General features: G+C 42.5%; 3 protein-coding genes across 4 annotated transcripts in view; 1 reads left to right on the top strand and 2 right to left on the bottom strand.

The window, feature by feature from the left end:
- Positions 1-7,648: 7,648 nt before the first annotated feature.
- On the top strand, positions 7,649-20,411 carry LOC135552940 (multidrug and toxin extrusion protein 1-like). The gene is made up of 17 exons (XM_064984896.1): positions 7,649-7,867; positions 8,234-8,335; positions 8,590-8,658; positions 9,170-9,318; positions 9,570-9,612; positions 12,137-12,181; positions 12,272-12,369; positions 12,502-12,599; positions 14,834-14,947; positions 15,193-15,260; positions 15,467-15,575; positions 15,707-15,782; positions 16,074-16,143; positions 18,696-18,828; positions 19,091-19,185; positions 19,281-19,323; positions 19,470-20,411. Exons 1-17 carry the CDS (start codon positions 7,709-7,711, stop codon positions 19,700-19,702), a joined length of 1,704 nt encoding a protein of 567 aa, XP_064840968.1. The 5' UTR covers positions 7,649-7,708; the 3' UTR covers positions 19,703-20,411.
- Positions 20,412-20,787: 376 nt separating this feature from the next.
- Positions 20,788-40,696, bottom strand: LOC135552939 (multidrug and toxin extrusion protein 1-like). Its single transcript, XM_064984895.1, has 17 exons — positions 40,508-40,696; positions 39,757-39,858; positions 39,418-39,486; positions 39,136-39,284; positions 31,308-31,350; positions 31,074-31,118; positions 28,019-28,116; positions 27,766-27,863; positions 27,552-27,665; positions 27,368-27,435; positions 27,010-27,118; positions 26,781-26,856; positions 26,611-26,680; positions 22,413-22,545; positions 21,914-22,008; positions 21,647-21,730; positions 20,788-21,543 (listed from the first exon to the last, which is right to left on the bottom strand). Exons 1-17 carry the CDS (start codon positions 40,673-40,675, stop codon positions 21,241-21,243), a joined length of 1,824 nt encoding a protein of 607 aa, XP_064840967.1. The 5' UTR covers positions 40,676-40,696; the 3' UTR covers positions 20,788-21,240.
- A 16,814-nt stretch (positions 40,697-57,510) lies between these two features.
- LOC135552938 (membrane-associated phosphatidylinositol transfer protein 3-like) overlaps positions 57,511-60,948 on the bottom strand; it is a 145,655-nt gene continuing 142,217 nt past the window's right edge. For both annotated transcript variants that reach the window (XM_064984893.1, XM_064984894.1), the window contains exon 20: positions 57,511-60,253. The gene's annotated coding sequence lies outside the window, so the exon portion shown is untranslated. The remainder of the gene's footprint in view (positions 60,254-60,948) is intronic.

Here is a 60,948-nt window from a genome sequence, read left to right as displayed (position 1 = left end):
TGTATAAAGATGTGGACACAATCAGAATGTGGACAATATCAAGACAAGGATTCATGTTAGAAGCAGGTATCAACGGGGCTCTAGAGAACGTTTTTTGAACAGCAAACAGGAGAAAGTTTCAGTAGCAGTCCTCTTTGGCTACTCCTTAGCTATTTCTCAACTTAATGACTAAAACATGCAGACTTTAACAGCTGACTCTGACAGTACTATTGTTTTCGTATGTTCCTTTCAAAATAATTTGTGGTTTGGTGCATAGGCCCACATGATCCATAAACTTAGTACACAGTACAGACACTGCACAGGCTTTGGCTGAATGGCTCTGCCTGGGGAGAGAGAACAGAATGTGTCACTGTCCCGTCACAGAGAGATTGCATGAACCTGGTGAGGTCAGGAGATTCTCTAGAAACCCTATATTGTTGTACAGACAAAATAGTAAATTTCACAACCTCCTATTGATAGTATCTAAGGCCATAGATCCAATCCATTACAACACACAGTAGAGACATAGTGAGAATATTTCAGTAACATGGGAGAATCGTATAGAGATGGTATGTTTCACAATCTAGACAAGAAGGCAGACAGTTCACAGACACTACAGGTTTTAAGTGGTTGAATCCTACAAGACGATATGGCCATTGACAGCTAAAAACATCTCAAAACTGCACTTTATTGTTGAATATGGAGGAGGATAGAAACCTCAAGAGGCCGAGAGGAGAAAAAAAAGAAAGGAAGGAAGTGTCACGCCCTGGTCTTAGTATTTTGTGTTTTCTTTATTATTTTGGTCAGGCCAGGGTGTAACATGGGTTATTTATGTGGTGTGTTTTGTCTAGGTTTTTTTTGTAGGTTATGGGATTGTGGTTAGTGGGGTTGTCTAAAAAGGTCTATGGTTGCCTGGAGTGGTTCTCAATCAGAGGCAGGTGTTTATCGTTGTCTCTGATTGGGAACCATATTTAGGCAGCCATATTGGTGCATGAGGCACGACGGAGCGTGTCGGTGATTTGATGGCACCTGGGTCAGCTCTCCATACTCGTCCTGAGGTACGTGCTAGTCGGCTGGTGAAGATGGTGCCAGCCTCACGCACCAGGCCTCCTGTGCCAGCTCAGCGATACAGTGCGCCTAGCAATGCTAACCGTGGCGGGCGTGGTACTGGTCAGGCACCGTGTTATGCGGTGGAATGCACGGTGTCCCCAGTACGCGTACTTAGCCCGGTACGCTACATCTCAGCTCCTCACATCTGCCGGGCTTGGGTGAAGATCCAGCCAGGGCGGTTGGTGCCAGCCCTGCTCTCAAGATCTCCAGTACGCCTTCACGGTCCGGTCCATCCAGTGCCACCTCCACACACCAGCCCTCTGGTGGCAGCTCCCCGCACCAGGCTTCCTGTGCGTGTCCTCGAGCTGCCAGAGCTGCCAGTCTGCATGGAGTCGCCAGAGCTGCCAGTCTGCATGGAGTCGCCAGAGCTGCCAGTCTGCATGGAGCCGCCAGAGCTGCCAGTCTGCATGGAGCCGCCAGAGCTGCCAGTCTGCATGGAGCCGCCAGAGCTGCCAGTCTGCATGGAGCCACCAGTCTGCATGGAGCCGCAAGTCTGCATGGAGCTGCCAGTCTGCTACCCCCTCAGTCCCGAGCTACCCCCTCAGTCCCGAGCTACCCCCTCAGTCCCGAGCTACCCCCTCAGTCCCGAGCTACCCCCTCAGTCCCGAGCTACCCCCTCAGTCCCGAGCTACCCCCTCAGTCCCGAGCTACCCCTCAGTCCCGAGCTGTCCCTCAGTCTGGAGCTGCCCCTCAGTCCAGTGGGGCCCTTTGTTAGGTTTAGTAGGCCACGGTCGGCGGCGAGGGTCGGCAATCTAAAGACGCAAATTAAGCAGACTAAGACTTTGTTGGAGTGGGGTCCACGTCCCGTATGGGTTTAGGTGTGCGGCCAGGAGTCCGCACCTGGGGGGGGGGTTCTGTCACGCCCTGGTCTTAGAATTTCGTGTTTTCTTTATTAGTTTGGTCAGGCCAGAGTGTGACATGGGTCTATGGTTGCCTGGAGTGGTTCTCAATCAGAGGCAGTCTCTGATTGGGAACCATATTTAGGCAGCCATATTCTTTGAGTGTTTTGTGGGGTGATTGTTCCTGTCTCTGTGTTTGTTTGCACCATAATAGGCTGTTTAGGTTTTTCACGTTACGGTTATTGTTTTGTATTGTTCGTGTTTATCTTTTATTAAAGATGTATCGAAATAACCACGCTGCATTTTGGTCCTCCTCTCATTCACCGGAAGAAAACCTTTACAGGAAGGAAGAAATATAATATATTCGCTAAGCCCTGATCTTGACCACAGAGTCTCGGGCATTTAAAATGTTAAGGAGTATTTGGGTGTATCTAATTTTGTACTATTTTTCTAGATTGTAGAACAATAGTGAAGACATCAAAACTATGAAATAACACATATTGAATCATATAGTAACCAAAAAAGTGTCAAACAAATATACATTTTAAATTTCTGATTCTTCAAAGTAGCCATCCTTTGCTTTGATGACAGCTTTGCACACTCTTGGCATTCTTTCAACCAGCTTCACCTGGAATGCTTTTCCAACGGTCTTGAAGGAGTTCCCACATACAGTGGGGCAAAAAAGTATTTAGTCAGCCACCAATTGTGCAAGTTCTCCCACTTAAAAGATGAGAGGCCTGAAATTTTCATCATAGGTACACTTCAACTATGACAGACAAAATGAGAAAAAAAATCCAGAAAATCACATTGTAGGATTTTTAATGAATTTATTTGCAAATTATGGTGGAAAATAAGTATTTGGTCACCTACAAACAAGATTTCTGGCTCTCACAGACCTGTAACTTCTTCAAGAGGCTCCTCTGTCCTCCACTTGTTACCTGTATTAATGGCACCTGTTTGAACTTGTTATCAGTATAAAAGACACCTGTCCACAACCTCAAATAGTCACACTCCAAACTCCACTATGGCCAAGACCAAAGAGCTGTCAAAGGACACCAGAAACAAAATTGTAGACCTGCACCAGGCTGGGATAGGTAAGCAGCTTGGTTTGAAGAAATCAACTGTGAGAGCAATTATTAGGAAATGGAAGACATACAAGACCACTGATAATCTCCCTCGATCTGGGGCTCCACGCAAGATCTCACCCTGTGGGTTCAAAATGATCACAAGAACGGTGAGCAAAAATCCCAGAACCACACGGGGGGACCTAGTGAATGACTTGCAGAGAGCTGGGACCAAAGTAACAAAGCCTACCATCAGTAACACACTACGCCGCCAGGGACTCAAATCCTGCAGTGCCAGACGTGTCCCCCTGCTTAAGCCAGTACATGTCCAGGCCCGTCTGAAGTTTGCTAGAGAGCATTTGGATGATCCAGAAGAAGATTGGGAGAATGTCATATGGTCAGATGAAACCAAAAATATAACTTTTTGGTAAAAACTAAACTCGTCGTGTTTGGAGGACAAAGAATGCTGAGTTGCATCCAATGAGCACCATACCTACTGTGAAGCATGGGGGTGGAAACATCATGCTTTGGGGCTGTTTTTCTGCAAAGGGACCAGGATGACTGATCTGTGCAAAGGAAAGAATGAATGGGACCATGTATCGTGAGATTTTGAGTGAAAACCTCCTTCCATCAGCAAAGGCATTGAAGATGAAACGTGGCTGGGTCTTTCAGCATGACAATGATCCCAAACACTCCGCCCGGGCAACGAAGGAGTGGCTTCGTAAGAAGCATTTCAAGGTCCTGGAGTGGCATAGCCAGTCTCCAGATCTCAACCCCATAGAAAATCTTTGGAGGGAGTTGAAAGTCTGTGTTGCCCAGCAACAGCCCCAAAACATCACTGCTCTAGAGGAGATCTGCATGAGGAATGGGCCAAAATACCAGCAACAGTGTGTGAAAACCTTGTGAAGACTTACAGAAATCGTTTGACCTCTGTCATTGCCAAGAAAGGGTGTAAAACAAAGTTTTGAGATAAACTTTTGTTATTGACCAAATACTTATTTTCCACCATAATTTGCAAATAAATTCATAAAAAATCCTACAATGTGATTTTCTGGATTTTTTCCCCTAATTTTGTCTGTCATAGTTGAAGTGTACCTATGATGAAAATTACAGGCCTCTCTTATCTTTTTAAGTAGGAGAACTTGCACAATTGGTGGCTGACTAAATACTTTTTGCCCCACTGTATGCTGAGAACTTGTTGGTTGCGTTTCCTTCACTCTGCGATCCAACTCATCCCAAACCATCTCAATTGGGTTGAGGTCAGGTGATTGTGGAGGCCAGGTCATCTGATGCAGCACTACATCACTCTCCTTCTTGGTCAAATAGCCCTTACACAGCCTGGAGGTCTGTTGGATCATTGTCCTGTTGAAAAAACAAATGATAGTCCCACTAAGTGTGAATCAGATGGGATGGCGTATTGCTGCAGAATGTTGTGGTAGACATGCTGGTTAAGCTTGCCTTGAATTCTAAATAAATCTCAGACAGTGTTGCCATCGAAGCACCACCACACCATAACACCTCCTCCTCCATGCTTTACGGTGGGAAATACACATGCGAAGATCATCCATTCACTCACACCGCGTCTCACAAAGACAAGGCGGTTGGAACAAAAAATCTCTAATTTGGACTCATCAGACCAAATTACAAATTTGCACCGGTCTAATGTACATTGCTCGTGTTTTTTGGCCCAAGCAAGTCTCTTCTTCTTATTGGTGTCCTTTGGTAGTGGTTTCTTTGCAGCAATCTACCATGAAGGCCTGATTCATGCAGTCTCCTCTGAACAGTTGATGTTGAGATGTATCTGTTACTTGAAGCATTTATTTGGGCTGCAATTTCTGAGGCTGGTACCTCTAACTTAACCTCTGCTTCATAGGTAACTCTGGGTCTTCCATTCCTGTAGTGGTCCTCATGAGAGCCAGTTTCATCATAGCGCTTGATGGATTTTGCGACTGCACTTGAAGAAAGTGTTTGAAATTGTCTGTATTAACTGACCTTCATGTCATAAAGTAATGATGGCCTGTGTCTCTCTTTGCTTATTTGAGCTGTTCTTGCCATAATATGTACTTGGTATTTTAACAAATAGGGCTATCTTCTGTATACCTCTCCGAACTTGTCACAACACAACTGATTGGCTCAAAAGCAACTTTTAGGAAGGCACACCTGTTAATTGAAATGCATTCCAGGTGACTACCTCATGAAGCTGGTTGAGAGAATGCCAAGAGTGTGCAAAGCTGTCATCAAGGCAAAGTGTGGCTATTTGAAGAATCTCAAATATAAAATATATTTGAATTTGTTTAAAACTTTTTTGGTTACTACATGATTCCATAGGTGTTATTTTATTCTCCAATGTAGAAAACAGTAAAAACCCTTGAATGAGTAGGTGTGTCTACACCTAAAAATTAGAGTAATTAAGGTGACAGACATTGACACATTCAATACTGCCTTGCACGCTTTTGCTTGCTTCTAGCTTATCTAGGGTGTAATCATTAGTCCAACAGTTGCAAATGAGAGTTTCTATTGGACAAATTCAGGTATGTTCATCCCTGTTTCGTTCCATTTGCTTCTGTTTAAGAAACTTTTTTCAAAATAATTAGTGGAATGAATACACCCCTGATCACACGCAAACACAGTTCACACACTCTCCTCTCACCTTTTCCCTTCTCTTGTGGACTTCAGTGCACAACACATCAGCTTTCTGTTACCAGGCAAAAAAAACATTTCCAAGCCAAACCATATGATAACCGCTAACCGCTACACACAGCCTACATTGTTGTCACCATAATAACGTTATAGTCAACATAGCTACTACAACTAACATGTTAGTAAACCCGCTACAATCATGCAGTACAGTGTACAGTCAGCAGCAAGCAGTTTAGCAGTTACACCTGCAGGTCCTGGTGACAATAAATTAATAAAACCAAAAGCTTACCTTGACTTGGATGAGTTCCAGTGTTGGATAGCTATAGCCAGTTAGCTAACATAGCATCCCTCTGTTTGAGCCAGGGTTTTGAATATGCTAAACTAGCTAGCTACATTCACTAGCTAAGTAAGTGAAAGTGAAAAAAGACACAACAAAATATATCAAAATCTCTCTCCCTCTCTCTTTTTCTCTTGCTTCTTCATTTTTGAAGAAATTACTTTGTTATAACTTATGCTTTCAGTACTAGATTCATTCTCTGATTCTGTGATCAAAGAATGTTGCAAGAGCTCTGATAGGTTGGAGGACGTCCTCCGGAAGTTGTCATAATTACTGTGGAAGTCTATGGAAGCAGGTGAGAACCACGAGCCTCCTAGATGTTGTATTGAAGTCAATGTACCCAGAGCAGGACGGAAGCTAGCTGTCCACCGGCTACACCATGGTGCTACCCTACAGAGTGCAGTTGAGGCTACTGTAGACCTCCATTCCAGTGTTTTAATCAATTATTTGGTGATGTGAATATATTTATTTATTTATATTTTATTTGTATGAAATTCACTGAGGTGGATGGTCCTCCGCTTTCTCCTCTGAGGAGCCTCCACTGTGGTACGCATAGTTTCAAACAAAATGTAGGCCTACAGTATACACTCTTAGAAAAAAGGGTTCCATAAAGGTTCTGTAGCTGTCCCGTAGGAGAACCCTTTTTGGTTCCAGGTAGAACCCATTTTGGTTCCAGGTAGAACTCTTTTGGGTTCCATGTATGGTCCTACAAGGAAATGGTCCTACAAGGAAACCAAAAGGTTTCTACCTCGAACCAAAGGGGTTCATCCTGGAACCAAAAGAGGCTCTTCAAAGGATTCTCTGATGGGGACAGTCGAAGAACCTGTTTTTGTTGTAGATAGCACCTTTTTTTGTATGATAGATATTGTTCATAGTTTTTTTTTTTTTACCCCTTTTTCTCCCCAATTTCGTGGTATCCAATTGTTTAGTATCTTGTCTATTCGCTACAACTCCCGTACGGGCTCGGGAGAGACGAAGGTTGAAAGTCCTGCGTCCTCCGATACACAACCCAACCAAGCCGCACTGCTTCTTTAACACAGCGCCATCCAACCCAACAGCCGCACCAATGTGTCGGGAGGCCTTTATTGCTCATAGTTTAAGTGTGTTTTAAGCATATTTGAAATTGTCTTAGAGGTTCATTAGGCTGCCAGGTCTTGTGTTACTTTTAGACAAACACTATTATCTACACTACTGTGTTCACTGGGCCATACTCTGAGTCTACAGTAAGGTAGCCAGAGGGGGTGTCATCCCTCTAGTGCCGCTCTGTTTGATCTTTCAACTGATGGGACTGTCCCCTACCATCGACTTTCTTTCAGAGGCTTTTACAGCTTTAGACCTTTGTAAATGTCATTGTTAAAAGTGCCTAGTCGTGTTTGAAATCGACTACAGTGCAGTCGGTGACAAAATACTTACTGATCTACAAATCATCTTAAATGACTACTCATTATTAGTAGATGTGCCAGTCTGCTCAGTCATTTATCAGCTACTGAGAAAACGGCCTCAGAGAACACGGCCTCTGAGAAAGGAAAGAGCTCCATCATCTGGTGCAGTTGCAGAATTGACAAAACACTGAACTTTGTCCATCAGTGGAATGGCAGTCATGTTTAACAATGCTAGTTGAGATTGCTTGTGTACAGCTAAATCAGAGATAGGAAGTGACATAGTCCGTCATCAGATCGGAAGTCTCACTCTGGCAGCTGGTAGCTAGAATACCACCTTGTTCTTGACAGTCTTTAGAAATGGATTCTAATGTAAACGTGGAGAGTAGGACGAATGGGAATGAAAGCTCTTCATATTCATTGACAATATTTGGGAACTGTTTGAGATGTATTCGCAGGTTGATTCCTGTTGACTTCAAAAAAGAAATGATTGAATTATCAACATTGGCTGGGCCTGTGGTAAGAAACATCTTCATTACATTTTACATGTCCACAATTAATTCAGAGTTATATGAAACAGTACATTTCAAGGTTCAATTATTATCATTATTTAGCAGTGCTTCTTATATAATATTGAATTCACTTAAAGGCCACTGGCACACTGGCTAATTATAGATTACTGTCATCTGGCACACTATAGATGTTTTTTCATCACTTCATCTATCACCTTGCCTGTTTAACCTGAATTACTTTGAATGGCCTCAAACCATACATTTGCTGCATGTATAACACTTCAGTGTTAGGCCTATTCACTACACAGATTCCTGATAGTATACACAACTACATCAACTGATTTATCAAATGTTGTGGTTGAATCGGCACCAGGTTATGGCTCAGCTCATGGTCTTTTTAGTGAGTTTCGTCAGTACAGTTTTCTGTGGCCATTTGGGGAAGACAGAACTGGCAGGGGTGGCTCTCGCCATAGCTGTAAGTATTGATTGACTTATGAGTTTAAATAACTTTTTTATTACAACAATTGTGGGTAATATTATACTGGGTACCAGTATGTTTGTGCCATAATGTGACTTCTGCCACTTCGTGTCATGCTAAACATGATGGCACAAACAGACTGGAACCTAGCTGTGGTAATATTGCATAACTGTTGAAATTACAGCACACTATGAAATTTACAGTTTCAACCAATTTCAACATTTCTCAAAATCTCTGTTCTGGTCTTCCAGGTGATTAATGTTACAGGTATCTCCATTGGGTCTGGTTTATCATCAGCGTGTGACACACTCATATCTCAGGTAGGTATGAAACCTAGTCTGTTTCCTCCTCCTAACACAGACCACTGTCCCAAAAATGTTACCAATAGCATCGTCGTCATAGCTCTGGTCCAGGGGGTCCTACACAGCTTGTTATTGCTCAATATCAGTAAGCTGCATGTAATCACCACTGGGATTATTATTTGACCCTGTTGGTCATCTATGAACGTTTGAACATCTTGGCCATGTACTGTTATAATCTCCACCCAGCACAGCCAGAAGAGGACTGGCCACCCCTCAGAGCCTGGTTCCTCTCTAGGTTTCTTCCTAGGTTCCTGCCTTTCTAGGGAGTTTTTCCTAGCCAACTTGCTTCTACATCTGCATTGATTCCTGTTTGGGGTTTTAGGCTGAGTTTCTGTACAGCACTTTGTGACATTGACTGATGTAAAAGGGCTTTATAAATACATTTGATTGATTGATGTAGAACCCTGGACCATAGCTACAGTATCCTGCCATTCCACTCAAAGATTAACTTGATTATTTCTCCCTGCAGACCTTTGGGAGCCGCAACCTCCTGAAAGTTGGGGTCATTCTACAGAGAGCCATCCTCATTCAACTTCTGGCCTGTTTCCCATGCTGGGCTATTCTCATCAACACAGAACCCATCCTCCTGGCTGTCAAACAGAGCCCAGAGGTCGCCAGGTAGGTCAGACTCTTCCAGTCACTGCACACAGTTACCCCAGATCTAATAGACATTTAAAATGGCACCCTATTCCTTACATAGGTGGTATTTTTGACCAGGACCCATAGGGAATATAATGATATTTGGGACACAGGCTATGTCTGTGAATGTGTCTGTTTTCTGTGATTCACAAGTGACATGTAGAGATTGGTTTGTAGAATGTGATTACTGTTTTGGATCATTCTGATAGAGCTCTCTTATGTCACTTTAGGTTGTCTCAGATCTATGTGAAGATTTTTATGCCAGCACTCCCAGTAAGTACATCTATCTACCCATACACACGTGAACACAGTCGATTAAGCAGTAGTGTAAAATAAAAATACTTTAAAGTACTACTTAAGTAGTTTTTGGGGTATCTGTACGTTACTTTACTATTACTATTTTTGACAACTTTTACTTCCTAAAGAAAATAATGTACTTTTTACTCCATACATTTTCCCTGACACGAAAAAGTACTTGTTACACTAAAGCTCAGCAGGTCAGGAAAATTGTCAAATTCACGTACTTATCAAGAGAACATCCCTGGTCATCCCTACTGCCGCTGATCTGGCAGAATCACGAAACACAAATGCTTAATTTGTAAATAATTTCTTAGTGTTGGAGTGTGCCCCCGGTAATCTGGACCCTTTCTTTCTAAAACTATCTGCCGAAAATGTTGCATCCCCTATTACTAGCCTGTTCAACCTCTCTTTCGTGTCATCTGAGATCCCCAAAGATTCAAAGCAGCTGCGGTCATTCCCCTCTTCAAAGGGGGAGACAATCTAGACCCAAACTGCTACAGACCTATATCTATCCTACCCTGCCTTTCTAAGGTCTTCGACAGCCAAGTCAACAAGCAGATTACCGACCATTTCGAATCCCACCGCACCTTCTCCGCTATGCAATCTGGTTTCAGAGCTGGTCATGGGTGAACCTCAGCCACGCTCAAGGTCCTAAACGATATGTTAACCGCCATCGATAAGAAACAATACTGTGCAGCCGTATTCATTGACCTGGCCAAGGCTTTCGACTCTGTCAATCACCACATCCTCATCGGCAGACTCGATAGCCTTGGTTTCTCAAATGATTGCCTCGCCTGGTTCACCAATTACTTCTCTAATAGAGTTCAGTGTGTCAAATCGGAGGGCCTGTTGTCCGGGCCTCTGGCAGTCTCTATGGGGGTGCCACAGGGTTCCATTCTTGGGTCGACTCTTTTCTCTGTATACATCGATGATGTCCTTCTTGCTGCTAGTGATTCTCTGATCCACCTCTTTGCAGACGACACCATTCTGTATACGTCTGGCCCTTCTTTGGACACTGTGTTATCAACCCTCCAGACGAGCTTTAATGCCATACAACTCTCCTTCCGTGGCCTCCAACTGCTCTTAAATACAAGTAAAACTAAATGCATGCTTTTCAACTGATCGCTGCCTGCACCTGCCCGCCCGTCCAGCATTACTACTCTGGACGGTTCTGACTTAGAATACCTAGGTGTCTGGTTAGACTGTAAACTCTCCTTCCAGACTCACATCAAATATCTCCAATCCAAAGTTAAATCTAGAATTGGCTTCCTATTTCGCAAGAAAGCATCCTTCATTCATGCTGCCAAACATACCCTCGTAAAACTGACCATCCTACCGATCCTCGACTTCGGCGATGTCATTTACAAAATAGCCTCCAATACCCTACTCAATAAATTGGATGCAGTCTATCACAATGCCATCCGTTTTGTTACCAAAGCCACATATACTACCCACCATTGAGACTTGTACGCTCTCGTTGGCTGGCCCTCGCTTCATACTTGTCGCCAAACCCACTGGCTCCAGGTCATCTACAAGACCCTGCTAGGTAAAGTTCCTCCTTATCTCAGCTCGCTGGTCACCATAGCAGCACCCACCTGTAGCACGCGCTCCAGCAGGTATATCTCTCTGGTCACCCCCAAAACCAATTCCTCCTTTGGCTACCTCTCCTTCCAGTTCTCTGCTGCCAATAACTGGAACGAACTACAAAAATCTCTGAAACTGGAAACACTTATCTCCCTCACTAGCTTTAAGCACCAGCTGTCAGAGCAGCTCACAGATTACTGCACCTGTACATAGCCCATCTATCATTTAGCCCAAACAACTACCTCTTCCCCTACTGTATTTATTTATTTAGCTTCATTGCACCCCATTATTTCCATTTCTACTTTGCACATTATTCCACTACAAATCTACCATTCCAGTGTTTTACTTGCTATATTGTATTTACTTTGCCAACATGGCCTTTTTTTGCCTTTACCTCCGTTATCTCATCTCATTTGCTCACATTGTATATAGACTTATTTTTCTACTGTATTATTGACTGTATGTTTGTTTTACTCCATGTGTAACTCTGTGTTGTTGTATGTGTCAAACTGCTTTGCTTTATCTTGGCAAGGTCGCAATTGTAAATGAGAACTTGTTCTCAACTTGCCTACCTGGTTAAATAAAGGTTAAATAAAAAAATTAAAAAAACAAAATCTGTAAATTACATAAACCAAAAATATTGTGCCTTCTGGTTTGCGTAATATAAGCTATTTCAAAATATTTATTTACTTTTGATACTGAAGTATATTTAAAACCAAATACTTTTAGACTTTTACTCAAGTAATATTTTACTGGGTGACTCACTTTTACTTGAGTAATTTTCTATTAAGGTATCTATACTTTTACTCAAGTGTGACAATTGGATACTTTTTCCACCACTGCAATTAAGATAATAATGAATTTATCATGTCAATAACTTACTGAAACATGTTCATCATACATTTTTTAACAGGCCACTTTTATTTACCAGCTGGAGGCCAGATATCTACAGAATCAGGTTAGAGCTAACCTAGACCTCAGTCAGTTGCCCTGCAAAGAGAATAATCACCTGACCATTTGATCTGAATGAGACTTTATTGTTCTTCAGGGAATCATATGGCCGCAGGTCATCACAGGTGTGGTGGCTAACCTACTGAATGCCCTCATCAACTACATCTTCCTCTATGTTCTGGGCCTGGGTGTAGCGTGAGTGTCATCCCCAAACAGTGATTATTCTCTCACCACCATTACCATTGAGGGCTACAGGATAGGATGGTAATTGTTAGCATTGAGGGCTATAGGATGTAATGTATGTTGTGGATTGTTTTCGGGTGACAGTGGGTCTGCATGGGCCAACTCCATCTCTCAGCTCTCTCTTGCTGTTATGCTCTATACCTACATCATATGGAAGGGACTACACAAGGCCACCTGGGCAGGTGAGACATGATTACACTAAAGTAGATCTTATACCACCAAATCCACAAGCTCTTTGAACTGTCTGTGACTTGAATGGACCACATGCAAAGAGATGCATAATATGCATTTATTACAGTTTTTCCAACTGCTTACACACGTTTTCAAAACTGTCTCATTTTTTCAAAACTCTACACACAATTCCCAAAACAGTCCAGGAATTGGTAGGGGGGGATCTAAGCTACGCTCCATCTCTTCTCCGGCCTGGGTCTGGCTACAATACTATACTATGTCCACATCACAAGATAAGTTTTCTCTTGCCAAACATGGAGGGAAGTATCTCCTATCATGGCGTATCCAACCTTGGACAGAGGCAACCTCTATGTCCTCACATACGTCCTCCATTACCTGGAGAAGCGGAGTGCGGGCATAGGGTTGGAGATCATACACTTTCCAGCGCCAGGCTGAGAAGAATTCCTCTATGGGATTTAGAAAAAGGTAAGTATGGGGGTAGGTACAAAACTACAAATTGTAGATGGGTGGCAAACCAGTTTTGGGCCAGAACAGCCCGGTGAAAACTAACATTGTCCCGTAAAACCACAAATCTAGCAGGCTCCTGATCTGGATCAGGGTCAAGCATTGTGTAAATTGCATCCAGAAAAGTGAGCATATGGCCGGTGTTGTATGGACCCAGTGTGGCATTGTAATGGAGGACCCCGTTTTGAGTGATGGCAGCACACAGAGTTATATTACCCCCATGCTGTCCAGAGACATTGGTAATTGCCCTCTATCCTATTACATTTCTTCCGCGGCGCCTGGTTTTGGTGAGGTTGAAGCCAACCTCATCCACATAAATATATTCATGGCGAATTACATGGGCATCCAGCTCCATTACTCTCTGTAACAGACAAAAGGATATACAGATGAGTAAATATGGTATGTCTGAAGTACTGGAAGTAGTGTTGCATACATACCTCTACAAAGTCATGTCGCATATTCTTGACTCTGTCAGAGTTTCTCTCAAATGGCACCTTGTAAAGTTGTTTCATCGTCACTCGGTGCCGTTGGAGGATACGTTGTATGGTCGACAGGCTTACAGCATTGATGTTGTTAAATATGGTGTCATTATTCAAGATATGCTCTCTTATCTCTCGAATCCTAATTGCATTGTTGGCCAAAACCATATTTATAATTGCAGTCTTTTGTACATCTGTAAACAAGCGTCCTCGTCCTCCATGATGTCTTTGCCTTTCCACTCTGTGCAGAATTCAAACACAGTATGTGTTCAGCATAGGAACTGTAAACAATGTACAAAATAATGTAGTACAGCAAGATAACCAACCTCATTCATTCAATGTAGTACAGCAGGATAACCAACCTCATTCATTCAATGCAGTGCAGTAAATGGATGGCTTAGAGTTACAAATGTTTATGCAATACTATGCAGTCATACGTATTTTACATTACTGTAATGCTAAAATAGTCATTAGATAGTTGCATACCTGTTCTCATTTCTGAAGGTTCGAATTATGGACGCCACTGTAAATCGACTCAAGTTGGTCAAACCGTGGTTGATCACATGATCAACAAGTGTTGCCCTAATCTCATCAGAGATGGCTCTCCTTCCTTCTCTTCTTTGCCCTAGTCCTCTTCTTCCTCTTCCTCTCCCTCCTACTCCTCTTGCTCTCTGTCCATTGTTGGCATCCATTGTTCAAAACAGGTAATCTGACCTTTGACCTATTTATAGGCCTATACTACAGTAAAGCAGTGATTGGTTAGTGATCAGTTAAGCTATTAGTGTTTGCAAAAGTGTGTGTGTGACCTGGTGAGTAAGTGTAGCATTTTGATTGGTTGTGTTTGGAAAAGGAAAGCAAGTCACTTCCTGTTAGATTTTTGCGTTTTAGGTAGAGAATTGTGTGTAGAGTTTTGAAAAAAGTGTTTTATGCAATTGACAACTGAGTCAAAGGCTGAGAAATAGCTTATGGTTTTGGATATTTAGTGTGTAGTTTTGCACTTTGAGTGAGAGGTTTCAAAAATCATGTGACATGAAAAGATTGTGTGTGTAAGCAGTTGGAAAAAACAGTAATATGCATCTATTGAGGGACAGCAGTGCAATGTCAAACCAAGTGTGCTGTTTTTGGCTTCCTAATGCATTAACACAGCATGGTTTTGGTTCAGACCCAAACACCTTCTGTGAGAACATGAGCATTAACCTTTCAGTGAGGTTCCCAGTGTCTGAGCCTTGTGTTCCTTGTAGGCTGGTCTTGGGAGTGCCTGGAAGACTGGGACACATATGTCCACCTGGCTATTCCTAGCATGATCATGCTGTGTGTGGAGTGGTGGACCTATGAGATTGGAGGTTTTCTAGCAGGTACGGCAACAGATGGAAGCAGGTCTATTTGGTGTCTGGTTATTTTGTTATTTAGCTATCTGGTTGTTTTGCATTGAAGTCTATGAATGTCATTGAATGTCTCTCTATTGTTATTTGTTTTATGTGAAATGGTATTCTAGATTTTACTGTTTGCTTGTGGGTATTTCTACACATTACACACTGTATAGATGTTACAGTGTTTCTGCTTTGGTTTGATATCCTGTCTCACTACCTCTCAATGGCAGGTCTGATAAGTGAGGTGGAGCTTGGAGCACAATCAGTCGTCTATGAACTGGCAAACATTTGCTACATGGTAAATATATAGTTAAGACTTTAAAAAAAAACTTTTTGGCAAATGTTCATCCATCATACCATATTTTACACTAGTCACATAGAGAGTAAGCCATGTGTGTGTGTGTGTGTGTGTGTGTGTGTGTGTGTGTGTGTGTGTGTGTGTGTGTGTGTGCGTGTGTGCGTGCGTGTGCGTGTGCGTGCATGTGTGCGTGTCTGTGTTGTCAGTTCCCTCTAGGGTTCAGTGTGGCAGGCAGTGTGAGGGTGGGCAATGCTCTGGGGGCTGGAGATACAGAGCAGGCCAAGCTGTCTGCCAAGCTGGCCATGTTCTGTGCTGGTACGTGTGTAGACCTTAAATAATATTTCAAAGATTGACAAGAGAAAATAAAGCATTAATACGATAACTAAATGATACGTTTCACTGAAGAAATGTGTTCAGTCTATGAATTGCCTTTTGTCTCTGTCCAGGGTCAGTTTCTGTGTGCTTGTCGGTTCTTGTTGGGATACTGAAGGACAAAATCTCCTATGTCTTTACATATGATGAGTGAGTAATGTAGTCTGTGGTAATTTACCACTACAGATTTGCTTCTGTGGCTTCGGGAACTGTTGTTCATCGCCATGACTTTGCAGTTTGTTGTGTTTTAATACAACCCTGGTGTGTTGTAATGTATCTGTGTATGAGCGTGAACATTGATGACCTTTTTTATGACATAGCAGAAGTACACAGTCATGAACTTTGCTTACATATTCCTTCACACTTTAACTAGGGTGAGATGTCTCTGTCATTGATTTACATAACTGAATGTATTTCTTCCCCCTGAATTTCTACCAACAGGCAGATCAGAGAGAGGGTTGCTCAAGTTATGGCTTTCTACGCCCCTTTTCTTCTGTTAGATGCAATATCGGTAAGAAGTCAATGCTGCTACTATATCACAACTTATAGCTCCCTTTACTCATCATATTACAGATCCACTCTTTATAATATCAAAGGTACTATTATAACAGGTACAGTGCATTAAGGAAAGACTTCTCCCACATTTGTTACATTACAGCCTTATTCTAAAATGTATTACATTATTTCCCCCCTCATCAATCTATACACAAAACCCCATAATGACAGAGCAAAACCAGGATTACATTTTTTCCCACAAATGTATAAAATAAAAAATATATATACTGTATATATATATATATATATATATGACATTTACATAAATATTCAGACCCTTTACTCAGTACTTTGTTGAAGCACCCTTTGGCAGCGATTACAGGCTTGAGTCTTCTTGGGTATGATGCTACAAGCTTGGCACAACTGTATTTGGGGAGTTTCTCCCATTCTTCTCTGCAGATCCTCTCAAGCTCTGTCAGGTTGGATGAGGAGCGTCACTGCACAGCTATTTTCAGGTCTCTCAAGAGATGTTCGATTGGGTTCTCTGTAATTTGCTCTGTTAATCTTTCCCTCAATCCTGACTAGTCTCCCAGTCCCTGCCACTAAAAACCATCCCCACAGCATGATTCTGCCACCACCATGCTTCATCTTAGAGATGGTGCCAGGTTTTATCCAGACATGATGCTTGGCATTCAGGCCAAAGTGTTCAATCTTGGGCATCCCGGGTGGCTGCGTTGCAGTGCTAGCTGTGCCACCAGAGACTCTGGGTTCGCGCCCAGGCCCTGTCGCAGCCGGCCGCGACCGGGAGGTCCGTGGGGCGACGCACAATTGGCCTAGCGTCATCCAGGTTAGGGAGGGTTTGATATCCTTGTCTCATCACACACTAGCGACTCCTGTGGCCGACTCCTGTGGCCGGGCGCAGGGCACGCTAACCAGGTCGCCAGGTGCACTGTGTTTCCTCCGACACATTGATGTGGCTGGCTTCCGGGTTGGATGCGCGCTGTGTTAAGAAGCAGTGCGGCTTGGTTGTGTTTGGGAGGACGCATGGCTTTCGACCTTCGTCTCTCCCGAGCCCGTACGGGAGTTGTAGCGATGAGACAAGATAGTAGTAACTACTAACAATTGGATACCACAAAATTGGGGAGAAAAGGAGGTAAAAAAAGTGTTCAATCTTGGTTTCATCAGACCAGAGAATCTTGTTTCTCATGGTCAGAGCCCTTTAGGAGCCTTTTGGCAAACTCCAAGCGGGCTGTTATGTTCCTTTTACTGGGGAGTTGCTTCCGTCTACCACAAAGGCCTGATTGGTGGAGTGGTGCAGATATGGTGGGCCTTCTTGAAGCTCTGAAGCTCTGTCAGAGTGACCATTAAAGGGGTAAACTACCTCTTTACCTCTGTAGTCTGGTCTCCTTCACCACCAGCAGTTACCTGATCTGCTAGGTGGTTGCTACTTAAAGTCCCCAGGACATTCACAGTATTAGGCAATACTGCCTTCTCTTCTTGTGCACCAGACACATTTTTTTATTTAACCAGGTAGACTAGTTGAGATAAAGCAACGCAGTGCGACACAAACAACAACACAGAGTTACACATGGAATAAACAAACATACAGTCAATAACACAATAGAAAAAAAGTCTATATACATGGAATAATCTACAATCCATACTTCATCTAGATATGTTAGTGCCACTGAATGAATTTAAAATATTGAAGGGAGACTCTTAGAGAGGAGTGTAAAGGCTTTTTTTTTAGGTTGGAACATGTTGCTGTATTGTATTGTTCTATGTTTTAATTCTGTAATGTATTGATTGTTGCTGCCTTCTTGGCCAGGTCTCCTTTGAAAAAGAGACTCTGGGTCTCAATGGGTTTTTTCCTGGTTAAATAAAGGTTACATTTAAAAAATATAAACCAATTGGTCACCTCCCTGACCAAGGCCCTTCTCCCCCGATTGTTCAGTTTGGCCGGGCAGCCAGCTCCAGGAAGAGTCTTGGAGGTCCTTCTCACATTTAAGAATGATGGAGGCCACTGTGTTCTTGGGGAACTTCAATGCTGCAGAAATGTTTTGGTACCCTTCCCCAGATCTGTGCCTCAACACAATCCTGTCTCGGAGCTCTAAGGACAATTCCTTTGACCTCATGGCTTGGTTTTTGCTTTGACATGCACTGTCAACTGTGTGACCTTTACATAGACAGGTATGTGTCTTTTCGAATCAGGCCCATTCAATTGAATGTACCACAGGTGGACGCCAATCAAGTTATAGAAACATCTCAAGAATGATCAATGGGAACAGGATGCACCTGAGCTCAATTTCGAGTCTCATAGCAAAGGTTCTGAATACTTATGTAAATAAGGTATTTCTGTTTTTTATTTGCAAAAATGTAAAAAACAATCTGTTTTTCGCTTTGTGATTATGGGGTTTTATATGTAGCTTGATGAGGATTTTATTTGATACATTTTAAAATAAGGCTGTAACATCAAGGGGTCTGAATAAGGCACTGAATAAGGCACCGAAGGCACTGTATGTTTGTAGTACAACAGTAACTGGGTCTCTGTTTCTCCTGGTTCCCCAGGCTGCCTCAGGTAGTATTATAAGGGGTGCAGGTAAGCAGAAGGTTGGGGCGATATGCAACATCCTGGGTTACTATGGGGTTGGCTTTCCTATTGGAGTGTCCCTGATGTTTGCTGCCAAACTAGGAATCATGGGTAAGAACATCTATAAATGTGTTTCACATTTTGTCCTTTGAATTTATGGAGTAATATTTCATTCCTTTTCCAGTCTTTTGATTGCTCCCGTATTGCACCTGGGCGCCTGACTGTTTCGTAATTTAACAACATTACATTGTTGGTTTGTGTGGCAAGGCGACAAGTTGGCTAAAGCAAAGACAAACTGGTGCCAATCTCCCTACTGCTTCCTTCAGGTGTCTTCACTTTGACTGTCACTGTTATGCTTTGTCTCCACCCCCAGGCCTGTGGACTGGTCTGTTTACCTGTGTGTTCCTACAGTCCTCCTTCCTCATCTTCTACCTATCCAGAATGAACTGGAAGAAAGCCACTGTAGAGGTGAGGGAACAAAGGCACAACACTCAAGTCTTTATTTCATTTCCTGTAAATGCCTTGAAGAGGATATTCATGGTGATGTGTTGGGTTGTTTGCAGGCCCAGATCAGAGCTGAGGTACAGGGGAACTCTACAGACATGGGTAAGAAAGTCTCAGTTTAATCATTGACCCTTCACTTTACTCAATTTATCATCATAACTCTTTACATGGCTTTACAAATGTATAATTTTATTCTTGTTTATGGAAGAATCAATGCTCTGTCTAATAGGTGTGTTTCTGTGTGACAGACATGGCCCCAGAGGCCCAATCAAATGATATAGCTCCCTGTGAGGGCCACACAGACAGAAATGCCCTGACTGAGGCTGACGGTGAGGTTGGGGACAGGGTGGCCCTTAGCAAGGTGGAGGCCCTTCTGGCCCACAGGGCCCTGGTTATGCGGAGGGGCCTGGCTCTGTGTGTCATGCTCTTCATCCTGGCCCTGGGAATCATCATCAACCTACTGCTCACCAACCTCACTTGATGAACACAGAGTGAGTCCCAGAGAGGATGGGTTCCAGAGAGGATGGGTTCCAGAGAGGATGGGTTCCAGAGAGGATGGGTTCCAGAGATAGCTCCACTCAACCAGAGTGGTCAGAGGACCACCTAAGTAATGATACAGAGAAGATAGGAGCTGGCCAAACTATGGTGCCAAATTGTTCCAGTACTGTTGGTCTGTGAGGAGCCAACGGATTATATATTTTGGGTCTTTTCATTTCTCATCTGAATGAAATTGTATCACATTGTCTGAGCTGATTACACAAACCAATCAAACCTAATGTTTTCTCATGGTAATAATATAATAATAACAGACTCATACTGTACCATCCAAAATGTTTGTATTCCATTCTATTAATTAATTACAAAAACAGTGGTGTCATACCCATAGGGGGCCCAAAGGCACATACCCCCTTATAATAAAAAATGTAAATGAACTACTTCACTTTTTTAAGCCAACGTTTTATCCTAATTATTAATAACAAGATCTGTCAGCGGTATTTTGCGGTGGGGGCACACCGACTTAACCAATACCCCCCCATTCTTCCTCATTAGTGTTTCCTTCCAAGGTGCACAGAGGAAAGATATACACTAGATACTCTAGTTTGCACAATATCATCAGTGGAGGATGAGAGAGAGAGTGTAGAGTGACACACACAGCATTTGATTTGATTCTAGCTGCCAGTGATGGGCAGAAGGGTATGTTTGTAAATTAATTTAATCAAACTGTGTAGCCTATTGATTCCTTCTTGAAGTTGGCTTTAGCTAGCCAGCTAGATAGAGTTTATTTATGAGGTTGGGAGATTGGGAACCTAAGAAAAACGGGTTCCAAAAGGGTTCTGCGGCTGTCCGCCTAGGATAACCCTTTTTGCCATTTTTGGTTCCAGGTAGAACCCTTTTTGGTTCCAGGTAGAACCCTTTTTGGTTCCAGGTAGAACCCTGGGTTATCCTAGGGGGACAGCCGCAGAATCCTTTTGGAACCCATTTTTCTTAGGTTCCCAATCTCCCAACCTCATAACTAAACTATATCTAGCTGGCTAGCTAAAGCCAACTTCAAGAAGGAATCAATAGGCTACACAGCTTGTTGAAATGAATTTACAAACCTACCCTTCTGCCCATCACCGGCAGCTTCAAGGGGTTCTCCCATGGAGACAGCTGAAGAACTCTTTTTAGTTCTCAAGTTAGAGTAGCTTGTCTAACTACGTATCTTAGCCAGCATGCCTGCTGGCAAGGTAGCTAGACTTTAGAAAAGCAAGCAATTACTAAATGTGCATCATTAATTAAAATGACAATTGAACAGGTAAAGAGGTATGCTTAGATAACCTATGCAGAAAAATATACTTTAAAAAATGTTGTTGTTTTTATCACAGAATTAGGCATAATGACCAGGGCTCTAGATTGAAGAAAAGGGCTGTTTCAGCTGTAATAATTGGTGATATATCATATTCACTGACACAGCATGTCCATGACAGCACCTCTATTGTCTTGCTACAGGGTCTGTTTGGGGTCCCCCAGGTATATCTCCTAGATGAGAACTGTTGACGGGGTGAGTTCAGGGGGGGAGGTAGTGGTAAAGGTAGTGTTGCTCCAGTTTACACTCAGATTGCTCCATGAGCTGATTGGTAGAGGCAGGAGAAGATGTACACTGGTCCCCACAGCCAGGATGACAATGGCAGCCAGTACAGTGAGACCTCTCCTCAGGACCAGCTGGGTGGTGGAGAGCAGTCCACTGGGGTTCCCATCCTCCCTCTTCACCTCTGGGGTCCCATTGCTTCCCCTGAGGTCTTCCTGGCCCTCAGTACTCACTGAAATGTATCCATTCACTGTCTGGGTGTGGAAGCAGGCACAATCTGGGTTAGAACAATGTTATTCACGAGAGTATAGTATAAATAATATAGAACATAGGACTGAGCAACATGTTTCTACTCACACTTTCACTGTTCTCTGTGTGGTCAGGTGCAACTATATTCCTCATTGACACCATATGTCCAGCCTTTCCAGCTCGTTTCACAGCCTGTCACAAACAGATCAACTCCATGATGCTCTCAACTGACAGCAAACCATTTCCTTCACCCGCCCCAAGCCACTACTATGCTTCACAGAAACCATAAAGATAGAGGTATGGGCTGTCAGTCTCTCAATCACCTAAGCCATTATATGTCCCAGATACGGAAGTGAAAAGCCACTGGTGACGTACCTTCTCTGTCATTCTCTTCCAGTTGAGCCTGAAGATGACAGTGATGAAGAAAGTGGACTGTAGAATTACACAGATGAACAGGCCTAACCAGAACCCTGTGTAGAGGGAAAGGGAAAGGAGAGGAGAGGAGTGGAGAGGAGAGGAGTGGAGAGGAGAGGAGTGGAGAGGAGAGGAGAGGAGAGGAGTGGAGAGGAGTGGAGAGGAGTGGAGAGGAGAGGAGAGGAGAGGAGAGGAGAGGAGAGGAGAGGAGTGGAGAGGAGAGGTTATACCGGCTTTGACCAAAGACACAGAACATTGTGTCATCTTCAATAAAGAATACTCCCGCAATTCATGATTCTTGATTACTAGTGAAAGCAAAATATTTTCCTGAATTTGATCATGACAATACTTCTGTTGCAAGTATGTGGCAAGGCAGTAAGCATGAGCAAAGACCTCTGGTCTTGAAAAGGAAGTCTAAAATTATGTTCGGTTTTCATAAAATTCAGAAATGAGTAAATACCTAGGACCTTGAGGCCAGCTGTGAACATCAAAGAGATGCCCAGTGGAAGACCCACACAGTAGTAGGTGATAAGATTAGCCATCGCTGCTATCTTCTGTTTGCCCATGCCCAGGATGATGCCCATGCACACACACTGGAACAGACAGACAAATCTAAGATTAGTGGGTGTTCACAGAGAGAGACAAACACTGTTAGCTGGCGGTCAACAGGTTTCATGTCTTATCACTTATTCAACAAGTATTCCAGGATCCTGGAAAATTACATAGACGATCCCCCTTATTCCAACATACAGTACCAGTCAAAAGATTGGACACAGCTACTCATTAAAGGGTTTTTCTTTATTTTTGTACTATTTTCTACATTGTAGAATAATAGTGAAGACATTAAAACTATGAAATAACACATATGGAATCATGCAGTAACCAAAATAGTGTTAAACAAATCAAAATATATTTTATATTTGAGATTCTTCAAAGTAGCCACTCTTTGCCTTGTTGACAGCTTTGCACACTCTTGGCATTCTCTCAACCAGCTAATGTCTAGTGGTTTCTTTGCAGCAATTCGACCATGAAGGTCTGATTCACGCAGTCTCCTCTGAACAGTTGATGTTGAGATGTGTCTGTTACTTGAACTCTGTGAAGCATTTATTTGGGCTGCAATCTGAGGTGCAGTTAATTGCCGATTTTTGAGGCTGGTAACTCTAATGAACGTATCCTCTGCAGCAGAGGTAACTCGGGGTCTTCCTTTCCTGTGGCGGTCCTCATGAGAGCCAAATTGTCAAAGACCCCAGCCACCCCAGGCAAAGACGGTTCTCTCTACTACCGCATGGCAAGCGGTACCGGAGTGCCAAGTCTCGGACAAAAAGGCTTCTCAACAGTTTTTACTCCCAAGCCATAAGACTCCTGAACAGGTAATCAAATGGCTACCCGGACTATTTGCATTGTGTGCCACCCCCCCCCAACCGCCCCCAACCCCTCTTTTTATGCTGCTGCTACTACTCTCTGTTTATCATATATGCATAGTCACTTTAACTATACATTCATGTACATACTATCTCAATTGGGCCGACCAACCAGTGCTCCCGCACATTGGCTAACCAGGCTCTGCATTGTGTCCCGCCACCCACCACCCGCCAACCCCTCTTTTATGCTACTGCTACTCTCTGTTTATCCTATATGCATAGTCACTTTAATCATATCTACATGAACATACTGCCTCAATCAGGCTGACTAACCGGTGTCTGTATGTAGACTCGCTACTTTTATAGCCTCGCTACTGTATATAGCCTGTCTTTTTACTGTTGTTTTATTTCTTGACTTACCTATTGTTCACCTAACACCTTTCTTGCACTATTGGTTAGAGCCAGTAAGTAAGCATTTCACGGTAAGGTCTACTACACCTGTTGTATTCGGCGCATGTGACAAATATACTTTGATTTGATTTGATTTCATCAGAGCGCTTGATGGTTTTTGTGACTGCACGTGAAGAAACTTTCAAAGTTCTTGAAATGTTCCCGGATTAACTGACCTTCACGTCTTAAAGTAATGATGGGCCGTTGTTTCTCTTTGCTTATTTGAGCTGTTCTTGCCATAATATGGACTTGGTCTTTTACCAAATAGGGCTATCTTCTGTATACCACCCCTACCTTGTCACAACACAACTGATTGGCTCAAACGCATTAAGAAGGAAAGAAATTGCACAAATGAACTTTTAACAAGGCACACCTGTTAATTGAAATGGATTCCAGGTGACTACCTCATGAAGCTTCATGACTGTTGGAAAAGCATTTCAGGTGAAGCTGGTTGAGAGAATGCCAAGAGTGTGCAAAGCTGTCATCAGGGCAAGGGTGGCTACTTTGAAGAATCTCAAATATAAAATATATTTTGATTTGATTAACACTTTTTTGGTTACTACATAATTCCATATGTGTTAATTAATTGTTTTGGTGTCTTCACTACTATTTGTCATGACGTTGGCCTGGGGATAGGTTTATGACAGTCATAACTACCTCTTTCCCCCCTTTTTCCTCTCTCCTCTCTCTACCCTACTGATGTTACATTTGCAAAACCCTTGGTTAACATAGAGATTCTGGAAACATCAGAAGGTGGAGGGACTTCTGGTAACTTAATGAATATAATGTCAGTTCGGTTGTCATCTGAGACATTCTCATCAATGATAAGATTACATAAACTCTACAGTGGAAAGTCTACACATCAAAGTTATCAGATTCACATGCAATTGTTGTTCAATTTAAATGTTTGAATATGAAATTATTCTTGATGGGATGAAATGTGATTTTAGCTTCTAAAATGTGAGATTTGGATTTTCATAAGATAGGGCTCTGCTCAATCAGTGGCCCGCCCCTGTGAAGGGACATGGGCTATAAAACTTTTCAAACACACCCTCCTCTCCCTTCCTATATAAGCCCTTGACGACAATGTAACCTCCTGTTCCAAGGACGTGAGGACGATGGTCCGATGTCAGAATGGTTCAGATAATAACTACAGAACGAAGCCAACATCAGCGTGAGCTTTGGTTGCTAATGGTATGAACTTTGAAATCTTATTCACTACAGAAGTGATACCTCCTAGCCGTTGAGTTAGCACCAGCCGCTGCAAATTTTTAATTTTTTTATTTTACCTTTATTTTACTAGGCAAGTCAGTTAAGAACAAATTCTTATTTTCAATGACGGCCTAGGAACAGTGAGTTAACTGCCTGTTCAGGGGCAGAACGACAGATTTGTACCTTGTCAGCTCGGGGATTTTGAACTTGCAACCTTTCGGTTACTAGTCCAACGCTCTAACCACTAGGCTACACTACCGCCCCAACAAGGGTTAGGAAGGAACAGACAGAGTATCCCGTCTACCACACCAGAACGTTACTACAACGTATTCAATTTACCAGCAGAGACATTCTTCAAAGGACGAAGGACGAAGGGCAACACGGCCTTCCGTCTAACACCAACCTACCAAAGCGCAGCTCAGAGTAAATATTTATTGCATTTTCCTTTTCCAAATGGGCAGTAATTTAGAATGCACAAGATACTGTATTTAAGATAGCACAGCTTTGCCCTTTGTTCCTCAGTCTCCCCGCTCTTTCACTAAACCCAGCCGCCTTTCTTTTGTGTAACAATCTGTCATATCTGTTCCGCCTGCTAGGGACGTTTTCCTTTATGACGTAATTTGTAATCAAGTTATGATTTAATTATGAGTATGTGTAACCAATGTGAAATGGCTAGCTAGTTAGCGGTGGTGCACGCTAATAGCGTTTCAATCGGCGACGTCACTCGCTTTGAGACCTTGAAGTAGTGGTTCCCCGTTCTCTGCAAGGACCGCGGTTTTTGTGGAGCGATGGGTAACAATGATTTGTGTGTGTCAGTTGTTGATGTGTGCAGATGGTCCCTGGTTCGAGCCCGGGTATGGGCGAGGGGAAGGACTAAAGTTATACTGTTACATTGTTGCTGTTGACCCGGATCACTGGTTGCTGCAGAAAAGGAGGAGGTCAAAAGGGGGGTGAGTGTAACCGATGTGAAATGGCTAGCTAGTTAGCGGTGGTGCACGCTAATAGCGTTTCAATCGGTGACGTCACTCGCTTTGAGACCTTGAAGTAGTGGTTCTCCTTGCTCTGCAAGGACCGCAGCTTTTGTGGAGCGATGGATAACGGTGCTTCGTGGGTGTCAGTTGTTGATGTGTGCAGAGGAGCCCGGGTATGGGCGAGGGGGCGGACTAATGTTATACTGTTACATATGTGTAATTCTGTGTGATTAGTTAGGTATTTAGTAAATAAATAATTAAACTTTCAGATGAGACTGAATTAAGATGACGATTAATATTGACTGCTATTGATGTAAAATATTACTAGGTCTTTAAGAGTTTATTCGGAAGATAACAGCTCTATAAATATTATTTTGTGGTGCCCGACTCACTAGTTAACTACATTTACATGATTAGCTCAATCAAATAATCAGAAATAATTTTATAGAATAGCATGTCATATCACTTAATCCGGCATAGCCAAAGACACGACATATTCTACAATGTTGAAAATAGTACAAAAATAAAGGAAAACCCAGGAATGAGTAGGTGTGTCCAAACTTTTGACTGGTACTGTATATTAATGATTTCTAATTATAGCAGTACTATTGTATAAAATGTTATTAATTTTTTCAATGGTTACAAACCACTTGAGTGCACTTACCACTAGCCCATCAAAGAACTGAAGGACACAGTACACGTTGAGAAGTTGAGAGACCAGATCTATGATCTGACTGAAAAGGAATTAAATAATCGTTATTGAGATGGTCAGGTTACAATTTGGGATGGTCTTGATTTGAATCATTATGTTGACTATATGTACACCCTACTTACTCATCAGAAGTAAACATGAAGGCGATCACTGTTTTAGTAGAGATCAACACAATTCCCTGAATTACTGCCATTGAACCTAGGACGTGGAATGGAGGAAAAAGACATGCACTACTGCAAAAAAACAACTAGTTTGTCAAAGTAATTATTATTATTTTAGTTCACCATAGTTCACCGTAGTTGTGATGGTTGAAATAAGGGCCATATGAGCTAGAGTAAGTGTGTGACTGACCTGAGAGGGCGAGGGACACCTTGCTGGTGAGGATGGCCCCAGCTGTGTCTCCGGCCCCCAGGGCGTTCCCCACACGAACACATGCTGCAGCCTGGATCCCCAGGGGGAACTTTACCCACACAACACAACACGTTATCTAGACACCTCATAAACAGCTTGCTGTCTTAGTCTAACCATGCCTCAAACAAAGATAATGTCTGCTTTTAACTCAGATTTGATCTTGATCTGTAGCACACATGTACAGTACATTTTGGGTTATTCTTCAGTTTATTTGGACTGGATAGCCAGTGCATTGGGCTTAATTTGGTTTCCATGATAGGTTTTTGAGTTGGTGTGTAAAGAGTTCTGTACACATTACCATGTAATTGATGAAAGCCAGCATTATGACCACATGTTGAGCAGCCAGGTCCACTTCACTCAGCATGCCTGAGAATGAGAGGGAAGAATGCAGAGGTGGATGTTACATTGATATGGGTGTTTTGGCCTTTTGAATGTGACTGTTCATTGGTTCATTGGTGTTAAACTTAAGAGCTGAAATGTACCTGCAAGGAATCCCCCAAGCTCATAGATCCACCATTCGAAACATAGCATCAGTGTACTGGGGATGGCTAGTTTCATATAAGAGCCCCACTCCTGTAGCGCATCTGTGGTCCAACCTGTAGGGGGAGACAAAGGCCTGTTTATCCCAACACAAACTGGTCTATTTCAATAGGTCACATTAATTTGGCACAGTCAGAGAGATGGACTTTCTCTTACCTCCCCATGTTTTCACATGTAGCTTCTTCCAACAAATGTAAGCAAACAAGAAGGAACATATGTAGAGCTGGGAGAGTGTATTAGCTGCTGCAGACCCTCTAGAAAACAAACACAAACAAAAACACACACTCCATGAAATGATAATGAACATTGCATAATTACAGTAGTTGGTACATAATTGATACTCTGGCTATGTTACTGACTGTTAAGAATATGGCACTGTTATCAATGTTTCTTGTGTGAGCACACCTACATAACTCCCAGGTCCATCCAGTAGAGCAGGATATAGTTTGTCATCACGTTGGCGATGTTGGCCGCTGCTGCTGTGTACATCTGAGGCAGAAATATCCCCTGAGCACAGAAACACACTAGTTGATATGATCATCCGATTCACACCTAACCTGGGTTACTGTACTCCTAGATGACTGTTTTCCTCTGAAACAGTCAGAGGTCACCAAGTGCAGACAGCTTCAGTGTGTAAATCAGCGAGAAAGATGTGTCGGCATCGAGTAATTGTCTCTGGCCCCCTCCCAGTTAGGGGGAGTGATGAGCTCTACAGCAGAGTCTCACAACTCAATCACTAGTTGAAAACTGTTTTCTGCCCTTCCCAAGAGATAGAATTTGTAGATAATTGGCCCTCTTTCTGGGACTCACCCACAAACAGGACCAAGCCTGGCCTGCTGAGGAGTGACAGAATCCATCCTAGCTGGAGGGGTGCTCTCATCTTATCTATGAACATAGACAGGGCTCTAACTCCTCTAGCTCCACTCACTTCTAGATTAGACTACTGCAATGCTCTACTTTCTGGCTACCCGGATAAAGCACTAAATTAACTTCAGCTAGTGCTAAACACGGCTGCTAGAATTTTCACTAGAACTCAAAAATTTGATCATATTACTCCAGTAATAGCCTCTCTACACTGGTCTCCTGTTAAGGCTAGTAGTGATTTCAAGGTTTTACTGCTAACCTACAAATCATTACATGGGCTTGCTCCTACCTATCTTTCCGATTCGGTCACAAGACACAGGCCTCCTTATTATCCCTAGAATTTCTAAGCAAACAGCTGGAGGCAGGGCTTTCTCTGGTGGTCTGCCTACCCATGTGAGAGATGCAGACTTGGTCTCAACCTTTAAGTCTTTATTGAAGACTCATCTCTTCAGTAGGTCCTATGATTGAGTGTAGTCTGGCTCAGGGGTGTGAAGGTGAACGGGGCCGCAGTATCTCCCGACCCCACCTGTCTCAGCCTCCAGTATTTATGCTGCAATAGTTTATGTGTTTGAGGTCTAGGATCAGTCTGTTATATCTGGAGTATTTCTTGTGCTCCTACGCTGAACATAATAAACGGCTCTCTATCCACCGGATGTGGACCAAACTCACTAAAAGTGGAAGTAATAAAGCCTCTCTTGAAAAAGCCAAACTTTGACCCAGAAAATATTAAAAACTATCGGCCTATATCGAATCTTCCATTCCTCACAACATTTTTAGAAAAGGCTGTTGCGCAGCCTTCCTGAAGACAAAGAATGTATAAGAAATGCTTCAGTCTGGTTTTAGACCCCATCATAGCAATGAGACTGCACTTGTGAAGGTGGTAAATTACATTTTAATGGCATCGGACCGAGGCTCTGCATCTGTCCTCGTGCTCCTATACCTTAGTGTTGCTTTTGATACCATCGATCACCAAATTCTTGGAGAGATTGGAAGTAAAAGTAGAAAGTTTGCAGCCATCCACTTACTTGCCGTACCTACACGTACGCTACGGTCACAAGACGCAGGCCTCCAAATTGTCCCTTGAATTTCTAAGCAAACAGCTGGAGGCAGGGCTTTCTCCTATAGAGCTCAATTTTTATGGAACAGTCTGCCTACCCATGTCAGAGACGCAAACTCTGTCTCAATCTTTAAGTCTTTACTGAAGACTCATCTCTTCAGTGGGTCATATGATTGAGTGTAGTCTGGCCCAGGAGTGTGAAGGTGAACGGAAAGGCTCTGGAGCAACGAACCACCCTTGCTGTCTCTGCCTGGCCGGTTCCCCTCTTTCCACTGGGATTCTCTGCCTCTAACCCTATTACAGGGGCTGAGTCACTGGCTTACTGGGGCACTCTCATGCCGTCCCTGGAAGGGGTGCGTCACCTGAGTGGGTTGATTCGCTGATGTGGTCATCCTGTCTGGGTTGGCGCCCCCCTTTGGGTTGTGCCATGGCGGAGATCTTTGTGGGCTATACTCAGCTATACTCAGTAAGTTGGTGGTTGAAGATATCCCTCTAGTGGTGTGGGGGCTGTGCTTTGGCAAAGTGGGTGGGGTTATATCCTTCCTGTTTGGCCCTGCCCGGGGGTGTCCTCGGATGGGGCCACAGTGTCTCCTGACCCCTCCTGTCTCAGCCTCCAGTATTTATGTGCTCAGCTGCAGTAGTTTATGTGCCGAGGGGCTAGGGTCGGTTTGTTATATCTGGAGTTCTTCTCCTGTCCTATTCGGTGTCCTGTGTGAATCTAAGTGTGCGTTCTTTAATTCTCTCCTTCTCTCTTTCTGTCTCTCTCTCAGAAGACCTGAGCCCTAGGACCATGCCCCAGGACTACCTGACATGATGACTCCTTGCTGTCCCCAGTCCACCTGGCCGTGCTGCTGCTCCAGTTTAAACTGTTCTGCCTTATTATTATTCGACCATGCTGGTCATTTATGAACATTTGAACATCTTGGCCATGTTCTGTTATAATCTCCACCCGGCACAGCCAGAAGAGGACTGACCACCCCACATAGCCTGGTTCCTCTCTAGGTTTCTTCCTAGGTTTTGGCCTTTCTAGGGAGTTTTTCCTAGCCACCGTGCTTCTACACCTGCATTGCTTGCTGTTTGGGGTTTTAGGCTGGGTTTCTGTACAGCACTTTGAGATATCAGCTGATGTACGAAGGGCTATATAAATAAATTTGATTTGATTTGTGTCTTATCCAGCGTCCTGTGTTAATTTAAGTATGCTCTCTCTCTCTCTCTCTCTCTCTCTCTCTCTTCCCCCCATCTCTCCCCCCCCCCCATCTCTCTCTCTCTCTCTCTCTCTTTCTTTGGCATCATTTGGCATCATTTGAATGAATATTCTTCATTACCATGGTAATCCAGCATCACTTGGTAGAACATTCCCAAATACCATGAAAATTATTGCATCACAATACCAGGCAGCCATTGTAGTGTACCTATGAGTTGACCAGTCAATTGTAAGGGATAAAGCATCCAAAGCCCCTCTATTCATTCTTATTTCTATAGACGCGATGAGGTGTGAGGAACAAAACAAGTAATTTGTCGCCCAGCATCACGGTCAGTGTACCTGGTTCTGGAGATAAGAAGCCTGAAGTTGATGCAGGAAAATAGCCTGAAAGACAGAGATGCAGAGTAAATTATAAAGACAGGGAGGAGAGGATGTTTAATGCAATTAAATGAAAAGACACAAAATGTACTATTCATCTGATAAGAATAGGTTAATGGAGCCATCTAGTTGAAAACTCAGACACAATTGAGGCCACTCTAAAGAAGTGGGTGTTTGATAAAACAGATGACTCACTGGTACTGCAGGTAGGTAGGCGATGACATACAGCTGTGCTATTCTGAAAGACAGAGCATGTATTACCTGTTAAATCACACACCATTACTACACCTGTTTCCATGTATTTACCCTATACACACCACGTACTGCTAAACTCTATTAATTTACCATTATGTTGTCCGTGAAAATCACCTATTCAGGCAGCAGTGACAGAATGTTTATTGCATCTAGAAACTAACAGCAATCTGTACATCTCATTGAGTAGGTCAATTGGCTGTGAAAACATTGCTGTCATTTCCACTGAATGGAGTGTTTGGGGAACTGCCAGGGGCCACATTTGAATGTGAGAGCAGTCAGAGATGGTGTTATTGCAGCTAAGAGAATGAGGAGTTCTGTTCTCCCTCAATTAGCATACAAACAAGCACATTATCTTTATCCAGCATCAGAGGCACAATACCATGCATTGGCTGTATCTGTGATGTGCTCAGGTCTGAATCATACAGTGTGAGTAGGGCCTCATATTTTTCCCGACCATGTGACCTGGGAGCTAGTCATAGGGAATGACCAGGGTCAGGAGCAACTCTGAAGCTAGTCATAGGGTATGACCAGGGTCAATAACAACTCTGAAGCTAGTCATAGGGTATGACCAGGGTCAATAACAACTCTGAAGCTAGTCATAGGGAATGACCAGGGTCAATAACAACTCTGAAGCTAGTCATAGGGTATGACCAGGGTCAATAACAACTCTGAAGCTAGTCATAGGAAATGACCAGGGTCAATAACAACTCTGAAGCTAGTCATAGGGTATGACCAGGGTCAATAACAACTCTGAAGCTAGTCATAGGGTATGACCAGGGTCAATAACAACTCTGAAGCTAGTCATAGGGTATGACCAGGGTCAATAACAACCCTGAAGCTAGTCATAGGGTATGACCAGGGTCAATAACAACTCTGAAGCTAGTCATAGGGTATGACCAGGGTCAATAACAACTCTGAAGCTAGTCATAGGGTATGACCAGGGTCAATAACAATTCTGGAGCTAGTCATATGATATAACCAGGGTCAGGAACAACTCTGGAGCTAGTAATATGGTATAACTAGGGTCAATAACAACTCTGGAGCTGGTCACATGGTATAACCAGGACCCAGAGTTTTCGCTGGTCACGAAAAACTCCTGGCCCTAATATAAGTGGTAGTGTACTATAGTGTGAGTCAGACTCCAGGCCATCTGACTGTAATAGTCGCCAATAACCAGCCTCCACCCAATACCTTGCGCTGAACTTAGTCACTGTTACTAGCTGGCTTCCACCCAGTATCCTGCCCTGAAATTATTCACTGTTACTAGCCTGCTACCACCCAGTACCCTGCCCTGAATTTAGTCACTATTGCTAGCCGGCTACCACCCAGTACCCTGCCCTGAACTTAGTCACTGTTACTAGCCGGCTTCCACCCGATACCTTGCCCTGAACTTAGTCACTGTTACTAGCCAGCTTCCACCCAGTACCTTGCCCTGAACTTAGTCACTGTTACTAGCCGGCTTCCACCCAGTACCTTGCCCTGAACTTAGTCACTGTTACTAGCCGGCTTCCACCCAGTACCTTGCCCTGAACTTAGTCACTGTTACGAGCCGGCTTCCACCCAGTACCTTGCCCTGAACCTAGTCACTGTTACTAGCCAGCTTCCACCTAGTACCTTGCCCTGAACTTAGTCACTGTTACTAGCAGGCTACCACCCGGTACCTTGCCCTGAACTTAGTCACTGTTACTAGCCGGCTTCCACCCAGTACCTTGCCCTAAACTTAGTCACTGTTACGAGCCGGCTTCCACCCAGTACCTTGCCCTGAACTTAGTCACTGTTACTAGCCGGCTTCCACCCAGTACCTTGCCCTGAACTTAGTCACTGTTACGAGCCGGCTTCCACCCAGTACCTTGCCCTGAACTTAGTCACTGTTACTAGCCGGCTTCCACCCAGTACCTTGCCCTAAACTTAGTCACTGTTACTAGCCGGCTTCCACCCAGTACCTTGCCCTGAACCTAGTCACTGTTACTAGCCAGCTTCCACCCAGTACCTTGCCCTGAACCTAGTCACTGTTACTAGCCGGCTTCCACCCAGTACCTTGCCCTGAACTTAGTCACTGTTACTAGCCGGCTTCCACCCAGTACCTTGCCCTGAACTTAGTCACTGTTACTAGCCGGCTTCCACCCAGTACCTTGCCCTGAACTTAGTCACTGTTACTAGCCGGCTTCCACCCAGTACCTTGCCCTGAACCTAGTCACTGTTACTAGCCGGCTACCACCCGGTACTCTACCCTTCACCTTACAGACTGCTGCCCTATGTAGCCTACATAGTGTTAAGGGAATTTTTTTATCAATGATGACTAATTATGTATACATTTCAATCAGGACTGACTAATCAGAATACTATTATGTTACTGTATATGTACAAATCAGAATACTATTATGTTACTGTATATGTATGAATTTTCTTTTTAAATGAATGAACTCATAGCCAGACTGGCTAGAAGGCTTATCTACACCAGCTGTCCTAAGCTCAAGTCATATATCATCTTAATAGGGAGAGACGATGTGAGAACCATACAGCCTTTGTACTAGAGCGGAGATGGCACGGGTTGGTACTGAAACTAATGACATCATTTTAAGTTTATAACCTGTGGTAAAATGTGTAAGGAGCAGTACTCTCGTGAATAAAGGCAGCTGTTTGACTTTAAGACTGGGCTCTGTCCATTTTTATACTAATAAGGGTCATACATATCCTTATGAATTGACAGAGTGTTTGATTTTAATTGGGTATTAAAACAGAGGAATTTAATTCCTGCAACACATAGTCATTGAACACTGGTCAATAATGTTTGCATACAGTATTGTTTTTCCCACTTCATATGTATATAGTGTATTCTAGTCAAGGCTCATCCTATATAACTACTGCTCCTCAGATGTTTTCTATTCATATACTGTCCATACAGTCTATACACACCATCATATACATACAGTACCAGTCAATGTCAGAGTCCGGAATATAAATATATACAGTACAAGTCAAAGGTTGGGACACACCTACTCAATCAACGGTTTTTCTTTATTTTTAGTATTTTCTACATTGTAGAATAAAAGTGAAGACATCAAAATATGAAATAACACACCAAAAAAGTGTTAAACAAATCTAAATATATTTTATATTTGAGATTCTTCAAAGTAGCCACCATTTGCCTTGATGACAGCTTTGCACACTCTTGGCATTCTCTCAACCAGCTTCACCTGAAATGCTTTCCCAACAGTCTTGATGGAGTTCCCACATATGCTGAGCAATTGTTGTCTGCTCTTCCTTTACAATGCGGTCCAACTCATCCCATACATCTCAATTGGGTTGAGGTCGGGTGATTCTCTCCTTCTTGGTCAAATAGCCCTTACACAGCCTGGAGGTGTGTTGAGTCATTTTCCTATTGAAAAACAAATGACAGCTAGACTAAGCCCAAACGAGATGGGATGGCGAATCGCTGCAGAATTCTGTGGTAGCCATGCTGGTTAAGTGTGTCTCGATTCTAAATAAATCACAGACAGTGTCACTCGCAAAGCACCCCCACACCATCACACCTCCTCCTCCACGCTTCACGGTAGGAACCACACAGAGATCATCCGTTCACCTACTCTGCGTCTCACAAAAACACGGCAGTTGGAACCAAAATCTCCAATTTGGACTCATCAGACCAAAGGACAGATTTCCACCGGTCTAATGTCCATTGCTTATGTTTCTTGGCACAAGCAAGCCTCTTCTTTTTATTGGTGTCCTTTAGTAGTGGTTTCTTTGCAGAAATTCGACCATGAAAGTCTGATTCACACAGTCTCCTCTAAACAGTTGATGTTAAGATGTGTCTGTTGCCAGTGGTGTAAAGTACTTAAGAAAAAATACTTTAAAGTACTCCTTAATTTGTTTTTTGGGGTATTTGTACTTTACTATTTATATTTTTGACTACTTTTACTTTTACTTCACTACATTCCTTAAGAAAATATTGTACTTTTTACTGCATACATTTTCCTTGACACCCAAAGGTACTTGTTACATTTTGAATGCTTAGCAGGACAGCAAAATAGTGAAATTCACGCACCTATCAACCGAACATCCCGGGTCATCCCTACTGCCTTTGATTTGGCGGACTCACTAAACACAAATGCTTAATTTGTAAATGATGTCTGAATGTTGGAGTGTGCACGTGGCTTTCCGTAAATTAAAAAAAACAAGAAAATGGTGCCTTCTGGTTTGTTTAATATAAGGAATTTGAAATTATTTATACTTTTACTTTTGATACGTTAAGTATATTTTAAACCAAACACTTTTATACACTGGGTGACTTTCACTTTTACTTGAGTCATTTTCTATTAAGGTATCTTTATTTTGACTCAAGTATGGTTGTTGGGTACTTTTCCCACCACTGTCTGTTACTTGAACTCTGTGAAGCATTTATTTGTGCTGGAATGTCTGAGGCTGGTAACTCTAATGAACTTATCCTCTGCAGCAGAGGTAACTCTGGGTCTTCCTTTCCTGTGGCGGTCCTCATGAGAGCCAGTTTCATCATAGCACTTGATGGTTTTTTCAACTGCACTTTTTTCCGGATTGACTGACCTTTATTTCTTAAACTAATGATGGACTGTCATTTCTCTTTGCTTAGTTGAGCTGATCTTGCCATAATATGGACTTGGTCTTTTACCCAATAGGGCTATGTTCTGTATACCACCCCTATCTTGTCACAACAGATATGCTCAAACGCATTAAGGAAATAAATTCCACAAATGAACTTTTAACAAGGCACACCTTTTAATTGAAATGCATTCCAGGTGACTACCTCATGAAGCTGGTTGAGAGAATGCCAAGAGTGTGCAAAGCTGTCATCAAGGCAAAGGGTAGCTACTTTGAAGAATCTCAAATATTTTTGGATTTGTTTAACACTTTTTTGGTTACTACTTGATTCCAAATGTCATAGTTTTCATAGTTTTGATGTCTTAACCCATTTAATCCCACATTTTCCCCAGACATGAAAATATCCAAATCAAGTCTCATTAGTAACCCTTTGAAGTAATCAATCATTTTTTTTTGAGATTTTAGTGGAAAAGTAGGTGAAAAAGTGTGTTTTATGGTCGGACACAATTGTGACCGGTGGGATAATGTTACGTATACTGAAATAACATTTTTCTCCTATGCAGTTAAAGTTCTTATAAATCCCAACCCAGTTATTAACACATTTAAAACTGTCACTAGCAGTCCCCAGCATTGCCACTAGAATGCCCGTCACATTCTAATGTGACTATTTTACACATCAAAAACCCTTATACAACACGATTTGAATACTGAGAGCAAAGACAAAAAGACAACAACCATCAATGTATTTCAACATTGTTACTTCAGTGCAACATGTTCTGAAACATTAATATTGTAACTTTATTGTAACATTTGAACTTGTACTTTAGTGCAATATTCATTGTAACATTGTCATTGTGACATTTTAGTGCAACAACTACTAACAACTGTATAACAGTTGTGTGATTCATTCCCACTGAACATAAAGGTAACATCTAGGATAGAGGTAGCCTGTAGAATATGCATTCAAGTAGAGGCCTACACTGAACAAAATACAATTTTATATATATATATATATATATAAATATATATATATTTAAAAAGCGCCACTGGACAATGAGTGATTATATATATATCATAGAGGTAGGCTTCAGAACCAAGTGCAAGATTAGTTTGTGCATCACTGTTTTGAACTACGATCAGTCAGACCTACTGTCATACAGGATGTCTTGAATCAATTGACCTTCTTTTCCAAAAACATTTCAGTCATTTTGATTGTCTTTTTCGTCAACTTTTCTTTTCTTCCTAGAGTCCGTTGTACTGCTTCTCCTCACCCTTTATCCACTTTTCTTTTCTTCCTAGAGTCCGTTGTACTGCTTCTCCTCACCCTTTATCCACTTTTCTTTTCTTCCTAGAGTCCGTTGTACTGCTTCTCCTCACCCTTTATCCACTTTTCTTTTCTTCCTAGAGTCCGTTGTACTGCTTCTCCTCACCCTTTATCAACTTTTATTTTCTTCCTAGAGTCCGTTGTACTGCTTCTCCTCACCCTTTATCCACTTTTCTTTTCTTCCTAGAGTCCGTTGTACTGCTTCTCCTCACCCTTTATCAACTTTTATTTTCTTCCTAGAGTCCGTTGTACTGCTTCTCCTCACCCTTTATCAACTTTTCAATTTTTCTTTTATTGTCTTTTTCAGCTCCATTTCATTCGGTCTTATTTCCTTTTCTACTGTCCATGGTATATCTTGAAGCACTCAATGTGCAGTGGTGCTTTGCATTTCTCACATGCATAGGTAGTACGTTTGTCCCAATGACGACTTCTCTGGAACCAGTGCATCGTGTTGATTGGCCAGAGAGAAGCTTTGTCATATCTTGCCTGAGCTTCAACAGTAGCAGCCAGTAAAGATCTCCTTCCATGGCTCAGTGGTTTCATGCCAAACTTTTGCATATTTGGGCTGTATACTATGTGTTTTGGAATCACATCAGTGACAGGCCTTTTCGATCGTTTGAACGCTCAATCTTTATTTTTGACCACCTGCAGCTTTTCCCTTGGCTCTTCTGGCTGACCCCTATGGCTTGTAGAGGCCCTTGGCTCTTCTGACTGGACCCTCTGGCGGGTAGAGGCCCTTGGCTCTTCTGATTGGACCCTCTGGCGGGTAGAGGCCCTTGGCTCTTCTGACTGGACCCTCTGGCGGATAGAGGCCCTTGGCTCTTCATTATCAACAATGGAGGGGGGTGGGGGAGGTTGTGGATGGGGGGTGGTGAGGGGTAGGTCATCATCACTGATAACGTTGTTCCTGTCATGATCTGTTTGCATAGGTTCAGCATATGCATTCAACAGCCTGTCCATAGTCCATATCTGACCCATCACTACCACAATCACTCAGGACAGCATCTTGCTCATTTTGAGGGATAACTGCAATGTTGCATGCCTTGTCTGGGCAGTCACCTAGACCCAACATATCCAGAACTTGACTCAAAGTGAAACTAAAAGAAAGAACAGAGTAGAAAGTTAGGTAAAATAAGAACTATGTATGTGTATAACTATGTGTATACCTAGATGCAGTGTGTTATCCCGCCGGTCACTATTGTTGCCGTCAACATGTTTACACATTCTATGACCACACTGAACAAAGTTGAGTAATTACAAATGCATATATCAAAACTAGACACCTTAAAGATGATGTGTACCAAAAATCTTTAACGTTATTTTAACAAAGTTTACTAACCTTTTGTTTGGGAGCTTTGATGCAGCCATCCTCGTCTCATGGTGCAACCAGGAAGTAAACAGCTCTGGTCATGTGACAATTTGCACTAAACATGTGACACTGCACATCATTCATTGAGACCCTTTATTATTTAAATATTTGCTGGAAATGCATTGATAGATCATTCAGTAACATTTTTAGAGCCTTATATTTTACGGTCACTATTGTGACCGATGGGATTATATAGGTTAACTATTATTCTACAATGTAGAAAATAGTAAAAAATAAAGATAAACTGTTGAATAAGTAGGTGTGTCCCAACTTTTTACTGGTACTGTATATATCTATATTCCGGACTCTGACATTGCTTATTCTGATATTTCTTAATTTGTTTCTTTCAATTTTGTGGATTTATGTGTATTGTTTTGTATAGTTAGGTATTACTAAACTGTTGGAGCTAGAAGCATAAGCATTTCGCTGCACCTGCAATAACATTAGCGAAATATGTGTATGCGACCAGTAACATTTGATTTGGACAGTGTAGTTGTTACCTGGCCACTTCAGGCTCCTGGCCCAGAGCCAGCAGAATAGACTGGGTGTTGAGGAGCATGGCCCAGCAGGGGAGACAGAAGAGCAGCAGGATCAACACACTCCTCTGGAGAATCACCCCCACACGCTGCAGGTTCTTACCACCAAATGTCTGCTCAGACACACACACACACAGCAGCATGAATGACATGAGACATTATCGTTGGGGTCACAGTCTGTGACTGTTGCATATATTTGAACTGGAACGTATACTTCAACTACTGCATTCAAATATATTTACATACCTGAGATACCAAAGTGTCACATGCTAAGGCAAGTCCACCTCCTGTTGCTGCAGTCGTAACATTAATAGTCTGAAGAAGATGATCAAACACATTTACAGCACACAGTTACATACAGATTTACATTCTTACGTAACATTAAAAAAAGAGAATTGATTATATCATTGCTAACCCCTCCCTTGTGGTTCTTCAAATGAACACCAGAATATGTGAGGACCTTAGGTGATGTAATCTTTCTTACCATTTTCCCGCTCTTCTCTAATCACATGCAGAGGAGCCATTTTCTTATCTAAGCTGATACACCCCAGCAGTTTACACAACATAGCTAGAGGATTGACTCACCGCGCAGGCCAGGCCATAGCCAGCTAACACCGCATTCCCCAGGCGACCACAGAACATAGTGATGACAAACGGAAGCAGGTAGTTTAGGATTCGAGACAGCAGCTAGGGGAAAAAGACATGCATAAACAATAACAAACACCCCATTGGGAAAAACTGGTTGAATCAACGCTGTTTCCACATCATTTCAACCCAAATAATCTATGTGATGATGTTGAATCAACGTTGAAAACTTATTGGATTTGTAAAAAGTAATCAATGTAAGGACATTTCATCTCACTTTGAACCTAAGCCCAATGACATAGTGACATTTTTTGTTGATTTCACACTGAATTCACAATAGTTGACAACTCAACCAAATGTAAATCCAAACTAGATGCTGAACTGATGTCTCTGCCCAGTGGGACAGACATTACTTCTAAGTTAATCAAGAGAAATCTACTTGAAATACTAGTTCTGAAAGGGCTTCAGTGTCCCTCGGAGTGCACTTTTAATAAATCATAGAGCCATTAGTATGCACTGCACAGTTCATCCTGTATCCTAGTATTTCATTCTCACAGAGTAGTCTACCTATAACCCTAGCAACAGAGCTATCCACTTCCAAACAGGGCCACACAATAGTTGTGTTCCAAATGGTACCCTATATAAGGCACTACCTGTTAAAAAAGTAGTGTTCTATATAGGGAGTATATGGTGCCATTTGGGAAACCCACAATTACACACAACAGGCTAGGTGGGCAGTGCCAGTCCTTACCAAGGGTCCAGTCATCCGAAGAATGTGGTATAGCTCCTCTCTATGTGCCAGGGGGATTCTGTGCCTTACCCAGCGGCAGCAGAACAGTTTGGCACTAGACTCCTCCATTATAGGTAAATTAGAATTAGAAGTGGGCCCAGATTCCAGTGTAGGCCCAAAGTCTTCCATCCCTGCCTCTGTCTGTGTGTGTCTCAGTCCTATGTAGTGTTACTGTTGGTACTGTGCTGTAACTCCCCTGTCACTGTCAGACAGACAGCTCCTCTGCAGCTGTGTAAGCACTGCTCTGGACAGCAGGTCACCAATGCAAAGTTTCAACATCCCAAAAGGCTTACTCATTGAATAAAAGTGTGAGACATCTCAAGTGCCTTGGCATTGCATAATAGAAGGAATCAGATAAATAGATAAGTAGAACAAAAATGCTGCCCAAAAGACATCAACAAGGACCAAGAGATACAGACCAATAAATACCACTATTTATTTTATATTAAGGTATTTTAACTGAATGGCTAATACTTATTGGGTATTTATGCTTTGTTTGCATCTCAGGGATGGGGGTGGAGTTGAGTGAATCATTATGTGTGTGACAACAGAGAGAAACATAATGAGTTACAATGTGGCATAGATGTAATTAACCTTATCCTCTTCCTCTGTACTCAATGTGAATAGAAATTAGATAGGTGGTCAAGAGCATACAATGGTTGTGGATAGTATTTTTATGATAACAAACTTAGCTTATGACCAAGCAATCAACCTCAATTTCAGACTTTTCAACTAGAGGTGTGTTGATCATTAGGAAGGATATAGCATCAAACATAAATGTGGCTGACAATCTCCCTCGTCAGAGCAGCAAAGATGGCCTATTGCAACAGAAGATGCAGCCTGTGGTATTGGCAGGGGAAGCTTAATTTACCTGGCCATCTGTAACACTGCGACAGCAGATGGTAATGCAAATGGGAAAAATATACTGTATCTTATGGATGGAATACATCCTTATTATATTTTTACCTTTATTTAACTAGGCAAGTCAGTTAAGAACAAATTCTTATTTACAATGACGGCCTACTTGTAAAGCCCCCCCCCCCCCTCTCCCAGCCGGTTGAGATACAGCCCGGAATCAAACCTGGATCTGTAGAGACGCCTCTAGTACTGCGATGCAGTGCCTTAAACAGCTGTGCCACACTATGTATTCTCATAAAAACCTTATGGAAAGGTGCTGTTGTCTGAAGTTCATTTATGGAGGAGAATTACAAACCAAAACCAGTAGACACACTCAAAAAACTACAAAGACACCTATCAGGTAGAGAGAACTGATGACAGTGACAGGGAGATGTGGTATCTATCTGCACTCCCACTCTCTCAGCACAGGAGGGGGCAACAGGGCTGTAAATACTTGGAGGGATGAAAGCTGTCTAAAATCTCAATAGCTATCAAAATGTTCCAAAAGGGTTCTTTGGCTGTCCCCATAGGTGAACCTTTTTTGGTTGCAGGTAGAACCATTTTGGGTTCCATTTAAAAGTGTTCTACATGGAACCCAAAAGGGATTCTTCAAAGGGTTCTGCTATGGGGACAGCCAAAGAACCCTTTGGTTCTAGAAAGCACCTTTTTTTCTAAGAATGCACTGTGTCAGTCACTGGACTGTCCCAGGCTCTAGCCTGACTGAAACAATCAGGCCACATCAGACATCATGTGCCATGTCACTTGAATTCTTGTCATCTTGTTGCTTCCCCTCTGATGCCCGTCTGTTATCGTGTTGTTCACATTCTCCTGGACTGATGCACTTCATATCCCTGCTCGCCTTGCCTCTCTCGCTCTGCCTCTCTTGTTTGGACAGCTTAGAAACACGGGGACATGTGAAGAGGAGACACAGTGGGAAAATTGGATACAGAGTAGGGATTGAACCCTCTGGTCTCAGTGGTTGTTATATAAATGATGTGCTAAGAGCTGGCAGTGTTACCACTTGACCACAGGCACTGCAGAGGGAAGCTTTTTCTGTGAGCTATAACATATTATTGTCCCTTGGCTTCCTCCTCTAGGTCTCCAGCCTTTGGGATGAAAATGAACCCCCTGACAAAAGCCCTTTCCCCGCTTCTCTTCCTGGGCTGTTAGTTTCAGCGAGCAGCAGGTCAATAAAAATAACCCTTCTTTATTCCAAAAATACTCTACCGATATCTACCTCTCTGCCATGAAAACTATCCCCTTTCATCACTAAGATAATGTTTATCCAGCACAGTGAGTACCAGTGCTTGGTGTATAATTAATTGACCCTATTATAGATGGGTATGTGTCATGTCTGAGGTGTGTGTATATATATATAGAGTGTGAAACAGGAAACATTTCAATAAAATAGACCAGAAGAATAAAAGCCAAAACGAGTCACCCAACCTAATTTCACACCCGGTGTCAGTCAGTCAGATGACATAAATTACATACATACAGAAATAGCCACTGTAAGTAAATTACAATGATGTATTGTCATCATGTCTGGTGTTTTTATAATGGTACCATAACTAATCCTATTGTTCTCATCTTGGATGTGCTGTAGGGGCCCGATTCCAACTTAGAAAATGTTGTTGATTTTCAGACTTACCTTATGGAGGCGCATAGTGGCATAGCCATGGGAAGATGTTTGGGAGTGGGGTGCTGCGATTTCTTCTAAGAGGGGATGCAGAATTGTGTTAGCTTTTTCAGCTACATCGGTCTGCTAATACAGGACTAGTAAAGGCCCAGTGCCTTTAAATATACAGTGGGGAGAACAAGTATTTGATACATTGCCGATTTTGCAGGTTTCCCTACTTACAAAGCATGTAGAGGTCTGTCATTTTTATCATAGGTACACTTCAACTGTGAGAGACGGAATCTAAAACAAAAATCCAGAAAATCACATTGTATGATTTTTAAGTAATTAATTTGCATTTTATTGCATGACATAAGTATTTGATCACCTACCAACCAGTAAGAATTCCGGCTCTCACAGACCTGTCAGTTTTTCTTTAAGAAGCCCTCCTGTTCTCCACTCATTACCTGTATTAACTGCACCTGTTTGAACTCGTTACCTGTATAAAAGACACCTGTCCACACACTCAATCAAACAGACTCCAACCAATGGCCAAGACCAGAGAGCTGTGTAAGGACATCAGGGATAAAATTGTAGACCTGCACAAGGCCGGGATGGGCTACAGGACAAAAGGCAAGCAGCTTAGTGAGAAGGCAACAACTGTTGGCGCAATTATTAGAAAATGGAAGAAGTTCAAGATGACAATCAATCACCCTCAGTCTGGGGCTCCATGCAAGATCTCACCTTGTGGGGCATCAATGATCATGAGGAAGGTGAGGGATCAGCCCAGAACTACACGGCAGGACCTGGTCAATGACCTGAAGAGAGCTGGGACCACAGTCTCAAAGAAAACCATTAGTAACACACTACGCCGTCATGGATTAAAATCCTGCAGCGCACGCAAGGTCCCCCTGCTCAAGCCAACGCATGTCCAGGCCCGTCTGAAGTTTGCCAATGACCATCTGGATGATCCAGAGGAGGAATGGGAGAAGGTCATGTGGTCTGATGAGACAGAAATAGAGCTTTTTGGTCTAAACTCCACTCACTGTGTTTGGAGGAAGAAGAAGGATGAGTACAACCCCAAGAACACCATCCCAACCGTGAAGCATGGAGGTGGAAACATCATTCTTTGGGGATGCTTTTCTTCAAAGGGGACAGGACGATTGCACCATATTGAGGGGAGGATGGATGGGGCCATGTATCGCGAGATCTTGGCCAACAACCTCCTTCCCTCAGTAAGAGCATCAAAGATGGGTCGTGGCTGGGTCTTCCAGCATGACAATGACCCGAAACTCACAGCCAGGGCAACTAAGGAGTGGCTCCCTAAGAAGCATCTCAGGGTCCTGGAGTGGCCTAGCCAGTCTCCAGACCTGAACCCAATAGAAAATCTTTGGAGGGAGCTGAAAGTCTGTATTGCCCAGTGACAGCCCCGAAACCTGAAGGATCTGGAGAAGGTCTGTATGGAGGAGTGGGCCAAAATCCCTGCTGCAGTGTTTGCAAACCTGGTCAAGAACTACAGGAAATGTATGATCTCTGTAATTGCAAACATTAGTTTCTGTACCAAATATTAAGTTATGCTTTTCTGAAGTTTCAAATACTTATGTCATGCAATAAAATGCAAATGAATTACTAAAAAGTCATACAATGTGATTTTCTGGATTTTTGTTTTAGATTCCATCTCTCACAGTTGAAGTGAACCTATGACAGGAAAACCTGCAAAATCGTCAGTGTATCAAATACTTGTTCTCCCCACTGTATAAAATTATTATTTATATTAATATTTGTGTTTAATTCAGATTTTCTCATGGCCATGGTAATGAGCTTTGCAGGCTTGGTTCCCTTGCAGACGCTGAATACATTTCATTTAACTGCTGAAAACCCTCTGAAAACCCTCCAACTATGAAAGAAAGCCATGTAAATGCATGCATATTCGTCTCAGTTTCAGCACCAACTGGTGGCCTTACCTCATTCTAAAACTCTCAGCTACCATGATACATGCTCCTTCTCCTAGTCACTCCTGTAGGCTACAATAACTACATCAAAGAGCAAATAGACCAGTATTTTGTCTAGAACATAGACAGCTTGTTTTGTCTGGGAACAGCACCATGTGTATTTCCCCATTTGTTTGATTACAGTTGATCCTAAACACACTTAAATGTGCATCAGATTAGACAACAGCTGCACAGCAACTGCACCTTGGAAAGATGGTTATTTGCTGGGTTATCTACAACCTAATTTTGGACAAAATTACCTTGAGGGATTCCTGGAATGGAATGATGCAAAATAGAAGCTATAAATGGAAGAAAACAAACACTAAAGTGACAGTTATTAATCAATGTATGTGTCTATTACTGATGTTAGTTCCCGATAGTGGCTCATATTTAACATGATACAAATTGTAAAATAAAATAGAAAAAGCCCTGGTATTAAATGAAAGCATTCTAAAGCATATACATGAACTCTGCAGGTCCAGCCCTGCAGAAGCCTATAGCTTGGGCTCTCCACATTTCATCTAGGCAAATTATGAGGGCACACAATTACAAATCAGTATAACGGCACAGCTATTTCTAGCCTACATCACTGTGGAAAAGGGGCAACATTACATTTCATGTTGATATGATTTTCAGTTTGCTTTCATATGACTGGTTTCCCATTCGTCTCCAGGGTTCAGTGCCTACCCTACCATTAGGCAAGATTAGGCCGCCGCCTATGGCGGCACTTGAATTTGGGGAGGCATTTTGACTATTGGCTGCCGCACTTCGGCGCCCCAGATAGGCTACAACACCGCCCGCGGCACCCCATCCACCAGCTCATAGCGTTGCGGCAGTTCCTGTCTCGACCCCATTCCCACTTCTCCCGAAAATCACTCCCACTATCCTTGGTCGCTATGGTGACGTGTGTGTTTGTATGGGATGATATAATTGTGAGCCATTAATAAAAATGAATCTGCCAATTAAATTATTATGTTTGTGTGTGTGACGAAGACGATTAGTAATTAAGGCAGTAGCCTAACCTAGCCTGTTAACGTTAGCTAGCTACTAACGTTACTAGTGGATAACATTTTATCTAACAGTAATCTATAGAGATTTGAAACAAAGCGAGTAAATAACAACGAGAAAAGAGGCACAAATAAATTCGCTGGTGAAATGTATCAGCGTGCAGCAATGTCCATCAACCGGTGTGGAGAATGACAAGCCAACGAAGACAGGCCATTCATTCGCCGAGAACGACAAGCACCCGTTCGCTGATTCCAGCACCAGGCCTAGCGAACACCACCAAACAATGCCAACGAAGACCCAACTATCTTGGACCCAGACTCAAATCGTCGCTCCGCGTCCCGGATAACAGTGGTGGTACTGCTAAATCCGACTCCCAGACAAAACACATACAATATCCCATTGAGTGACCAAATTATGGGAATGGATCTTTACGGGATATGTTAGTGCAGGCTGGGCCACATCAGGATAAGGAGGGGAATCAAATCTGATTTGAAAAATAAATGAAATTCGTTAAGGCTGGGTCAATGACATAAAGCTTATTTTACACTGCTCCAGTGAAACGAGGCCATGCATTTATGAAATCAGTTCAAATGATCTTACTCGGTTTTACAGTTCTACAGAAATATTAACATTTATGTTAAATATGTTATATAAAAGTGTTATTTTTAATGTAATTGTAACAAAAATGGGCTCGTGCCATGTGTGATAACAGGTGGCATATTGTTAATAAGAAACTCGTTTTCCTACTATAGGTAGTAGGTTGCATAGTGATAGTAACTGCGATGCAGGGGTTAAATATAATTGGAGCTTATTTCTACATCTTCCAATAAATAAGTGGTAAACCTACCTGTTTGACAGACACAATTATCATATCCATAGATGTCGATATAGCCAAATACACCAATACTGTCGCATGCACTGATTAAATACCTCTGTCTGGGAAGGGCTTGGTGTTTGACTAAAACCAGGGCTCTAATTTGAGTGACGGTATCACATACTCTGTGTTAAAGAAAAGGGAAAAAATGATATATATTGTTTGCTTTATATTTTGAAATAAATACATAAAACGTATCCAGATTATATCAAGCGCTCTATAACAATGCTTAACTCTGTGATGCCTTATGGTAGAAACAAGCTCTAAAATGCCCGCGAAAGACGTGACCGATGCATATGGGGATATATTGATTCCTCACTATGACAATCAGAAGCTAAACTGCAGCCTGTAATATTCGAGGAGATAAAAAAAAATGTACTTTGCTATTCTGGCCATATTAATTGGGGTTTTCTCTTCCTGAAAAGAGAAGATGTTTGTTTAAACCCAGGCAGCTTTTAGGGAAGCACTTCTGTTGTTGGGTTATACAACGGACGAGTAGCCAGCAGTTGATTGCAGATTATTGTCTCTTCTAGAACGACTGAATGTCCAGGACCGGCCCTGCCAGGGATCATAAGGAAAAATTATGTGTATTTACAGTCCCCTTCTCCAAACGGATTACTCATTTACCTAGCTGTTATCAATAGCGCCTATCAATGTATAAATGGCATTGCATGGAGAATGCTGTTATTTCTATCTGGGGAAAAAATCATTTTCCATTTAGAGCCGGCAGGTTCACTCAACCTTATTCATGGTTTCCTTGTGTGAGAATGTGGTGGAATTATGAGGGAATTAATTCAAGGTCAAGGTCAATACAGCGTATCTGTAGACACCTCCGTCACACATCAATTAATTACTTAGATCTCCACACGAACAAATAGCGGGTGAATATGATTATATTGGTATGCTTAAATTCAAGGTCAGAGTACGGATTGAGAGAAAAGTGCATAAAAGGGAATTATGTTCCATTTACACGTGCGGTCAGAATCGGGGCAGGTGATATGGGGCACGGAGACGTGGACGTGGGGTGGATATACACCAATCTGGAGGGTACAGAAAGGGGGGGGTCAGGGGGAGGAGGAGCTGCAGTGGTACCAGGCAGGGCTGCAGTTTAGTCTCAGTAAAGGAAGGGAACATGCTCAACTCTAAATCTTATTATGTTAACATGTATAAGGGTACTTGGAACCAGAAATCTGCTGTGGGATTATTTAAGTTACTTTTGGAAGAGGTAGGGTTTCAGATGTTTTTGGAAGATGGGCAGGGACTCTGCTGTCCTAGCTTCAGGGGGAAGCTGGTTCCACCATGGGGGTGCCAAGACAGAAGAGCTTGGACTGGGCTGTGCGAGAATTGCCCTCCTGTAGGGGTGGGAGGGCCAAGAGACCAGGGGTGGCTGAAGGGAGTACTCGAGTTGGAATGTAGGGTTTGAGCATAGCCTGAAAGTAGTGAGGGACAGTTCATCTTGCTAATCCATAGACAAGCACCATGGTCTTGTATTGGATGCGAGCTTTGTCTGGAAGCCAGTGAATTGTGTGTAGGAGTGGTTTGACGTGGGAGAACTTGGGAAGGTTGAACATCAGGCGGGCTGCAGCGTTCTGGATAAGTGCAGGGGTTTGATGGCACAAGCGGGAGCCCAGCCGACAGTGATTTGCAGTAGTCCAGATGGGAGATGACAAGTGCCTGGATTAAGACCTGCGCCACTTCCTGTGTGAGGTAGGATCGTACTCTACGGATGTTGTAGAGCATGAATCTGCAGGAGTGAGTCACTGCTTTGACATTTGCAGAGAATGAAAGGCTGTTGTCCAGGTTCACACCAATGTTCTTTGCACTCTGGGAGGGGGACACCATGGAGTTGTCAATCGCGATGAAGAGGTCATGGAATGGGCAGGCTTTCCCCGGGAGGAAGAGCAACTCCTTCTTGTTGAGGTTGAGCTTGAGGTGGTGGGCCGACTTATCTGCCAGGCACGCAGAGATGCATGTGTCCACCTGGGTGTCAGAAGCGGGGAAGGAGCATAGCAATGATAGGAGGGAGAGACCATGTGAGGACATGACAGAGTCAAGTGACTTGTTGTGTAAAGAGAAGAGGGGAGGGCCTAGAACCGAGCCCCAAGGGACACCAGTAGTGCGATCACATGGTGCGTGAATTTTATGATTCATGGTGTTGAAGGCAGAGGATAGATCGAGGAGGATGAGAACAGAGGAGAGAGAGTCAGCTTTGGTAGTGCGGAGAGTCTCAATGATACAGAGAAGAGCAGTCTCGGTTGAGTGACCCGTCTTGAAGCCTGGTTAGGACTGGTTAGGATCAAGAAGATCATTCTGAGAGAGATAGTGAGAGAGTTGGTCAGAGACAGCATGGTCAAGTGTTTTGGAAAGAAAAGAAAGAGGGGATACCGGTTTGTAGTTTTCAGAGGGGCCGAGTGTTGTTTTTTAGGATGTGAGCGACTGGCCACCTTGAAGTCAGAGGGGACGCAGACAGTGGTCAGGGACGAGTTGATGAAGGAAGTGAGGAATGGGACAAGGTCTCCAGAGATGGTCTAGAGAAGTGAGTAGAGGATGGGACCGTGCGGGCAGGTTGTCGGGCGGCCAGACCAGACTAGTCTCAGGATTTAATCTGGAGAAAAAGGGGAGAAGAGGTCAAGGCGTATGGTAGTTCTGTGTGAGGGGGACCAGTGGATGAGTGAATAGGCTGAGTGAATGAGGAGCGGATGTCATCAACCTTTTCAAAGTTGAGGGAGGAGGGATGACATAGCAGTCATTTCTACGTAAAGAATATTGTAGAGATAAGAGAATTCTTAATGTACATTTGCAATAGTATTCATAGCATGATAAATGTGTGTATGCCTTAGCACACACTCAATTACATTGGAGAGCCCTATCGATCCCCATCATAGAATATTTGTCTCTTCCTGATCTCTCTATTCCTCTCCTCCTACTCTTCCTCCTCTTCCTCTCCTTCTGCTGTCCCCCCAAATCTGTCAGGGACAGACAATGTGGCAGTGGAGGAGTTTAGTGACATGGTGCTGTCCTGTCCCGTCTATGCCAACCCCCCGTGACGGTGTCGTGGCTGCTGGACGGGGAGGCCCTAGACCTGGTCAGCGGTGGTTACACCCTGTACCAGGACGGCAGAGAGGCCAAGGTCACCATCACCAAGGCCCTAAGGGACCTCCACCCAGGACTCCTCAGCTGCATGGCAACATCCATAGAGTATGGAGACACCACCAAGTTCTTCCAGCTCACTGTGGAAGGTTAGAGCTATTATGGAGAGATCAGAGAGAACTGAATGGTGCTATTAAACTGTGGCAAACATACAGTTCAAGTCTGGGTTAAACTGATATTTTTATGCTTTTATATCACCTGAACAGTAGGATATTGCATGAGAGAGGTAGCTTGTGAAATGTCTGTCTGGTTGTTGTAGAATCTAACAATTACAGTGTATACATTTACAGTCTGAAAGAAGATAAAAAGTCTGGGATACTATGACATTATTGTCATAATTTCTATCAGATCAAACAGACAGAACAAATGTGCTTTTATGAGAAAGCTAGCTTGTGACATTACTATGTCTGCTTGTTTTATTGTAAGGCGACAACTGTTGGAATCAGAGTCATATACATGGGGATAAAAGCCGACGTTCTGTATATTACTTTGGAAATAGAGGATGACGCAGCGGGACGAGGCGGACCCAAAGTTAAAAGTTAATGGAGTGTTTTCATGTGCTGAACACATTCAGATACCATACATTTTTAGCCAGCAGCATACCACCCTGCAACCCACTGCTGGCTTGCCTCTGAAACTAAGCACGGTTGGTCCTGGATGGGAGACCAGATGCTGCTGGAAGTGGTGTTGGTGAGGATGTGGAATTGGAGACTAATGGGAGAGGAGTTGCTGTGCAGGAGATGATGGACAAACATACAAATAAAAAAGAAAGTCAAAATAAAAAGTATGTTTGAATGACACTGAGGGGCAGTGTTTTTACAGCTAATGCCGGTTTGCCTGAGGCTGATGGTCCCGTGCAGGTGTTTGTACACGTGCATATGCACATGGGGGTGGGGAATGGAATTAATTGTATTTTTTATTTTTATTATTGGGGGGGGAGGACTGTGGGAGGGGTCTCGAATGGTTGAGGGACAGCTATTGGGGAACTGTGGGTGGGATCTTGGAGGGTTCGGGTTCAATCTTTTTGGCCTGGTGGGAGATCTGTCAACGTGCCCTTGAGCCGGACATTGACCCTGGATGCTTCAGTGTGCCACTCTGAATGGGAGTCTGATGACTGGTATGATGTAGTTGTTGAGCGGCTTCACTGCAAGTATATTGTATGTTTCGGATATTCAATAATATATATATATATATTTTTTTTAAATAAAGAAATAGTGGTGTTGGGGGACCAGTAGGTCGCAATCTTTCCTCTGTACCTATATTTTTATCCCAGGGCAGGGATTGGGGACATTTCCCTATGTAGGTTGCTGGCTTTTTGATGGAACATTAAACATGTGTCCTGACTCTCTGTGGTCACTAAAGATCCCATGGCACTTATCATAAGAGTAGAGGTGTTAACCCCGGTGTCCTGGCTAAATTCCCAATCTGTCCACCTAATAATCCCCAGCTTTGGCTCTTTCATCCCCCTCCTCTCCCCTGTAACTATTCCCCAGGTTGTTGCTGTGAAGGAGAATGTGTTCTCAGTCAACTTACCTGGTAAAAAAACAAACTTTCACAGTGCTGAAAGTAAGAGATATGTTCTACAACGGTACCTACACAGTTATGTTCAAACTAATTGTTTTATTTTGTATAACACCCTGCCGATAAGAAAAATCATGTATTTCAGCTGAGTAATAAAGAACTGAAGAGATAAAGTACTTTGATTTCTGGTCGATTATAAAATGAATAAGTGACTGAAGGAACTTATTTTCTATTATATTTTTTGCTTATTGAAAGCTTGTGGCACAGCGGCCTAAGGCACTACATCTCAGTGCATGAGGTGTCACTACAGTCCCTGGTCCAAATACAGGCAATAACAAATCAAATGTATTTGTCACATACACATGGTTAGCAGATGTTAATGTGAGTGTTGCGAAATGCTTGTGCTTCTAGTTACAACAATGCAGTAATAACCACCAAGTAATCTAACCTAACAATTCCAAAACTACTACCTTATACATACAAGTGTAAAGGGATAAAGAATATGTACATAAAGATATGAATGAGTGATGGTACAGAACGGCATAGGCAAGATGCAGTAGATGGTATCGAGTACAGTATATACATATGAGATTAGTAATGCAGGGTATGTAAACAAAGTGGCATAGTTAAAGTGGCTAGTGATACATGTATTACATAAAGATGCAGTAGATGATATAGAGTACAGTATATACATATACATATGAGATGAGTAATGTAGGGTATGTGAACATTATATTAAGTAGCATTGTTTAAAGTGGCTAGTGATATATTTTACATCAATTTCCATCAATTTCCATTATTAAAGTGGCTGTAGTTGAGTCAGTGTGTTGGCAGCAGTCAACACAATCTCACATCCGGCCATGACTGGGAGTCCCATAGGGCGGTGCACAATTGACTCAGCGTGGCCTGGGTTTGGCAGGGGTAGGCTGCCAATGTAAATAAGAATTTGTTCTTAACTGACTTGCCTAGTTAAATAAAATCTTATCATGCCTGGACACAGACAAAGATAATGATTCAGCTACATTCTTATGAATGTGATTATATGAAGTTACATATTCATTGCCTACATGTGAAGTGAAAATACATTTTTGTCATGAGCTCAAATCGGATCAGAGGAGACCATTCAAACTAGCTGCCAAATCCAAAGACGTAACCAGTGTGGGAATTGTCTGATAAATGACAGTGCCAGTTTTGTGGCTCGGGTGCGTGACCTTTTTCTTCTAAAGGGCATTTATTTAAATCCATTTTAAGGCAATTTCTTAAATGTCCTCTAAGCTTAAATAGAAAACAGAGACCAAATGAATTATATTTCAAAATAGAACATTTCCATTTAGAAAGTCATGTGATGGAAAACACTTATATAAGAGTAGGTAAAGAATACATAAAGTAATCTAAAGAATGAATTGCCAATGTAATGCCCTTCTAAGGTGTTGGAAACTAATATTAGCCTCTGTAAAGAAAGCACAGCAGTATATGTTTCCCACGCTGGATTGTCAGGGGAAACTTTATCTGCATGGCCTTGCTGGGTTGTCCTTTTTAATTGGGGGAATGTGCTTCATCGGAGTGTGCGGTGTGTGTGAGAGAGAGAGAGTCTAGCTGGCCCTCAGATTTCTTTATTTTTTTTTCTCTCTCTCTCTCTCGACTGCACTGGGCTGTTAATCTAAGCAGAGTTTAAAGCATGTCCTCCCTGCGGTGTCATCACAGGACAAATTAAGCCTTGGATTGGTGTCCAGGAATAACAATCCCACTGATTCAGCACTGGTATGTGGTGGCATGCTCTGTAACTACCTGCCACAGAGAGGTTAAGTAGAGAGTTGTGCTGGTGCTAAATCATTCTGGCAAAGTATGAGATGGAATGTTACCGCTGTGCAAGTAGACCTACAGTACGTGTACTGTGAATAACAATTCTGTATACTAGTCAATAATATTTTGCATGACTATGAAAAAAACATGATATGTTGCTGCACGCCTTCTGAGTTCTCCAATCCCCAGTTTGGCTACTTTAATCTTCTGTTTCACAACCAAGACGTACAGACACATATTTCCTCAGTCATTATGAGTACTGAAGTGCTGTACTGCTAGGGGCTATTTCAGTTCAGATTCTACAAATCATAACAACCGCTTTCAGTAAGAATCCATTGCGGTCTTGAGACCACTTTCAATCACATACATGGATTACCTAACGTGTTACCAAGGTCACCTATTGTATCATACAGTATATGTTTTTGTATCATTTTTTTAATTGAACCTTTATTTAACTAGGCAAGTCAGTTAAGAACAAAATCTTATTTGCAATGATGGCCTAGAAACAGTGCCTTGTTCAGGGGCAGAACAACAGATTTTTATCCCTGGTCAGCTCGGAGATTCGATCTAGCAACCTTTCGGTTACAATGCTCTAACCACTAGGCTACATGACCAAAAGTATGTGGACACCTGCTCCTCGAACATCTCATTCCAAAATCATGGGCATTAATATGGAGTTGGTCCCCCTTTGCTGCTATAACAGCCTCCACTCTTCTGGGAAGGCTTTCCACTAGATTTGGAACAGAGCTACGGGGACTTGTATCCATTCAGCCATAAGAGCATTAGTGAGGTCGGGCACTGATGTTGGCCGATTAGGCCTGGCTCACAATCGCCGTTCCAATTCATCCCAAAGGTTTTCGATAAGGGTTGAGGTCAGGGCTCTGTGTAGCACAATCAAGTTCTTCTACACCTATTTTAACTTTTTCTGTTTGGACCTCGCTTTGTGCACAGGGGAATTGTCATGTTGAAACAGGAAAGGGCCTTCCCCAAACTGTTGCCACAAAGTTAGAAGCACAGAATTGTCTAGAATGTCATTGTATGCTGTAGCGTTAAGATTTCCCTTCACTGGAACTAAGGGGTCTAGCCCGAACCATGAAAATCACCCCCAGACCATTATTACTCCACCACCAAACTTTATAGTTGGCACATGCATTGGTGCAGTTAGCGTTTTCCTGCCATCTGCCAAACCCAGTTTTGTCCATTGTATTGCCAGATGGTGAAACGTGATTTATCACTCTAGAGAACCCATTCTAGAGAATCCTCTGCTCCAAAGTCCAATGGCGGCGAGCTTTACACCACTCCAGCCGATGCTTGGCATTGCGCATGGTGATCTTAGGTTTGTGTGTGGCTGCTTGGCCATCGAAACCCATTTCTTGAAGCTCTCGTCTAACAATTCTTGTGCTGACGTAAGGCCATTCTACTGCAAAGATTGTCTATGGAGATTGAATGGCTGTGTGCTCGATTTTATACACCTGTCAGCAACAGGTGTGGCTGAAATAGCCGAATCTACTAATTTGAAGGGGTGTCCACATACTTTTGTATATATTGTGTATGTGCTGTGATGAGTGTGTATGTTGAGTATGTTGTTCTCTTTTCAGTCCCCTCTCTCCCGCTGTGTGAGCCATATTTCAAAGTGATTGCATGATGGCCCTCTGCTGTGCTGTTGACCATTTAAGTGAATAGCTTTGCAGCCAAAGAATTCAAGAGCAGTTAATCAAATTGAATGAGATGGAAGTCACGACTCCTATCATAGGCCAAAGGAACAACCCTGTCAGGTTCAAAAAGGCCTTTACAAATAAGGGATTTTTTTATGTGGCTAGAAGAGAGGTAATGGTGAAACTCTAATAAACTATTCAAAATAACAATAGTTACTACATACTGTAGGCCTGGTAAATGTGAATGAGGATAACTAGCAGTGATCATAATGCCTATACTATAAAGTCTAAAAAGCTTTTGTAGTTGATGGATAGGTCAATGTGTGTTTGACTCTGTCATTACCAGTGACAATGAGTACATGCGTCTTATAGGGAAACTGGCTTGTTTCCAGATATTGGCCGGCTAGAGGGGCTTGGCAGTATGACAAAATGTGTCAAAAAGTAGGCACTACTTTCTACAGACTTCCTGAGAACTAACTTTTCTCCCTATTTATATATCAAGGACAAATTATATTCATAACACCACAGATAAGGACACAGGGAGTCAAAATAAGAGTGTGAGGAGGAATTGGTTGCCTAGTTTAAAAAAAACAACAAATTAAGCATTTAGGGTAACATTTTACAATGTGGGCTATCTGATGAAGCTTTCCAAATAGCTGTGGATTAGCATAAATATTAAGAAGAGGTCTGCACAAAGATGTGTGATAATAGGCTTCATGGAGTCATTAGAATGATGGGATTAAGTTCCCAGGACTGATTATTAGAGCTGGAGAATAACCTGGAGGAGAGCTCAGTTTATCACAGACATCTCAGGTCACAGTACCAAACCTATTTAGCTCAAAGATATAGTGTATTTAGCAGCTAGCTTTTCAGTACAGGAATCAAGTACTGAGGGTCTATAAGAGTAGCTTTGAAGATAACTAAGAAACAAAAGCGTTTGTCTGTGCTCTATCAGATCAGAGTAGCAAAGGAATATACTTGTAGTTCATAGGTATTAGCATCTAGTACTTCACTACAGGAATTAGGTGGCTCTGAACGATACCTTACTAGCTTTGAAGGTTATTAATAAAGACCAGTGGCAGTCGGTGCCATTTAAGGACAATTTTTTTTTTTTTTTTATTATATTGGAAGACTGTCGTTCATATTTCATTCACCCAGTCAAATGTAACATTGATAGGTTTAGGCTACTACATGATACTCTAATTTTCCCTATACCCCTCATGAGGTTGCTACAACCTAGCCTATGAATGAAAGTTTACAACATAGGTGCAGACAGGTGGAGAGACAAATTTGAGGTGACAGACAGTTACACATTCAATACTGCCTTGCACATTCTTGCCTCGGTTTGCTTTCGTTTAAGAAACGTTTTTCAACAGAATCGGTGGAATTATACACCCCTGATCACACGCAGTTAACTTCCATAGCTACATACAAACAGTTTGTTGTGTTCCTTCTCGCATCTAAGAGCTCTCCTCCTCTCACTTTTTCCCTTCGCTTGTGGACTTCAATACACAACACATCAGCTGTCTGTGACCAGACTAAAAAACCTTTCCAAGCCAAACCTTCATATCATAACTGCTACACACAGCCTACATCGTTGTCACCATATTAGCTAAAGTAACATCATAGTCAACAAAGCTAATAGAACGTTGGTAAAACCGCTACAATCATGCAGTACAGTGTTCAGTCAGTAAGTTGTTCACAGTTACACAGGCGGGTCCCAGTGGCAATAAATTAGTAAAGCTTACCTTGACTTGGATGAGTTCCGGTGTTGGAGTCATTGCCAGCTACAGTAGCTAACATAGCATCCCTCTGTTTGAGCCGGGTGTTTGAATAGGCAAAACTAGCTAGTTCCATTTGCTAGCTAAGTGAAATTGTCTCTTGCTCCTCCTTCATTTTTGAAGTAATGAATTTGTTCAAAACTGTTCAACTATTGTGTCCAGGTGACAGAGCAGATGAGACACATGTGTGCGTAATGATGGTTACCAGGTGTGCGTAATGATGGATTGCCAGGACTGGTGGTTAGTAGACCGGCGACGTTGAGCGCCGGAGAGGGAGTAGACATGACAGTTTTAATTTATTATTTGGTGACGTGAATATATTTTATATAGTTTTATCTAAAATGTATAAATTTGTATTTTTAGGAAATTCACTGAGGATGATCCACCCCTTCCTGCTCTGAGGATCCACCACCCCTTCCTGCTCTGAGGATCCTCCACTGACACAGACACAGGAGCATTGGAGTTTTAAAACAAAGTTTAGCCTCTGTCTGTGCTCTTTATAAGTGTATTGTTCCTGTGTTTATGCGTAGACGCTTCTGTTATGTTGTCACGTTCCATGTTAGTGGTTTTATTCAACTTTTCACCTGCTTCTCGACTCACCATTACAATACAGGAGCGTCTATAGCGACAGATGTGAAGGCAATAAATATAGACACAGGATCATTGGACCACATTGAGCCTCTGTCTGTGCTCTTTCTCTTTTTATTACTGACAAGATAGTGAGAGATGGTTGAAGTCCAAGAACACAATTACAGGAAACCATATCACATAAACACATGTTTCCACTACATTAAATCTGAACAAAATGTTCTATTGGTTTTCTGCAGCAGTGCAACTCTGACCATATAGTTTACCTCAAGATAGAATAGCATGACAATCAATAAACAAATATAACTTAATTTACAGAAATTATGGAAAATATTTCATGGCAATTGATTTTTTCCTTTCACACCACATTTTATAGGAAACAGGCCAGCTGAAATCAGAATCACTGTAAATGTCTTAGTGTACAACGCCTATGGTAGTGTCGTCGAAAATACATTATCATACCGTGTACAACACATTATATTGATGGGAATGATCAGATGACATTGTCATGATCAAGATACAAATCACAAGTCAAACTGTACATCATCCTATCAACAGTATTCACCCAGACCAGGACATTGTTGCTGGTATGTTATTGACATTATTATAGGGATGGAGTTACTGGGACTCTTTTACATTCATGTTTTAAATATAGCTACTGTTCTGTCATTAGTTTAGTACGCTTAGATACTGTCCCAAAGCTGTGTTACTCAATGTGGTTAAACAAAAGAGGAAAGCAAACATCTCTCTGTCTCTCTCTGTCTCTCTCTGTCTCTCTCTCTCTCTCTCTCTCTCTCTCGAAGCTTCTGATTTCAACCAACAGAGATTATTCTCCAGTCAATGGGTTTGAAACTAAACCCTGAGGCAATGCTAAAGCTCTTGCTCTTTCTTGACAGTTATAAAAACCTTGCCAGTGTAATCCTTGGTGAAGCACTCGTCTTAAATCTGAACCATACTCCTGCTTTTAACAGGCAACACTGAACAACCTTCGACTTCTCCTTCCAGAATACATGGTCTTCCCTTTCAAGTTCAGAAGCATATTGGAGCTCCTGGTATTTACACCATAAATACTTGATTATACAGAAACATAATACTTAAATATACAGAAATGTACACATAAGCAGGCACACGCATACGCATACGCATACACACACACACACACACACACACACACACACACACACACACACACACACACACACACACACACACACACACACACACACACACACACACACACACAGACACACACACAGACACACACACACACACACACACACACACACACACACACACACACACACACACACACACACACACACACACACACACACACACACACACACACAGTGCATACATGAAGCATGACACCATTCCAGCATATACTTAAAATGTATACAAGACAAAATATCAAGTAGATACAATGTACTTTCTCATGAATGTCAAACTCATACTTTGGTCAAGCAATTAGGTTAGTAATATCATTTTCATTATTCTACACAACAACAAAATAGATATTAAGGCAAAAGTAACTATCAGTCACATTAAACAACAAAGTTTAAAAAACACACTTTTAAAATATTTCTGCACACAGTTTTTCATCGTAGAAAAATATGTGTTTTGCAGAGGTGAGCTCTTTTCCTAACCCACCATAGTACAATGTAACTATCGCATTCTGAATGATGTTATTTCACCTGACAAGAAAGTTAGGATCTATTGCAAGATATAATGTTAACAGGACGTATTCTCTTCCAACTGTCAGATACATGTCGTAGACCTTTGACCATCACCAACCTGTAAACAATTCCAGTCAATTCAGTACAAGCCTTCCCTCAAACAGCTTTACAAAGCATATCATACGAGCCCAGAACCTCGACAGGGAAGGAGTAAAACATGTAGTTCAACATCTGCTGACCGATATAAGATCACAACAGCAAGAAAATCCAGCTATCGTATCTGAGCCAGCAGGAGTAACAGCATTCCACAGGCATTCCACAGAACTACAGCCCACCAAGCACCACGGTATACTGTAGTACTTGTATAGTGCAAGTCAGAGCAACCAGTGGCCATGGACCCCCTACCAGGCTGCTGTCTGAAGCCATGTTCTGCCTCAATGACTGACTGAATGAGAGAGGGAGAGATGGATGGCTATAGGGCTGAGGCTGGAGTGGGGTAAGGTCAGGTCAGCCGGGCTGAGGAACATAAGGTTAATGTCCCCAGCGTGAAGCAGCCAGAGGCCCCACAGCAATCCTGGGGACACAGACCATAAAGAGGGACAAGATGTCTGTCCTATTTACATAGAGAATAATTGTCAGTTGGTGTAGCTCTGCCACCTGTCAACACAGCAGGTCAATGAACACACTGTCTGGAACATCTCCTGGTGGTGTATTGCTTGGGCTAGAACATTCCTCCATAGGTTTCAACAGGATCTTCTCTGTTACTATTCCCAGTGGGGGATGAGAGGGAGTCTTCTGGCATATGACTCTGGTTGCATCTGTGTGTTGATCTAACGTTCTGCAGCAAATGTTTCTGTTTTTACAAATGACCAAAGTGTCTCTCTCTCTCAGCTTGACAAACGATAACACATTGATTCATTAGCACTGCCACTGAAAAAACTTTTGCCACATTGGACATAATTTGAGCTTGAGAGACAGCATTAGGATGAATCTATGGCTGTTTCAAGCATGAGGAGAAAGCTTGAGGAACATCATCTACTGAGTCCTGGGAGTGGAGAAGGGCAGCTGAAGTGTAGAGGGCCAAGCAGCCAAGCAGGAGGTTAACACAACTGATACCAGCAGAAGATCCAATATAGGTGACGACACTGCCAAAAGAAAGAGAGATTCAGTTAGTATAGTGGTTCAAATTCCAATCAAATCCCAAAGCCACATACAGTATATATACAATGCATTCAGAAGGTATTCAGACCCCTTGACTTTATCCAAATATTGTTACGTTGCAGCCTTATTCTAAAATGGATTAAATTGTTTTTCCCCCTCATCAGTATACACACAATACTCCATAATGACAAAGCGAAAACAGGTTTTTGGACAATTGTGCAAATGTATACAGTTGAAGTCGGAAGTTCACATACACCTTAGCCAAATACATTTGAACTCCGTTTTACACAATTCCTGACATTTAATCGTAGTAAAAATTCCCTGTTTTATGTCAGTTAAGATCACCACTTTATTTTAAGAATGTGAGATGTCAGAATAATAATAGAGGATGATTTATTTAAACTTGTATTTATTTCATCACATTCCCAGTGGGTCAGAAGTTTACGTACACTCAATTAGTATTTGGTAGCATTGCCTTTAAATTGTGTAACTTGGGTCAAACATTTCGGGTAGCCTTCCACAAGCTTCCCAGAGCTGGTGTAACTGAGTCAGGTTTGTAGGCCTCCATGCTCGCAAACGCTTTTTCTGTTCTGTTCTGGATTGAGGTCAGGGCTTTGTGATGGCCGCTCCAATACCTTGACTTCTTGTCCTTAAGCCATTCTGCCACAACTTTGGAAGT

Source organism: Oncorhynchus masou, chromosome 13 (genome assembly GCF_036934945.1).
Source record: "Oncorhynchus masou masou isolate Uvic2021 chromosome 13, UVic_Omas_1.1, whole genome shotgun sequence".
Lineage (NCBI taxonomy): Eukaryota > Metazoa > Chordata > Actinopteri > Salmoniformes > Salmonidae > Oncorhynchus > Oncorhynchus masou.
Note: the sequence above shows the minus strand (reverse complement) of the source record. Positions and strands in the feature narration are given on the sequence as shown.

Coding starts and splice junctions, on each gene's coding strand:
- LOC135552939 (XM_064984895.1), bottom strand. CDS start 40,675: ATGGAAGACTTTGGGCCTACACTGGAATCTGGGCCCACTTCTAATTCT. Junction 27,666..27,765: donor ACATGTGAAAACATGGGGAG/GTAAGAGAAAGT, acceptor CTCCCCCTACAG/GTTGGACCACAGATGCGCTA. Junction 22,009..22,412: donor AGCTGGCCTCAAGGTCCTAG/GTATTTACTCAT, acceptor CCCTCTACACAG/GGTTCTGGTTAGGCCTGTTC.
- LOC135552940 (XM_064984896.1), top strand. CDS start 7,709: ATGGATTCTAATGTAAACGTGGAGAGTAGGACGAATGGGAATGAAAGC. Junction 18,829..19,090: donor TGCCAAACTAGGAATCATGG/GTAAGAACATCT, acceptor CTCCACCCCCAG/GCCTGTGGACTGGTCTGTTT. Junction 19,186..19,280: donor GGAAGAAAGCCACTGTAGAG/GTGAGGGAACAA, acceptor GGTTGTTTGCAG/GCCCAGATCAGAGCTGAGGT.